The 63,479-nt window shown below is 51.5% G+C and overlaps 2 protein-coding genes and 2 pseudogenes across 2 annotated transcripts; 1 reads left to right on the top strand and 3 right to left on the bottom strand.

Annotated features, from left to right (window-relative positions):
• The first annotated feature begins 2,317 nt into the window (after positions 1–2,317).
• Positions 2,318–3,735, top strand: LOC142051000 (olfactory receptor 14C36-like; annotated as a pseudogene).
• Positions 3,736–8,527: 4,792 nt separating this feature from the next.
• On the bottom strand, positions 8,528–10,140 carry LOC142050997 (olfactory receptor 14C36-like; annotated as a pseudogene).
• Positions 10,141–11,374: 1,234 nt separating this feature from the next.
• Positions 11,375–37,111, bottom strand: LOC142050996 (protein ELYS-like). The gene is made up of 25 exons (XM_075080190.1): positions 36,991–37,111; positions 35,529–35,782; positions 32,576–32,756; positions 31,581–31,788; positions 30,192–30,308; positions 29,146–29,230; positions 27,005–27,155; positions 24,432–24,564; positions 24,163–24,344; positions 23,552–23,688; positions 22,682–22,786; positions 20,874–20,964; positions 20,697–20,786; positions 20,390–20,534; positions 19,885–19,889; positions 19,523–19,618; positions 18,661–18,754; positions 17,062–17,185; positions 16,876–16,932; positions 15,516–15,662; positions 14,138–14,325; positions 13,822–13,966; positions 13,614–13,727; positions 12,455–12,602; positions 11,375–12,369 (listed from the first exon to the last, which is right to left on the bottom strand). The coding sequence occupies exons 1-25, from the start codon at positions 37,109–37,111 to the stop codon at positions 12,233–12,235; spliced, it is 3,255 nt and encodes a 1,084-aa protein (XP_074936291.1). The 3' UTR covers positions 11,375–12,232.
• A 20,798-nt stretch (positions 37,112–57,909) lies between these two features.
• On the bottom strand, positions 57,910–61,190 carry LOC142051001 (forkhead box protein J1-like). The gene is made up of 2 exons (XM_075080194.1): positions 60,674–61,190; positions 57,910–58,802 (listed from the first exon to the last, which is right to left on the bottom strand). The coding sequence occupies exons 1-2, from the start codon at positions 61,172–61,174 to the stop codon at positions 58,002–58,004; spliced, it is 1,302 nt and encodes a 433-aa protein (XP_074936295.1). The 5' UTR covers positions 61,175–61,190; the 3' UTR covers positions 57,910–58,001.
• Positions 61,191–63,479: the final 2,289 nt, after the last annotated feature.

Here is a 63,479-nt window from a genome sequence, read left to right as displayed (position 1 = left end):
GGCTGTTCCTCTGCTGCCGAGCTGGGCTGGGCTCCTGGCGTGGAGGGAGCTGCTGGCAATGAGGCAGCGCTGCCGAGAGACAGCTCTGCCCAGGAGCAGCTCCTCTGCCAAGCGCAGCAGGGCTGAGGGCACTGCCTGCAGGCACCGAGGGCAGAGGAGCCGGGCAGGGAGAGGGGAAAGGCAGCCTGGGGTGGGGGGATGCTGAGAGCTGACTGGGGGAGAAATCTTCACCACCTTTGACACGGTAAGTCTCTGGGTGCAGGACAATGCGGATGAGAATCCTGGAGGCATTTCTAGAGATTGCACATCCCATGGCTGATACAGACTGGCAGGGTGGCTCGCAGTATTTCTTTAGCACAGAGGAGGACATGCTTCAGAGCAGGGCTTCCCGCTGCACCATCCGAGGGACAAGACAAGCCAGCTCCCTCCTTCCTTCTGCCAGGGATGGCTGCAGTGGGATGAAGGTGGGTGCGCACCCAGGGCTGCCCAGGGCTGTCCTTGAGAGCAGGGTCCCTGCACCCCAGGGGACTCTGTGCTGCGGCAGGGACTCTGCTCCATGCCAGGGTCAGCACTCAGCCTGCCCAGGGAGCTCCCCATGGGGCTGTGGGGACAAGCTGTGGGTGGAAGGAGCGGTGCTTGGCAGTGCAGGGCAGGGTTCTGCTGCTGCTGAGCGGGTGCTGTGTGTGTCAGGGCTGCTCACAGCTCCAGATCACCATGAGGACATCTCTGGAGGACTCTTTTCAAGGGGAAGGTCAAGGCAGGGATTGATGTAAAGAGAAGGACCTTTCCAGGGTCTGTTTTCAATTTCCTACTTGGGGAAGGGTGAGATGATGGGGGATGGGAGAAATAGAATAGGAGCTGTAATGTTTGAACAACTACTGAGTCTCCTGAGCTGTAACTCTGAGTGACCAGTATGTCTACTGGGAGCCTCCTGAAGTGCCTTCAGCCACTCCTCTGCCTTTGGACTGCACCAGCATCACCTCTGCTGGCCCCACCAGGGTTGTTCTGAGCTGCCCTTTCCCACCCGCAAAGAGGAAGATGTGCCCAGGCAGTGCCCTGCAAACAGGCAGGTTTCTGTAGGGCCAAGGTGAGTGCACAGAGGTTGGGATGGGCCTGTCAGCGCTGACAGGGAGAAGACATGGCACAGACAAACACCTCTGAGGAGGAAAATGTCCAGGCAGCAGGGGTATGATCAGGGAATGAGAGGAAATTAAAACGAGAAATGCGGTGGGAGGGAGGTCAATGTTGATGTCTGGGAGCTGGCGTGCACAGCTGGGTGAGGGTAACGCTTCCCTGAGTGCTCGGCTGTCTCTCCACTGCCTCTCTGAGCCAGACCATCGCTGCATTCGTCCTTGTTTCTGCACTAGCCTGTGATATTGTTCCTCTTATCTAGTTCTTGCTGTCAGGCTCTTCGGGGCATGGGAGTTGCAGCAGCCAAGTCAGGCCCTGATCTTATGATTCCTCCCATGCAAGTGTCTCCATGGGAATGAGGTGCCCACGCTCTTCTCTAACTGTGGGGCTGTGGGAAAAGCAGTCTGTGTGGCTGGGGAACGAGCTGTGTGCCCGTGACTGAGCTCTCTTCAACAGGACAGTTGGGCATCTCCTTGGGGTATCCTTCCAACCTCCAGCTTCGGGTCTCCTTGGCAAGATTTGGGTGCTGAGACCTTGCTCAGATACCTTAAGTAAGGTTGAGACATTTAGTGAACCCTCAGCTCTCAGCAGTGTCTGGTGTCTGTTCAGGGTAACATGGGAGTGCGATTGGTCTCTGACACCCAAAGGTGTCAGTGCAGGGCACTTGGGAATAAGCCCTTCCAGCAAACCTCACTTTGCCCTAAGCCACAGTGAATCCCTTTGCCTCTTAGGCAGGTCTCACAGTCAATAACTCCATGTGCAGCAGAAATGCAGGAACTTCTGACTTCAGAGAACCAGACATGGCATGTGAAGAAAATTAATAAGCGTCCTTTCTTATACTCACTTTCCTTAGCACTGGAGTGGAGATGCGAACAAGCCCTTCTGCGATTGGAGTGGTTTTGTCTGACAAATGCTGAATATCCAGCCTGTTTCCCCGCCACATTCCCACGTACCCTGTGCAGCAGGGCAGGGATGACTCCTCGAGAGGCCACACCCAGAGTTCTGGCTGCTCAGCCAGCACACAGTGAAGCTCAAATCAGGGACCTGAATGAAACTTTCCCCAGAGGTATAAAAAGTTTTGCGTGACACAGTGGGAGGATCTAAAAGAAATGGCATAGTTTTTGCTCAGAGAAACCTGTCTTAACTTGTCTTTGTCTTTTCCTATAGGACCCATACCCAGAGGCAGCAGATGTCGAACAGCAGCTCCATCACCCACCTCCTCCTCCTGGCATTTGCAGACACGCGGGAGCTGCAGCTCCTGCACTTCTGGCTCTCCCTGGCCATCTACCTGGCTGCCCTCCTGGGCAATGGGCTCATCATCACCGCCACCGCCTGCGACCACCGCCTCCACACCCCCATGTACTTCTTCCTCCTCAACCTCTCCCTCCTCGACCTGGGCTCCATCACCACCACTCTCCCCAAATCCATGGCCAATTCCCTCTGGGACACCAGGGACATCTCCTACATGGGATGTGCTGCACAAGCCTTTCTGTTTGTCTTTTTAATGTCATCAGAATTTTTTCTCCTCACGGTCATGGCCTACGACCGCTACGTGGCCATCTGCAAACCCCTGCACTACGGGACCCTGCTGGGCAGCAGAGCTTGTGTCCAAATGGCAGCAGCTGCCTGGGCCACTGGGTTTCCTCTATGCTCTGCTGCACACAGCCAGTACATTTTCACTCCCCCTCTGCCAAGGCAATGCCCTGGAGCAGTTCTTCTGTGAAACCCCCCAGATCCTCAAGCTCTCCTGCTCGGACACCTACCTCAGGGAAGTCGGGATTCTTGTGGTTAGTGCCTGTTTAGTGTTTGGCTGTTTTGTTTTCATCCTTTTCTCCTACGTGCAGATCTTCAGGGCCGTGCTGAGGCTCCCCTCTGAGCAGGGACGGCACAAAGCCTTTTCCACGTGCCTCCCTCACCTGGCCGTGGTCTCCCTGTTTATTGGCACTGGCACATTTGCCTACCTGAAGCCCCCCTCCATCTCCTCCCCATCGCTTGACCTGGTGGTGGCAGTGCTGTACTCGGTGGTGCCTCCAGCAGTGAACCCCCTCTTCTACAGCATGAGGAACCAGGAGCTCAAGGATGCAGCCCATTAAGGAAGTGATTTCATGGATATTTGTCAATATCAATAAACTTTCCATCACTCTCCAAAAATGACATTTAGTGTATCCCAATGAAGACCTTTACTTTGTTTACTGATTTTTTTTTTTTAGCTCTACCTGTTCTATTATTTATTGTTGTTACGTTACTACATAATCGATTGTATTCATCTTACCCTCCTTATAAATGAACCTATCCCTGTCTATTACCTCAAACCTGCATTGATGTTTTTTGTAGTGCCTTTTCAGAGCTGACACTCTCACAGCATCTCTGTAAGAAAATGATGCCTCCATCAGGCAGGACCTCAAGATTTGGCTGTTCTTCCAAAGCTGATGTCAACAACAGGCCCAGGAATTTCCCCCCAAAAGGGCCTGAGCAGAAAGCTCATCGTCACCTTGGTGGCTGCTAGAGATCAAGGGTTGGGTTTAGGACACAGTCCTTGTTGTCAATTGACAGAGGAGGCAGTGAATGCTCACTGAGACACTGCCATACTGCGCCGTCCCAGTGCGTGGCAGGGCAGAGGCATCCTCCAGGAGAGGAATGTGGAGCTGCCTCCAGCGCCCGCAACACATGCATGGACCGTGTCACTGACTGGAGCCCCACAAAGTGAGAGATCGCCCAAGGGGGAGTCAACCATAGGGAAAGCATTAAATCAACGTGCAAGACACAAAATTATCTTTCTTAATGCGGTAGGTATGATGGAAATGTTGAGAAGATTAAAAAAAAAATGAAGCAACAAAGAAATAAAATGAAAGATGTAGAGAGGAGGAAGTGTCCTCTTGCAACCTGAAGCTTCAAACATTGTTGATGTTGCTATCCTCCTTGCTTTGTTCTGTCTTGTTTTAATATCCTGATCTGTGGGGGGATTTCGTGTACTGCCTTTGTTTGCAAAGGCAAGTGATCCTAGGATTGGGCTGGGATGCAGTTACAGGGACACGGGCACGTGGTGCCAGTGTAGGTGTCCTGGGACCCTCTGCCCAGGCTCCAGCTGCCGCTTCCGAGGGCCTCTCGTCTCCAGCAGGTTCCCTGTGACAGCTGCCAGTGCCAGGCATGGACTGCAGAGACACTGGCTCCTCCAGAGGCAGCGCTGGATACTCACAGTCAGACAGCGGAGCGCTGCCTGGAAACCAGAGAATTTCTGACACGTGTTTCAAAGGATGAGCATGACCTCCTCAGCTGAAACAACTGAATACTTGCAATGAAATGTCAGTGTTTCCCCATGGTTTCTCGAAATGGGGAGTTTTCAGGATGTGCATTAATAGCAAGAGCAGAGCTATTGACCTTCCACTAGACTTGCATTGTCAGTGCTCTGTCTATTAGGCTGTGCATTTCATCTCCCTCATCTTTCATGCATTCCCACCTGTCCTACCTAAACTGACCACGTCTGATGTCACCTTTCCAGCAGCCCATCTGCACATAAACACTTGCAATTGCTCTCCAGATTTCGCTTCCCCTCACTCTTTGCTCATTCAGGCACCTCTCAAATACACAGCTGCTGTTTTGAGCAGAAGGGAGTTAAAGGCTGCCTATTGTTCCATAGTCTTTCTAAATGTGTCTTTAGTGAACTCTTTAATTGTGTTTTTTTATCATATCTTTTCTGTCAAAAACATTTCCTGCATGATTTTGCCTTGTGGAAGGTGAACCTCATTTGTGGCAGCTTGTACTTGGCATACAATTGAGGGGTGGGTTTTACTTCAATGGTGAACCTTATCGGTTTTACTTTGTTTGTTCAAAAAATAAGAACCATCCCCCTTTGCCTTTGTGCAGCCTGTTCTCAAAGGAAAGCAGGTGGGAGCTGGCATGAAGGAGCTGCAAAACCCAGCTGCAGAGACCAGTGGAGCAGTCTGATGTAAGGAAAAGCAACACAAGACCCAGGTGCCTGACGAGAGACATGCTGGGGCTGGGGAGGTGCGGTGGGAGGTTGTCCTTACTGTGTCAGACCTGAAGGGACAGCTTCTCTGACCAGTCCAGATCTTCCTAGGAGAGACCCTGGGTCAGTATCTATTGGAGAGTGCTGCCATCGCCTCTTCTCTAAACTGAAAAATATTAATCTACACCCTTTAAAATAAAAAGTCCTTTTTATTAGAAGCTCCTTGAAACCTTTCTCCATAAGTCACTAGGAAACTTCTCTACTTCACTGTACAAGACTTGAAGTAAATTAGAGGAAGAAATAGAACTCGTTTGGGCTTTCTTTATTTTAATGAGCCCCATCGCGTCTTTGGTGCCGAGTCCTTCAACCTTGGGACTGAGAGGAGATTGCGCAAACCTTTCCTTAAGTTAAAGTCAGAAAAAAACCCTGAAGTGTCTTGAAGTAGGACCGAGTCCCTCTGAGGAGGGCCATTTCTGAGAAAGGCTCCCCAGGGACTCGTTAGGGCAGATAGCTGGAAGCCGTGACTCCAGGGAGGCCAAGGTAATGTGCCGGCAGGTCGGATGCTGGGAAAACCCTGGCTTTGCCTCATGAAGCAGAAAGGCCAAGCTCTGAGCCCCAGCCCCGGGGAAGGCAGATCCTGTCCCTCACACAGCGCTCAGGGCCCTTCCTGGGGCAGGGGGCTGTGGGGTGTGTGATGCTGAGTGAAGGACAAGGGTATGGCAGCGCCCAGCCTCACTGGGGTGTGCAAGGAGGCGAGGAGGCCCCCGTGCCTGAGGACAACATGTCTCCTCATAGGCCTTGCTGGCAGAGACACTTGCCAGAGCCACGGGGACAAAGCCTTGGGTTCTCCTGGCAGCTTCCAGCCTTGCCAGCGCTCTTTGCCTTCTCTACCAGAGCTTCTCCTGTGCTGTCCCACAGCTGCTTCTTCTTCCCTGCACGCTGGAGACACCCCCCCTCGCTTCCCCACCTTGCTCTCACCTGCCATTGCCATACAGTCACTGACGTCTGTCTGTCCTCATGCTCTGTTCTGTGAGACACAGAGACAGACTGATCCCATCCTCCTTCGGGAGGACTTCATGTACCACAGCACGACCCTTTGAGGGACATCTCTTCCTCCTCATGGCCACTCCCCACCTCCCAGGCTGCCCTGTGTGGCAGTGCTGCTCTCTCCTGCTCTTCCCTCCCTCCAAGGAAAGCTCCACCACCTGGGAAACCACCCTTCAAGCAGGCGTCCCAGCGCGGCAGCCTTCCCATGGCCTTTCCCCTGAGCACCGTCATCCCCCCAGGCTGCCGCCCTTCAGATTCTCCATAGACACGGCCAAGCTGCGTGCCTGCTGCTGCCCCATCAGGCCCCCGGGCAGAGAGACACGACACCCAGAACACAAGCCCCCTTCGTGCAGTGAGCCCGGCTCCTTCGGCAGAGGGGATCTCACAGTCACTGTGCCAGCCAGGTGCCTCCTGCCGGCCTCTCGGAGATGCTGGCAGGTGTCAGCTTACAAGCCCATACCCCAGCCATGGGTCAAGGGCTGACCCACCAGCTCTTTCAGAAAGAAGTGACCTCACAGTCCCTTTCCCAGCCACGGTCCTGCTCTTGGCCTGTCACCTCCAGAGGCACAAGTGACCTCACAGACCCCTTCACAGCCTTTGGCTTCCTCCTGGATTGGGAGTTCCCGAGACACAACTGACCACACAAGATGTACTCAACTGTCACCCTCCTTGTGGCCCTGTAGCCCAGTACCTGACCAGATAAAAGTAAGCTTCGTTCATCAAATTTATCAGAGGGATTTCCTACCAATACTTTGAGTGGAAAAAGGTTCCTCAGAGGAACTGCTGTATTTATACTGGTGCGATTTATATCTCTACTTCTGCCCCGCGGTTCTTTCTTCTTCCTCTGTCTCTTCTGTCTTCAAAAAGCTCTCCAATGACAAGAGAGTCTTTGAATGAGAGAATAACTGAGGTTGGAAAGACCCCTGAACACCATTGTGCTGGGTGTCGCTCAGATGGAGCGAACTTCTCCAATAACAGCCCATATACTGCTGTGCTACATACTCGTGGCTAGAACAGTGTCGATCACACTAGAGTTGACTATGCGAGATGGATCAAGGTCTTCCTGTAACTTGGCATCATCCACAAGGAGTTGAAAATGTGTTTTGTCCCATCCTACAGAGGGATACTAAAAAGGTTCCACATGGGGGTCAAGGGCTGGTCACTGAGGGAAGCAACCAGTAAGTGTCTGCCAGGAGGACTTTGTACTATGGATGATATTTGACCCTCACCATTCAACCAACTTCCCACCCACCACATACTCCACTTCTTCAGTCCAGCTGTCAACAAGCTGTCAAGTGTGTCCCTGCCCACATCCTTTCTGCCCCACAGGCTGTAGGTGAGAGGATTGAGCAGGGGCGGGGATGGTGTTGGAAAAGGGCATCGTCAGACTGTGTCAGGGGGGCTGTTCTGGGCATCACTTAGACAACGATGAGAGAGGCTGTAGAAAAGAGTGGCACTAGTGAGGTGAGAGGAGCAGGCGGAGAAGGCCGCCTGCGTGCCCAGCTGGGCAGGAGGGCTGCCCCAGGGTGGCAGCGCTGGTGCACACAAGGGATGCCAGCGTGAACAGAAACTGGGAGACTGGGCCTAAGCACCAGGTTCTGAAAGCAGAGAGCAGGAGTGTCATGGTTTCACTGCAGGAGAGTTCCAGCACTGGGGCAAAAACCACAGAAGAAATGGTTCAGTACATCGGGGCAACAAACCTTCATCCAGCCCAGGCACTCTGCAGCCCCTCGTGCCAAACTTGCTCCCCAGCACGACAGGAGAGGATTGGCCCAGGGGCTCCTCAGGCATCTCCTGCTACCCCAGGGACAGGGCAGCCTGCCCCAAAGGATGTCTCTCTCCATGCCTCATGGGCACACACACAGTGCCCTGCTCCTCTCCCAGCACAGCCCATCTCCCCACAAGATGCCTTTTCCCAGCTAAGCACACCTGTGCTGGCCAGGCCGCCCATTCCTGCACCCTGCCCCCATGCTCCCCACAGACCCCGAGCTGGTGGTGCTGCTCTGCAGAGAAAGTGGGCTGTGGTTCACTGAGGGTAAGACAAATCACCCACCAGGCTCCTTTCCCTGTGCCTGCTGTGTCCCCTGGGCTTGCTGAGCTCCTGTTTGCCACTTCACACCCAGATTTAGCATATTGTTTCTGGGTGACACCGTGCTGGACAGGCTGGTGCTCAGTGGGGTCCATTCACTGCCAACTCCCTGGCACACGCTGTCCCTCCCTGCACATCCCCTCTGCTCTCCTGGCAGCTCCCAAGTCCCTCCAGAAAAACATTCACCTGCCACCAGCCCTGTCACATGCTCCAGAGCCCCAGGAGGGTCAGTCAGAGACCATTCACCACCTGCATGGGTGCTGGCCACAAACAAGCAGCACCTGAACCAGCCCTCAGTCCCTTGAAGGCCCTACTGGGACCATGACCTCATCACACTGAGCCCATGGAGAGCAAGCAAAACAATGAACCGATTCCTTGGGCATGCTCTTGAGAGCATTCTTGGGCCTGCTCTTGAGAGCAACTCTGGAAGAAGAGATAAGCCTTCAGGTACTGCACTCAGGAGATGCCCTTTCCTGATGGAAACGGTGTTGTGGTGTTATGTGCCTTCCTGAACTCACAGCACTAGAACACAGCAGGACCGTGACCAATCTCCAAGAGCACTCAGGCCTTACACCCGCTCAGCAGCTCAGGAGGAGAGTGTGGATGTGGGAAGAGAGCAGCTCTGAAAAGACCAAGAGCTGCTGCTCCCTGGCAGTGCTGCTGTGCCGGGACTCTTTTTCCCCCCACCTATGTCCACAGGCACGGCCCCCGCAGCTTCATAGAGGTCTCAGAGGAAGGGTCTTGCACAAAAAAATTGATGCAGAGTCCTTTTTTTTTCTGTTTAAATACACAGAGAGCACAGTTCCTCATTTACACAATCTCTGGGTCAAATTCAACAGTAGACAGTGAATTAGAAGTGGGATAGATAATAAAACTTTATTGTGCACTTGCACACACCCCAAAAGTATTTCAAGGTAAAATAGGCTTGTCATGAGTTCCATTCTGAGTGCTGTGGAGAAGGCAACAAGCAGTTTCTTGCACCTGAAAAACATCCAGTGATCAGTTTCCCCACTGCATCCTTGAGCTCCTGGTTCCTCATGCTGTAGAAGAGGGGGTTCACTGCTGGAGGCACCACCGAGTACAGCACTGCCACCACCAGGTCAAGCGATGGGGAGGAGATGGAGGGGGGCTTCAGGTAGGCAAATGTGCCAGTGCCAATAAACAGGGAGACCACGGCCAGGTGAGGGAGGCACGTGGAAAAGGCTTTGTGCCGTCCCTGCTCAGAGGGGAGCCTCAGCACGGCCCTGAAGATCTGCACGTAGGAGAAAAGGATGAAAACAAAACAGCCAAACACTAAACAGGCACTAACCACAAGAATCCCGACTTCCCTGAGGTAGGTGTCCGAGCAGGAGAGCTTGAGGACCTGGGGGGTTTCACAGAAGAACTGCTCCAGGGCATTGCCTTGGCAGAGGGGGAGTGAAAATGTACTGGCTGTGTGCAGCAGAGCATAGAGGAAACCCAGTGGCCCAGGCAGCTGCTGCCATTTGGACACAAGCTCTGCTGCCCAGCAGGGTCCCGTAGTGCAGGGGTTTGCAGATGGCCACGTAGCGGTCGTAGGCCATGACCGTGAGGAGAAAAAATTCTGCTGACATTAAAAAGACAAACAGAAAGGCTTGTGCAGCACATCCCATGTAGGAGATGTCCCTGGTGTCCCAGAGGGAATTGGCCATGGATTTGGGGAGAGTGGTGGTGATGGAGCCCAGGTCGAGGAGGGAGAGGTTGAGGAGGAAGAAGTACATGGGGGTGTGGAGGCGGTGGTCGCAGGCGGTGGCGGTGATGATGAGCCTGTTGCCCAGGAAGGCAGCCAGGTAGATGGCCAGGGAGAGCCAGAAGTGCAGGAGCTGCAGCTCCGCGTGTCTGCAAATGCCAGGAGGAGGAGGTGGGTGATGGAGCTGCTGTTCGACATCTGCTGCCTCTGGGTATGGGTCCTATAGGAAAAGACAAAGACAAGTTAAGACAGGTTTCTCTGAGCAAAAACTATGTCTGGTTTCTGGTTTAAAGACGGTAGCGGGACTCGTCAATCCTCCCGCATCACCCCCAAGTGCACCCAGGTCCTCGAGCAAAAGCAATGCCACGAATGGGTTTGCCTTTGCCTGAGGCAGGAAGAACCCAGACTGTTTTCCCAGAGGCTGGTGCGTGACAGGGGGTGTGATACACCCGCTCCGTGCCGTGCCCTTTGGCCCAGGTGTCTGTGAGGGTGTTTCAGAAATGAGTCCCATTGTCTGACTCAGTTCTCTCTGGGGTGCCATGTCGCCACAGGACTTGGACTTGTTTTTCGAGCCCCAGGAGAGTGATCCGGGCGGTGGTGTGGGGCACGGGGTATGTTTCCAGCCAGCCGGGCGTTGCTTCCACCATTGTAAGCACATGGCGCTTGCCTTGGCGGCTCTGTGGGAGTGTGATATAGTCAATCTGCCGGGCCTGCCCATATCTGTATTTCAGCCATGGTCCACGTCCGATGCTTCCCCACAAGGCGACAGGACCCATCAGTGAGCAGGGCACACTGCTGCTCATTTTCTGGCAGTTTGTTCCACAGTGGGGCCTCTTCAGCACGTGGCACCCCCTCCTCTGGGGATATTCCAAAGCCTTTGCCCTCTGCCCAGTCCATGGTCACTTCCAGGATTCCTGGGCGACTGGGGTTTCCTATTCAAGCCCGCTGGGTGATCAGTGCGACCCATTTACTCCATGTAGCATCACTTTGTGCTAATCCCACCTGGCACTGCTTGTGGTTCTCCCGAGTGCGGGGGGCTTTGAAGAGCTCTTGGCGCACAACGGGCACCCAGCCTCTGTTCGCACCATACCCGATCGTCGCTCATGGGCTCTTACCTGAGCCGGTCACACACCGACTTCCTGCATCCTTCTCTTCCTGCCTATTAACATTACAATTGTAGTATCAAACTACCAGCAATCAGGCTTGCACTAATAATCCATGGTCTAGTCTGGGTTTAAACCAAGTTCGAGAGCAAGGCACACCACACCGATGGCTGCTGTGGGATAAGCCTGCTCTTGAACCACACCGGGTGATGCACGGCCCAGGAGTGAGTGACCTGAACCAACAGGCACATCAGGAACCGCCACCTGCATTTTTCCCTCTACCTCACGTATGGGTCACCCACACAGCTCAGTGCATTGGAAAACGCTTTTTATTTGAGGAACAGCTGTAATTCAGAAGGAACCGCAGAACATTTCTCTCCGAGCATCTCAAAGGCACTCGTTATCTTGACTGCTTTGGTGAGAACAGCATTCCTGCGATGGAAACCTGCAAGTTTTGCACAGAAGACAAAAGTACCAACAACATAAGAAACAAATGCAATCTTACTACGAGAAATTCTATTATTTCATAGCATTTGCCAACTGGCCTAGTCTAAGAGGTTACAAGCATTGCCTAACAACTCACAAGAGGCTATGGGTTGGCTTCTGCCTGGAGCTTGTTTCTTCCCCACCAGAAGCTATTTATGGTTGGTTACATGGGAAGGGATGAAATTGGAGCAAAGACATGGATTGCGCTGACAACCCTGAGAGTCATCTTCCATGAGAAGGGGTTCTGATGGGGGATTAAACTACTTAGTTATCTGCGGCCTTATTTGCACGCCGGGCATGTTCTTGTAGTACGATCTGGCCAATGTCTTGGTCTTTTCTCATGGCAAAAGGACAGTAGAGAAGGGCAGTAACTGACCTTCATTGCCCTCAAGTCCAAATATACCAGAACTGAGGTTGATTTGGCCACACCACCTGTAGGAAAATCATCTGACAGCTACTGGCCTCTTTCCTGCTCTTTAACGTTCTGCCTATTTTTAAGTAAATAAGGCAGAAAAATGTCAGCAAGTGGGAAAAGGTTACTATCTGATCACACAATCAAGTCTAGCAAGATCCATACACCAATAGCTTGATGGTAATCAGGGTTTTAGTTTCAGCTCTCTTAAATTCTCTAAACATATTTACCATAATATAAATATATGTTTTTTGCATAACAAACATTATCATAACAGAAAAACTCTCTCTCAACTGGGTTTCTGCTCATTTCCTACCCATAACTCTCTAACTTTGGCCAACACACGACTGCTGAAAGGTGCCCGTGGATGCACATTTCCTGTATTAGCTGGTTTTGTTACTGTCGAGAATGGCTTTGGTCTTGCGGCTGTAAAGCACGAGGGAAAAACGATCAGCCTTGTGCAATCAATGCGATGGTTAGTTGTGCGTTATATTCCCCCCCTAAAAATTACCTTCTCTTGGTCCGGACGAAGGCAGATGGTAAGGCTTGGCTCTCTCTACAGCCAGCTGCCTCTGACCTCTAGGAAGGGTCTTGCCGTGCTGGGCTGAGAGAGAATTTCTGGCAACTGCTCTCTGTCTCCAGCGAGGAACACGATCATTCTGGTGAACAAAAAGCGTAAAGCAAGAAGTTTCACCCTGTATATTTAGGCAAGTGGAAGGAAGACTAGAATAATAGCAGAACCTACAACTTTAAGGTAAAACCATGCCGGCACCCTGCAGAACCTCATTCTGACACACTTGTCAGCACCCACAAGTTTCACGTGGCTGACAAAACAGCAGCCTTTCCCTTGTTTTTCCTGAAACGCCACTGCCCCAGGTGACTGAATCTCCAGGGCAGCGGCGGGTTACGTTGGACAAGAGGAAGTAAGGATTAAAATGAGGAAGAGAAAGCTACCTACACACCCCTTCCCCCTGGATGGAAGCTTTCAAATGCAGGACCTCAACCTTCCAGAACCACCCCATAAGTTTGCTTCCCTGGAGAACTATGGTTCCGGAAAGCAGCACATGGATCACAGAACCGCAACAGAAGTTCACATAACACAGAATTTGATATGGCTACTTTGAGATACAGAAGTTAGGTAAGAATTTCTGTCCAAAAAGTGGTAAAATGAAAGCTGTGGAATTGCAGACCTCACGCTATAACTTGAGGAAATAATAAAAACATCAACCCATGATGCAAATGTTGCCTGTGGGTTGGCACCCAGAGCTGCGTGTGAGATACAGGAGATGACATACAACACACTCTTCATTCCACAGTGACCCAAACAACTTCCAATAATCCGAACCCTACATAACGTACGTCCCTGAATATCTGAATGGTAAGAGTGGCTGACAGGAGATACTTATTTAATCCTCAGACACAAACAAACTGTTCGAAGTGGAGTCAACAACAGCCTGGAACACAGAATTTCCAACTGCACGGGGTAGCTCTGGAGTAGTGACACATTCTGTTCAACTTTTAGGTTCAGCTGTAACGTAAGGTGCAGAGGCTTATTGCAAGTATTTCAAAGAAGGGTGTGATAAAGAAAGCAGGATTCTTACTGAGCGCTGTTAAACCGGTCAGTAACCCCTGAGAGAAACTGGCACACTTGGCAGGACTTTTACGCTTACCATGAGATGAACGTTCATCGCCTGGTTCAGCCGTGCTGCTGCCATACAGTTGGCACGCTGCAGATGCCGGGCTAAAAGAATTTCATGAATCCGTAAAAATTTCTCCAAACACTTCTATGAGAAATAACACATTTTAAAACATATATGATGACCCTGCCTCTTCTCTTGGCAAAGAAGGGATTCAGATTTTCCTCTTGCCCACACTTACTTGTTCAGAGTCTGTGAAAGGCAGCCTCAGGAAGTCTCCCACTAGTCCCATCTCCCGACAGATGTCATACATGTCTTTTAATAGCTCTTCCTCCTTTAACTGAGCGGTGTCTTCCTGCAGCAGAGCCCAAGCCTCCGCCATGCACCTGTAGTTAATTTTTTGAGATGTAAAGGTGTATTAATAGTATAACTAAAAAGATGCCCCACAGTTATTGTGCTCAAAGTTTAAAGGAAATTTAGGGGATTGTGATTTCTAGTGTTTGTTCTCCACCTTTCACAGTATTTCAATGCCAAAATGGTGGCAGATATTTCTTTACCTATTGGACAACAGCACAGTGAGGAAAAGTCGCTCTTCACAACTGCTTGTGAATGGTGGCTTCATCACCTGCATGTATCTGAGGGCTCGCCTATGCTCTCCTTGGCACATGAGGGACCGAAGAATTCTCACGTGTTGCCACGACACAGGTTTGGTTGTAGCTGGGTGAAAGAGCAGGGCCAGGGAATTCTGCAGAAGGTGGAGATCAGGTTTACTAAGATCACAGAATCCCAGGTTGGAAGGGACCTCAGCAATCATCTAGTCCAACCTATCTGGGAAGAGCCCAGTCTAGACAAGATGGCCCAGCACCCTGTCCAGACGACTCTTGACGGTGTCCAACGTGGCCAAGTCAACCACGTCCCTGGGGAGATTATTCCAACGGTGACTGTCCTCAGTGTGAAAAATTTCCCTCTGGTGGCCAGTCGGAATCTCCCCAAGAGCAACCTGTGTCCATCCCCCTTGTCCTCTCTATGGGACTCCGTGTAAAAAGGGAGTCTCCACCTTCTTTGTAGCTACCCCCTAAGTCCTGGTACATGGGGATGAGATCCCCTCTGAGCCTCCTTTTCTCAAGGCTGAACAAACCCAGCTCTCCCAGCCCATCCTCGTATGGCAGCTTCCCAGTCCTCTGATCATCCTGGTGGCCCCTCTCTGGGCCCCTTCCAGCCTGGCCACAGCCTGTTTGTATAGAGGGGATCAGACTGGACACACAAGCACACAACAAAACTGTTCAAAAGTTTCTTCAGTAGGGGTGAATGTCCCTGATACCGGACAGGTAAATATAAATTCTTTACTATTTGCAGGAAAAAAAAATCAGTTAGCCATACAGAAAAAAAACAGAGTCTTTTAAAAGGAGTGATTCACACTCGGCTAGGGTAACCAAATCCCCATAGGCAAACATCACTTCTTATAAATACAAGTTATTCTCCCAGACAGGTTGTATTAAAATTGTGACAGGCAAAGAGCAACCCTCAGCATCAGAAGGAACATGAATTAGATTGAAGAGTCACTTTTGCGGTCTTCTGTCTCAAATCTTGCTGCCAGGATGGTCATTTGACTATTTAAAGTACCCAAACCACTGCTTTTGAGAAAGCGCTCGACTGCTCTGCTGAGAACAACCTGAACAGACGGCTTTGGCAATTCACATCTCAAGCATTATTAACGCTGACTTCTTCATTGTCTTAATCCATTTCCTCTCAACGCAATTAAAACCAAACTGCAGATCATCACGTATTGCTGAAGGTGCTGCTGAAGCAGGATTACAAAAGAAGCTTCCCATGTTTTATCACCTGTTATTAGCTAAGCACCAGGGTTTTAAAGTCATTTGCTAGATCATAGCCTTGCACTACAACGTATGCCTAACTAAACTGTCACATGCTTACTTCATAGTCCTTGTGGTCTAGAAGCCAAAATCCTTGGATAAGCTTAACAAGGCCCGAAGGGATGGCAAAGGCAGCTGCGAAGGAGTCGACGGAAGTTTCTGTTTTGTTCGGAAAGGAATGTATGATGTCTAGCAGCAAGTAAATTGTCTGATATCAAGTATCTAATTAAGGCTAATAAATTTGCAAGACCAACAATTTATCACATGAAATAATATTATTCCTATGATTAATATAATAGGAATAAATAATAAAAGGAAATAAGAATATCATAGTGGTAGGACGCAGAAAATACTCTTGTATTAGTCTTGCCGTTTTATGCTGTTGCAACCTGAAGATAGTCAGGCCCTAACAACAAAATTGCATTCTGAATAAATAACCAGAAAGACAGACTCTCTGATTTCTCTAAGGCATTCAGAAAGGTTGCCTTTTGATATTTAAACAGTTCTGTTGGAAACTCAGGCTCCCTCTTTAGTCACTGCAGCCACCAGCTGGACATTCAAAACATGAGAACGGCCAATGCTTGATTATTAAAGCAAACAAATTCTACAGTTGGTTTCTTCCCTCCTTTCCAGCGTATATAAAACAAGTGAAATTAGGGTGTCCTTACAGCACAGCTTAGCTCTGAATGATTAAAACTGGATTTAAACCAGTATGTGGATCACTCATCGGCAGTGTCACTTTCTCTTTCTGACAGCTGGTTTGGGGGGTCTATTCTCATCAGAGAGCTCCGGGGTGCAACAGCTTTAAAGCCCCTGCTCTCTAGGCTCCCCTCTCGGCTCAGGCAACAAACAACCAAAGCAACACAGTGTATTTCGGCAGCTTAAAAATTCAGTTTCTGCCCAATGGCTTTTCCCTTCTCTCTCTCTATTATTCTGTGTGCCTGCACTTGTAACAGCACAAAAGCAAGCCCTCTTAGCTGTGCTGGAAAATGGATGATTTCAGCAAAATCAGGTCCTGGTAAACCGCTGTCAGAAATCCTTTTGCTCTGAAGCAGCACATTCTAGTGCAGCGCTTGAGGAAGCAGCTGTTTGCTACAGCTATGGGTGCTTCAAAAATGAAAAACAGTTTACATTTTGAGAAAATCTAGGGGAGCTTTCTACCTTTAACATTGCTTAGTAGACCTGTTTTCTCACATCAGAAAAGACTTTGCAACAAAACATTTTAAAAATTCCTAAAAAATCCACAGTACAAAGAAATCAAACAATGCTTCTGTCTGCGACTTAATTCTTAACTACACGTGTTCATCCGCAGTGTGTTTGAAGCACAAATTAGAAAATGCATCGAACACGTAGGTGACAGACATTTCAGACCCCTGATGCGCGTATACTGGAGGTGTAACAGAAATAACTCCAAGGGATACAATTGCATGTTTGTGGCTTTCTTCAACACCTTCTAGCAAATAGAGCTCCAGCAGTGCCTGGAATGAAAAGGTAGAAGCTTTTTAAAACTCCTCTCTTTGAGAAATCATTGGCTTTGGGGGAGGGCTGGGCTGGGGCTGGGGTTTGTTGTGGCTGTTGTTGTTGCCTTCAGCGAACACAACACTCACCCGTAAACTAGGAGGTGGGTATTTCCCCGTTCCTCCTTCATCTCTCTGCCACAACTTCTCAACTCGGTCTCCTAACTGGGAAACCATGCCATCGACCATCAGGCAGTCAGAGTCCCATTTTCTTCTGGAACAAAACCTAGCGAGGATTTGCACAGAGGAAAACACTAATTCCAGCTTCTCGGTGTCACAGATTTCCTCCAGCCAAAACAAACCCAGCTAAAGCTCCCACGACTCCAAGAAAGGAACAAACAGACAAAGGCATGATCGTGACTTGAAATAGACTGGAAAGAAATTTTGGAGTCAGGTGAAAGGTGCTCATTAGATCCTAGTGAATTATTAAAGGAGCTCCAAATAGGAATCCAAAAAGCTCCCTTATTAAGGGGAAAGTTGCAGCGACCTTTTAGTTTTCAGGTTTTCTTTTGTGCCGCATTACTTGTAATACAAGGGCAGTGTGAGCAAAGCTAACCCAAACCCCACGCCTCCAGTGGGAGCGTTCCCACACACAGCGGTGAGACCACAGCACGGAAATGTCAGGCTTTGGTCTCAGCACCTCGCTTTTGTTACTGAAAAACAGTCACGGTCAGAAAGCTGAGCCCACAGCTGAATTCTGGTATCACCTGAAGCAGCACGTTTGCGCCTCTGCACATGCCATCACAGTGACGGAGGGCTGGCCTGTTAAACACGGCATTGCTCAGAAGCCCATCGCAGGCTCCTGCGGGCTGCGACGCCGGCCTTTCATTTCCCGAGGAGGACGAGCAGAAGCAGCACGCTGGAGGTGGTGCTTCTAAGGAGCCCGTGAGCCTGTACGAGAGTTACCTGAGAAGGACGCGCAGGAAGAGGAGCTTGAAAGCCAACGCCTGACATAGAGCAGCTTCCACCTGGGCTCCTCCTGCTGCACCTTGCTCATGGTGCCATGGCCACGGCTACTTGAGGACTTTCTTTAGGTTACAGAACAGTTGCCAAAGAAAAATCTGTTCTCACCTAACCCAAGGCACATCACCATTATGCTCGTGAGCCAGCCCAGGAAAGGGAGTTCCCGTGAGGAAGGCACTTTTATCCAGTAGCCAGGAGCGCGCTGGCTGTGCCAGCTGCATGTGACTCTGCCCATCTCCTTCAATGACACCGCGGTGCTTGGGAGTAGGAGATTTGGGCCAATCCCCTTATCGCCATCTATCACTGGTCATTGAGAGAGATTATTTTTCCTTTGTTTTTTTGTTTTTTTTTTCCTAAAACATGCTTTCTTCTGTGTCCAGAACAATTGCTCTGCAAAGGCCGTGCCTTGCTGACCTGGCCGTGACTGATCCTGTCCTCACCACACGACCTTTTCCAGTGGTAACAAATGACACAGAATTGCCAATGAATTACATGCACGTCAAAACAATGATGACACCAACAAAGGGCACTAAGCAGAGGTATATATCAACATTTCAACACAGGAAAGGAACCTCTCTGTTCAGCAGGACACACGCATCACTCCAGTCAAGAGTGTTGCCAGCAAACGCATGAAGCATAGCAAATACAGCTGCTGATGGAAAAGCCACTTGCTGCCGCTTCTGAATTTGCAGCGGAACTGCTCTAGAGCTTTCCTGCACGTCCTACCTTGATAAACACTCCAGTTTCTGTCGATGACCAGCGTAGTAGCTCCGAATCAGAGGATAATTGTAGAAAGGTCTAGAGAAACGCATCTCATCACCTACAGGCAATAAATAAGAAGTAAGTTAAAGAAGTCATATCACATTTTCAACCTACAGTTTTTGACTAAAAAGACAGAAGAACACACAAGCTGAGCATCAAAAGCACAGGCCAGCCTCCGACTTTGAAAGAAGCCCATCCTCCTTCTGCCTTTGCTAAAAGAGACCTACGACACAGGAGTCAATTCCTCCTTGTCCTAAGTGCCATTTCAAGCTTACAGGTGATGTAGCATCCAGAACATGTAGTGTCAGCTGAAGTTCACTCTAAAAAAAACCCCCCAATTCTCAAAGGGAATGGGTTTTTAAACATGTCATGTGAACATGCGTAAGACAGTTAAGGCTGACAATAGGGTTTATAACCCATCCAAATGATGAACTATTTCCAAGGTGTATTTTTTTCCTCAAACAATCCGTAAAAAGTTCAAAACACGCACGTCAGGCTTTTACTGTAAAATCAAGCATTCCCGTGTTGGTGCTTTAGGAGTTACTTGTTTACAATCCCAAGGATTTCAAGCTGTGGGCACGAGCAACTCCTTCACTCAGAGGCTTAGCGCTGTTTCTGAGAAACACCCCGGAAAGAAACTGCTTCCATCATTCTACACGACGGAGTTGAAAAAACAGTGAAATCTCAATTTCAGCAGCAGAACTTCAGCATCTGCTGTCACTGAACCGGCACGACTTGGTATTGATGAAGCCTTGACAAAACCACGGGGAAGCACGTGTTCATAGGAAGCACTGACTGCTACAGATGCGTGACAGTTTAGGGTTACCTGAGCCCTCTGGCAGGAGACGGGACCCACAGAACCAGAGGACCACTCGTGCATACAAAGCTGCGAGGCTGGTCACCGCCAGCTTGTTTGTCAAGTCTGCAAAACATGAAAAGAAGCTTAAGAGGACTGTTGGTGTGCAATTTCTTTTGTTTTTTTATAAAAGTCCCCTCATTGCACTAAAGAGAAAGTAGAAAAATAACACGGTAGGAATCTTTGCCTGTGCATTTTTCACTCCGTATCACTTCCTTAACTGAAGAAAAAGCCCACAATCACAAGCAACCCCTACAAAGAAGAAGATTCATTAAAGGTTTAATAAAAAAAAGTGAAGTCGGAACTACTAAATCCACTCATGGATAAGGCACCTGTTCTTCACGTAGCAGAGAGGTTTACTCTAGCAAAGGGATTTTCTCTTTTCTCCTCAATATGCCAGGAACAAGTTCTAATAGAAACAGCTACAGAAACTCATGCAACTCACTTCACATGTTACTCATTTAGGCTTCCTCTCTGATTTTAGTAATTTCCAGCCCAATATTTGCATGCAATTACGCACTGCTAGCTGACAATCAAAGGGAGTATTTGTCACAGTGCCACATCCCGTTGCTATAATTTCAAGCCGGGTGCTTGCACAGCTCCTTGCTGAACGCAGCCTCCCCACCCACTCGCACGAGCTCCCCAACAAACTCGTGCCCTGAACTCAACGCGCGTTAAGTGGCAGCCCCAACCCCTCCCATTTAAGCCCCTTCTCCCCGCTACATTTGACTTTCTGCCAATCAGCAAAACCAACAACAGCTCCTCTTTCCACAATTACAGCCCCAGCATCGTTCCAAATCTTCATAAGACACACCAGAGAGTTAGAAATACTGTGACAAACCTTTTCCAGCGAGCTCTTGTGCCTCTGTTAGAAAACAGTTTAAGACTCTGCTAAGGTTGCTCAAAAGCAACTGGCGGTGCTGCAGAGCCTGTAACCTCTCCGGGTCAACGGAGCTGCAGGAGCCGTCAAACAGCGCAACACCTTTTCAAGAACAAGTATGAAATCGTTAGCCTACAGAGCCATTTCAGAGTTTCAAAGTGCACTTCCAGATCTGCGGGCAAGACCATCTACCAGCAGATCACTGAATAAGCTCAACTGGAAAGACTGATTCTAGGTTTGCAGCATGGCTGCACTAGTACTCACAGATTTGCTCAAATGCACCTTTTGTATAGATCACTCTGCTCCACGTCCAGTCAAGGGCCAACTGTAAATTAGCAGCAGAACTTGGCTGCTCTTTAAAAAGAGAGAACAAAAAAGAAATGAATCAAGAATTCCAAACGAAGAAACCATGCAACATAAAAACCACATAACAAGTCTTACCTTTAGATGTCCAAAGCTTAATGCAGCCAGTCAGAAGCCCTACAGAACCTGTCTGGGCAGCAGCTGACAAGACCGCCTCTAACTGCTCCTCCTAAAAGTAACAGGCGAAATCAAAGGAGAATCCTACCTGCTTTCAACATCCAAACCACCAACAGTAAGTGCTTGTTTCTAACTCTACACTCACTCAGGCATCACAGGCTGGGCTGCTTGTTGCTTTGAGGAGCACATGGAATTTTCCCCATGACATGACAACTTCCCAAAGGCTAATTCTAATCTTTATTTGCATGCCTCTGCATTATCCTCTCAATTTACTGCGTTCCAATTAACTATTCCCAGCAACGTGCCCTGCTTATACCCATGGCACATGGGGTGCAGAGAAGTTTGCCATCAGGAATGCGCGAAGGGGACAGAACAAACAGAACTCTGCAACGTTTGCATGGAAGCAGTGAAGCCAAGATCAAGCAGCTTTCCAGGCTATGAAGACATGAAGGAGTTACGACACCCCAAACATTAAGTTGTCATTTCCCAAAACGACAGAAAAGAAGTGAAACATTGATGTTCTAATAGGTTTCAGTTTTAGGTGCTTCAAACACTGTGTTCTAATGCCGTGGCAATCCTTCAGAAGGGCAAAGCACAGGCAGGCACAGACGTGCACTGTTAAGGAGTAGCTGAGTGCAGCTGGTGTTCTGATACTTCTTCCAGGTGAAATGATCATAGAAACATAGAATCATAGAATCCTTAAGGTTGGAAAAGCCCTCTAGGATCATTGAGTGCAACTGTCAACCCAACACTACCATGTCTCCTAAATCGTGCCCTCAAGTGCCACGTCTACATGTCTTTTCAATACCTCCAGGGATGGTGAGTCCCCCACCTCTCTGGGCAGCCTCTTCCAACGCCTGACCACCCTTGCAGTGAAGGCATTTTCCCTAATATCCAACCTAAACCTCCCCTGATGCAGCTTGAAGCCGTTTCCTCTCGTTCTATCGCTAGTGACCTGGGAGAAGAGACCAAGCCCCACCTCACAACAGCCTCCTGTCAGGCAGTTGCAGAGAGCGATAAGGTCTCCCCTCAGCCTCCTCTCCTCCAGGCCAAACAACCCCAGGTCCCTCAACCTCTCCTCATGAGACCTGTTCTCCAGACCCTTCCCCAGCTTTGGTGCCCTTCTTTGGACACGCGCCGGCAACTCTATGTCCTTCTTGTCCCGAGGGGCCCAAGACTGAGCCCTCAGCAAATTTTCCTTTTTAGGGCTTTTGCTTTTTGTTTGCTTGTTTCTTTGGCTTTTTAAGCACATTCAGAAGTATCTTTCCCTTCTAAATAAAATCATCACATTCAAAGCCATTTCTACACATTCGAATACACACATCAGATTTCCATCTTTTTCTGAAAACCAGTCTCAGACAAGGAAACACACCGAGTACAACTTACGGTGGCAAACAAAACCCCAAACCAAGCTTCTTGTCCCTAATTCTGAGATTTGTCTTACTCACATTCACAAGCAATCCCTGCTCAAATGCCTAACAAGCCTCTGAATGATCTAGTCTCAATTCAGCAAAGGGTGTGACAAATTTCTGCATTTCCCAATTATTTCCAACGTGGAGCTGACATCAGATCACCCAATCTGAATGGAAGAGCCTACATCAGGCTTGCAAAAGAGACAGCCTATGGGCCAGGCCAACCTGCCAAGACGTTCATGTTAGCTACCACACTGTGCACAAGTGCTCTTTGCCCCAGCGCACCCCCACAGATCTGGTGAGGAATCCAGTAGAGAGGAAGATGAGGGCAGGGAAAGCCTGCTCTCCCCTTCCTACTAAGTGCTCCTCTGCCTGATGACTCGCTCGCTCAGCATTTCGCTTGGAGCCTGCCTGGGTGAAGATGGGTTCTTCATCACAAAGGCTGCATCTCTCAGGGAAATCCTTCAGAGGAGAGAGAAAGGTTGGTGCCCTGCAAATGGGAAACCTCTGAAGGAGGGGGGTGAAGTCACTGCGGTGGGATAAAGCAGAGAGAAGGTGGTGGGTGTCACGAGCTAAAGGTGACTGAGGTGTTGCAGCAACAAGAGGGCAGTCCCAGAGGAGTCAATTGGGCACCTGTAGCACAAGGCAAAGGCTACAGGGGTGAAGATCTGCTTTGAGAGGCTGCAGCAAAGCCGACCGATGAAGGGAAAATACAGGGAAGTCATCGGGTAGAGCTGCCAACAGCAATTGTTTGCTGCAGCTCACTGCCTTGGAAGCAAATGATCAGGTATAGGCCCGCAAGCGGATGTTCGCAGCCACTCGCATCCGAGTGAGACACCCCCATCGTCAGGTCCTGCACGGAACCTAATGCTTTGAGAGACTGATGGGGGGAGAAGGTTGTTCTGAGGGAACGATGCTTCCTTTTCTCCGTTCTGTCCTCTTTTCCAAGGTAATCAGGGATCAAAACCCGAACTCAGGACCACGCAGGCAGTTGCACTCATTGATGAGAGAGAAGGAACAGCTTTCCCCAACTTTCTCTTCCTGCTCCTAGAGCAGCACTCTCTTCCTTTCTAGACATTCAGGCCCTGATTGTGCTTCAACAGGAGACAACGGTGGGTTTACACTCCCAAGAGGGGAACTCAAACATTACATTTGATAAAACTGGTAGGGTACAATTGCAGTTACGCGTGTGGATGGGCAGGAGGAGCATTAAATGGTCCCTGACACCGAAAGCAGCGCCATGGAAAGCTTAGGGAAGGTCCATCTCTTGACATTCTCAATAAAGACACAGTAAAAGATCACCTCCTTCTGGAAGCCGCTGCACGTCACATGAACAACTCCAGAGCTCAGCAGGCACGTGCCATCTGCAGAGACAACGAACGTTGGACAACATTCCATACTCTCACCATGATGGTGGCACCAGTTTGCATTTTTGTCACAGCAACCTCTGGAAAGGTACAACTGAGTACCCGTTCTCCTCATGACATCACTTACAGCCTTTTTTAGAAAAATAATGGCTGAGTGTAGAGATTGTACCTGTGGGGCTATCGAGGTGCTGCGCTTTGAGCTTCAGCCCAGAGTCATTTCATTTGGTCACCAGCACCACCTCACGGGCTGCGTTACAGAAGCACCCAACCCCCAGACCCAGCCGCCTGTCAGGCAGGTGTCACAACAGCACACACTTGGTCAGTACAACGTCACCAGAGTTGGGTGGGTGGGGGGTTGGGGTGTTTCGGTTTGGGTGGGTTTTTGCGTGACAAACAGTGAACAGGAGAACCAATAAATGGCATTTGAGCTCGGTTTAAGCTTATCACTATTCAAAGCCGTGTAATACCTACCAAAATTATAGGTGCTTGGATGAAAACACAGCTCAGGTTGTGGATAAGAAGGAGGAACTCTCCAGCTTAGGCTGCGCTCCTGCACCACAACATCCAGAAGGAGGTTTGGAGCAGTCGTGCTTGTTACAGCGTCCAGTGACCACAGTGCAAAATAGGGGCAGTCCTGAAGGGATTCTTCTGGCCTGAAAGAAAACAAGTGCAGAAGCTAAACGCCAACTTTCCAATGAATTATGGGGAGGGATACTGAAAACAGCTTCATAAAAACCTACCTTAGTGAGCCTGGCATTTGAGCCTGATACCAGCAGTCAAAGTCAAATACACCCAAATAAGTAGATGGTTTTCCCTGGCCGCGTGTATTCACTTGCCAGCTGAAGACTGAGACACTGGTGCCAGGAGATATGACTGGAAAAGGCAAGACATTGTTTCTTAGTGGGAGAAAATACAATCTATCTGACATTTTCAAAACATCACTTTCTATTTTGGATTCATTCTGTTACGTCACTCATGAAACGCAACACTTGACTAAGAAGAATTTTAACAATGTACACCATAGCATCACCTCTGTGATAGGTTTCAGTCATGCTGCCCCCCTTTGCGAGTTCAACCTGTATCCGTCCTAAGACAAATCCAATACACAATTGTCAGGTAATCAAGTTTCCCATACAGTAAGAGTGCATCAAGATGGTTAGAAAAAAACAAAAACCAAAAACCAACCCACCACCCTAGGAAAACATACATTGCTGCTTTTAGAAAGCATACAAATTCTTGTCATATACACTTGATCACTCAGCTGGCATTATTAATTTCCAGATTCGACTCGATTACGAGTGTTACGAATAGCTCCTTTCCAGCACAGTCAGAATGAAAGAACACAATTATCACACAAAACAAACACCAAAACCCAACCCCAACAAACAGGAGATTGGAACAAAGAGTTTAACATCAAACATTGACCATGTTACACTCGGGTTCTCTCAAGAAGTGGCATGGTCTGTCGCCTCTGGGGAGAAGGCATTCTCCAGATGTGAGCAAAGTGGGGGGTGCATCCTTTACTCTGACAGAGCAGGGAACCAGGAGACAGGTCATTTGGCAAAATGGGTCTCTCTTCTCTGCTGAGTTCATCAGGGCTGCTCAGGGAGCCTCCCACGCTTTACTGTGTGTCATCGTGAACTTCTGTGCCCTTTCACTTGTGTGAGCCGCTGAAACTGCCTTTGAAGATGTCAATTAGTTTCATAAATCAGAAGCCAGCTGCATTTCTAACCTCAACCCACATCCAACAGAAGCTCATGTGGGCCTACAACTTGAATAGTTTCTGGATAAAAGCTAATGAGGAGCCATCAGAAAAATGACAAGCATTTTTCCATGCCTCAGACTTCATGAAAAGGGGACCGAAAGGGCCTTTTTTGTTGGTTTTGGTTTGGGTTTTTTGGTGGGTGCGCCTGTTGGTTGTTTTTGACAAGGTTTCAGAAGGCCCTCTCCTCAGAATCGTGACACAAGTGGAGAAAATCCAAAGGGGTTTTCATTAGATTTTGACACGCTGTTGTTAGAGGGTGGCACCCCAAAAGAGGTGGAAGCTGCCTCTTCAGGACTAAGTCAAAGCTAATAAACACAAATAGCCTAGAAAGTCATGCCAGTGTCGTCTTTGTAACAAGCAGACATAAGTTAAGGCCAGTAAGAAGAGAGGGAAGGGCATTCACACACCCAAACAAAAGGCTGTGAAAGTTATCACTGCAGCCGGCTCAGAGATGTGCTCAGAGCATCACTGGATGTGCAAACCCAGAGATGCACATCTCATTATTGCAAGGTAATGAAAGACACCAGAGGAGTTTTAACTGTCGGTCCGGACGAGGGAAGCCAGAAGCTATTGCTTTAAGAGCTTGTAGGTTTAGGAACCTATTAGACACAGAGAGGGCAAAGTGCACAGGCAGATCATAGACTCGTAGAATCATTTAGGTAGGAAAAGGCCCTTAAGATCATCGAGCCCAACTGTAAACCTCATACTGCCAAGTCCACCACTAAACCCTGTCCCAAAGCGCCACATCTGCACGTCTTTTAACTCCCTCCAGGGATGGTGACGCCACCACTTCCCTGGGCAGCCTGTTCCACTGCTTCGCAACCCTTTCTGTGAAGAAATTTTTCCTAAGATCCCAACTAAACCTTGTGCTCTAGACCCTTCACCAGCTTCGCTGCCCTTCTTTGGACACACTCAGCACCTCAGTGTCTTTCTCGTAGTGAGGGGCCCAAAACTGAACACAGGATTCGAGGTGCAGCCTCACCACTGCCGAGTAGAGGGGGACGATCACTGCCCTACTCCTGCTGGCCACACTATCTCTCATACAAGCCAGGATGCTGGTGGCCTTCCTGGCCACGCGGGCACACTGCCGGCTCATTCAGGTGGTTGGGGAAGGCATCAAACAGATCTGGCCCCAACACCGAGCCCTGGGGAACAGCACTCCTGACCGGCCGCCAGCTGGATGCAGGTGCAGGCATAGGTTGGAAGAGGGGAAAAAAGAAAGTTGAGGGAACATTCCTAAGCAATGGAGGGGATGATCTTACTGTTCAAAGACGAGAGCAGGAGCAATAAAATGACTGACAAGCGTTATACAGGTGACCCCACCATACATCGCTACAGCATGTCAGCAAGCATTGAAGGGAAAAATAGGGTTTATTTTAACAAGTCCCACAGAATTTCAGCACCCAGTTTTTCCTTTGAAATAAGCCCAAGAAGTTAGTCTATACAGATATTGAAGACTTTCAGGCTGTGGGTACGGAACAGCATTCATTGCTTGGATGCCAAAACCATTTCGTTTAGAATCACCAAACACGGGCATCAGGAACAAACCTTCATCAACGCTGTCTTCTCTGTCAATGCAGTTGGGAAAGATTTCTACAGCCCGACAGCTGAGTAGTTTGGTCTTGCTGCCCTGCCCTCTCAAGGGAAAGGCTCCGCCCGCCAGATCCAACCTGTACTTTTCAACACAGGATGCCAAACGCTGCGGAAAAAATCACAGGCGAGAGAAAGGTCATTCTGAGAGAAAAGCAGACATTACACCTCAGTAGGAAAGAATGTCTATGTCTACTAGAACCTGCATATTGTACTGTATCTCTCCCAGGCACTTAATCTGACGGCAAAGAGAAACTACAGCTGACAAGCAAGAGAACTAAGTGTCAAACCGTAACGGGTAAGTTTGGCTGTAAAAGCTTTGCACATTTTCAAAACTGAGCATTTCCCTCACATTATTGGTTCTAAATGTGTTTTGCAGAATTCCCTGCACCATCCCGGTTTCTTCACAAACCTACGTACTTAGCTAGAAAGGGAGATCTGAAATAATGCCATACATAGGCATGCAAAGCGCTTTGTTCCATGACTTGATCACAGAACTGATGAAGTTAGAGGAGTCACGGCCTTCCAGCAGCCAAAGCTCTCTTGCGAGGCATTATCTATAGGCACACACCGCTAGAGTGAATGCCCATCCCTCGGGAGTAGCCATGAGAACTTCTTACTGAGTCACACTCTTCTCTCAAACCACGTCAGCTCCTGCCAGCTCCTCCTCTCACCTCCTCAGGGACTGATGGGTGAAATATGCCTCCCTTCCTTCACCAAGTGCAGCCAACAGCAAAACAACACAGCGGACATGGCATGCACGTGGGCAAGGCGTTTAGGATCACAAATCCCTACAGAGTCAGCAAACTACTTTGAGACCTACAGAAACTCCAGCAGGATTGTGTGGAACCTCTGAGACCACCATTCGCTAAGCAAGCATTGACTGAAATACTGTCTTTCCAAATACAGCACTTGGTCAAATGATCTACCCTACAACACATGGGCGTGTGGATTGTGGACAAAGAGCAGCTCTACAATTAAAAACCAACCAAACAAAACCAAAAGCTAAGCAGCTAAAAATCTCCAAAAACCTACCAGAAAATAAAAAAATTGATTGTACCTCATTCTACCCAAGTTTCCTAAAGTTTCAGAGCTCTAGAAGGAACTGGCATGAGCTGGCACGAGACAATCCATTCTCGTATGACCTGATATGTTACATTTAACTCACCTACTCTGAGAACAGGCAAGCTTTCTCTTAACCATTCTAGGAAATACTGCTAATAAATATCAAGGCTGTAGAGCACAGATCCTCTCCTACTGCACCTCAACAGGAAAGACATGCTCTGAATTAAGATTACTTTCCCATCAAAAAGATTTTGCAAGGGTTTCAGGCATAACACTGAATAAAATTATACATTCTGAAAACGCGTCTTCTATCTGTTAGATAACAGAGAGGTAAGGCTACTTCATCTCTATTTTAAACACAACCTCTTTGGAGCCACTTCTAAAAATTTACATATACTTTTTTGACCAAATCAGACTACTCTTTACTGTATTTGCGTATTTTGCTGGCTTCAAGAGCAGAGTTCATAGGTAACGCAGCCAAAAAGTAGAAAGAGTTCTCTTTAGAGCTACTAAGTTTCAGGACCAGCACCGAAGAGACCCTGCAGGTGAGCGTCATGTGAAGTCCTGCTGACAGAGCTCAAAGGGAAAGCAAGAATTTAAACCTGAAGACTGGAACAGAATAAAGCTGTACGCCCGTGTTTTAAGGAAGGGAGACAGACAGAACCTTATTCAATTCTGCAGTTTGGTTAAACAGAGCTACTCAAAGCCCTGTCTTCTCTTCCTACATGCCATTCACTTGGTGTTTAAATGAAGAATCATTTTATTTGTAAAAGCTGCTGCCTCTTCAGGAACTGAACTTATACGGGCTCTTTGCAGACGGCCCTGGCTGGAACACACGACACGGCGGTATGAAATTGTACGACTTCTTTTCAAAAAGTATGGACAAAGGCCGTGCCCAGGAAGACTCAGCAAAAGATTCTTTCTTTTTAAGTCATCTCTGAATTGTCATGGTCAATATTCCCCCTGCCAACTTCACTGATACTCCCTTAGGGAAAAGGACTCTTTCCAGCCTTTCACGGACGTGCACGTCTTACCTCGTACATGACTTGTCCTGAAGCCAAGCGCCTCCTGTCTGCGAACGCTAACTGCAACAGATGTAAACTCACGGCATCGCCTTCACTGGAAAAGGTATAAATGATGACATTTGGTTACAAAGCTGCTTTATAGTCCTCGTTACCCTTTCCTTAGATCTAGGCTGAGGTTTCCTTAATAGCATTGTCTGGCTCAAAAGAAAAACAGCCCTTCCCAAAACCTGAGAATTGGTCACATTTAGCCACCAAACCACAAAGGAGGAAATTTGGACACTAACAGCTTCTGGGGCAAAGGCTACCCATACAATCTGGAAGCTTCAAGGTGTTCTATGGAATAAAAATGGTTGGGAACAGTTCTTCACATTGAAGAGCTCGCAATCAAAACTGCTTTACAGTCAAACTGATAAAGATTGCCACTCCATGAGCAGCCGAGCTGAGTAAATAGCTTGCTGATGCGGAAGGGGGCAGATCTTTCTCCCCTTCCCTTCCCACCAAAGCTCCAGTCCCTCCCCTGCACACACGGCACCTTCCACACCCTCGTTTCAGTCATTAGCCCAGCAGGAAACCACCGACTTGGCTGCTGAACACCTTCCCTGCCAGCCGAGCTGAGCTGGCTCACCAAGGCTCAGGCTGGCACCAGGGAACCGGCCATGCTGTCACCTCCTCCTTTAGGGGCAGCAGGCTGGTGGATCCGCACCTTTAGTGCTCTGGAGCTGCAGCCTCCACTGCGCTCCATGGTATCTTAACACCACGGTGTGAATATCAAGCAAACCATGAAGCAGTCATCAGGAAACAAAGGAAGCCATTTAAGAATGCCAGCACAGAAATAGAGCCACTGTCGCTTTGCTGCCTTTCAGCAGGGAGGAACTAGTAGGTCCCTCTTCATCCCTGTTACATCCTGTACAAATCGCACCGTCAGCTCCTTCCATACCGGAGAGAATCTCCTGCACGGCTAATTCAACAAAACAAATACACGTGGGTCAACTCTAGGTGAACAAATACTCAAAAAAAAAAGAAAAATCAGTGGCCGATAGTAAGCTTTTATTCACCTTTCTTGCGTCGACTGAACAGCCCACAAGTAGCAACAGTTGCGAGGATCATGCTCAGGCTCTTGAAAAGTAACGGCGCAGACAGGAATCCTTCCTCCTTCAAGCTGACAGTGGTGCCTGCAGGGTTAAAAAAACCAAAGAAAGCAGGTGAGCCTGGTGGCCCTGCCTGTTTGTAGAAGGGGAGAAGCATCTTCTGAGCAAAGAGCCCCTGACGTGCTTCTCCTCAAGGCACAGAAGGTCACACTCCCGTCTCAAACAAGGGAGTCACGGGAGCGACTGCTTTTGATGCAACAGCCACGAGGTGAGGAAATTACTGTCCATCACGGGCAATAACCTGGCTTTATCTCCTCCTCTGCCTGCGGAGCAGGAACATGAAAGATTCCTTCAGCTGCCAGGCAAAAGATTCTTCCTACTCTTGTCGCCTGCTTCAATATTGAACTGAAAATGCAGCCTCTCTTCTGCACAAGCTGAAAACAGTGCCAAACACCAGTAGTGTCTTGTTTCTTTACTTGGACTATCTAAAGCGTTTCTCCTCCAGACTTCTGAACCTTCTTTGCACCTTCACAAGCTATTCTTGCCACCTCACTATCCCTCCACTCTCTATTCATGCCGCCAATAGTTCCCGGTGAGTCACTGCAGATTTGCTTAAGTGAATCCCGATCTGAATTGGGTCAGATATTCCAGGGGGGATTGCTCTTTGGCAGAGCTGAAATCATCTCCCTAATTTCTCTGTTGCTTATCCCTTGACACAACCCTTATTCCACCTCCAAGTGTTCCAAGCAGACTTTCATTCCCATGCATCGCTGCCTTGGAATGGGTCAGTCCCCTCTTTTGGTCGAGGCTGAAATGTGGGAGAGAATGTCTTTTCAGCCACAGATCAGCTCTTGAGCTTTCATGTCTCACTCCTTTCAACCTGGACGCTTTAAAGAATATTATCACCACAATCCCATCATTAACATACTTCAGCCTTTCAATGGGTGCCCTCATTGCAGGAGCTGGTTCTGAGAAATAATGTCTACAATCTCTTTCATTGAAACACACACAACTCCTGCTGTCACTGAATACTGCTGGTGGAACAAACTGCCTTATGGAAAGCAGCTCTCTCACGCCCTAACTGCTTGACAGAACCCAGAGAAGGGAGCTTTCCGCAGTTCCTCAGCCCACAGGCACAATAAGGAGAACAATCCCAGCCCGCTGGGGAGAAGGCGGCCCACTGAATCCAGGTATGGCTCAATGGTTACTTCAGAAGGGGATTCCTAAACACTCCAAGATTACACTCCACATTTCCCTCCCTGAAAAAGGGCTCTTTAAATTAACAGACTTCCTCCTCAAGCAGAGCCTTGAGAGCCCTGCACCTCCAGGCGTGACCAAGTGCAAAGGCCGACTTACTCCCGCTGCAGAGTTTTCATATTCCACAGTGACAGGGAGCCGTCGGAAAAACCCACGGCGAGCTGGTTGCTTCTGCTGATGTAGCACAGGGTCGATATTGCTGTTCCTGAAGAACACTGTAACTGAAGGCAGAGATGTCTCCCTGCTCTGGTCACGGTTGCTCTTCCTTGTGAAACGCCAGCAGCAGCTCTAGTGACAACTGTTAGACCTGCACGCACAAAACCACACAATAAAGGAATGCGTTATGCCATTCAGGCTGCATTTGAAACACTGACGTGACAACATGTATGATCTAATTCTACCGTCCCTGGCAAAATACCCATTGATGCAATACTTTGTCTGCTCTTCCCATTTTGTACGCATTCAGAGCACATAGGAACTCTCTGACTGGACAGGTATCCTCGCTCCTATTTCAAAACCAGGTGAAAGCGAAACCTCCATAGACAAATTCTTCCTGGGCTCTGCACATCAGGAGTTTGGGCCTCATGGTGAAGCTACTTGAAGTGACACCAGCTCCCGAGGCCACTCTTGTAAGAGCAAAAACAGCGTATGCAATCCGAGTACACCAAGTACAGGTTCCGTTTGGTCAAATGCAGGGATTTTGGTAAGGCATATTTACTTTAAAAAACAAGCCTAAACTTTGCCCCAAGTCAATGAACAGAAGCAGAAGAACATTCCCAGGAAATAGGGCACGTCCGACACACCTTCCTGTCAGGCAGCTGCACCGACTCGGATGGTCAAATTCCTACCCCTCACTGGCGAGAGTCACCGTGACAGAGGGACCCTGGTGGGAGGGGGTATTTGTAACCTTAGGAGGAGTATGAAGCCACTCCCATTTTTAATCCATTCAGGACTAGACGATGTCAAACCGCCACCTGTAATCAGCAGCCATACACGTCTGCACAGTAGTAGCTTCAAAGTGGGATGCGTGTTGTTGATTTAAAAGACACAAGTTTTCTTACTTTTCCGTTCAAGTTTAGAAACCGCAAGCTCACCCGATGGTTCATTCTCCCTCTGACTGCAAGAGAGATCATCCAAACCAAGGTCCACCACAAGCAGATGACCAACATCTGTCGCCACCGCTGCCACGCCACAAAACCCTTGCAGAGCCTGGTGCAGGTGCCAAGGCCTCACGCTGGCTCCTCCGGGGTTAGTTATGGGCTCTACAGCAGTTACCTACAGGAAAACTACAAGTTAGTATTTAAGCTCTTTGACAAGCTTTGATAGAAATCACTCAAAAGTGAAACCAGAACCAGCCCATCAGAAGCAAGAAAGTAAATACAGGTTTCTCAGACTTAAAAACACAGCATTGATCCCAATTATATCCAGACAAAACAAACAAACAAACCAACCCCCAAAAATGTCCGGTACAAAAATCCGTTACTGCCTTCCGTTTACTGGGTTTCCTGCAGGGATTTCGCTGAGCTCACTCCAACTGCAATGGTGCAGTCTATTATCACAGCTTACCAAGTTCCATTTTCTACTTAGAAACCATTAACTCGAAGACAACACAGAAAATCCGTTAAATGCAAGAAACTTGACCGTATTTAAGGGACTGGAGTAAGAAAGACCAAACTCACTCTCGCTCTCCCACGGCCCCCAGCCCGTCAGCACTGGGATACAGCCCACGCCTTCTTTGCCAAACAGGTATTAGGGCAAATCTCGGCTCTCAGTCAGACGCGGCAGCGGCCAAGTTGCAGGGGAGACACACCGCTGCCACGGCAATGGAGTATTGTTACAGATAGTGGAAGGGAGATACCAGCTTAGGAAAAGTTACACCAGTCCTCATTTAGAATCAAAAGAGCAACCAGGGAAAGCAGAAAAGTTTTCAGTGCCGAAACAGCGGCAAAAAGCCCAGCAGCTGGTTCGCCAAAAGCCAGCTCCCGCTGAGGAGAAGCGCACGCTGCTCTGTAACACGCGGAGCCGCCTGCCAGCAGCTTTAGTACAAGGCCCTGATGAAGACAGACCTTTCAGCACCTGCAGCCCCTCCCGGGACAGCCCTGACTGCTCCAGCAGAGACACCAGCACGTGAGGGCTCCTGCACTAAGGCTCCACAACAAAAGAACACGGGCTGCCCTTCAGCCTCCTTGCATAATGTCACACAGTGACACCAGGGAGCTTTACATCAACACCAACCTGTTACACGACAATGGAACAGAGCAGTGAGCACCACAAGGATTCCTTTTTTTATATATATTGGTTTTTCTCCCCAGAGGTGGGGAAAAATTGACCAAACCTCCAAGCCCCAAAGTTCTCTCCTCTCCCGTATCAAGCACTTGCTGTGACTGCGCTGCCTGGCAATCTGCTACAGAATTTACCTTTCCTTTGGGCCACAAGAATTCTACTCCTAGAAGTGCCCGCACTAATTGAGACAACTTTATATTGTTTCACACTTCCTGGAAATCAGATGAAATCTCCAATCTTCTCAGCTACTCAAAGCACCACCAAAAGTGCGTTGATTATTCGAATTCTTGCTGCTCCAAGCCTTGATGACTCTCAGGAGGAAAGCAGAAACACTGCACATATCGTGCTGCAGAATCAGCCAAAGTTCCCGTGTTGCTGTTAACTTCTTTTTCTTTTAAGGTCTCGTTTTGTTGTTGTACAACTGGCCCCAAATCCACCTTTTCCACCTTTGCATACAGGTTCCCAGTTTTAACGCTTCAGTTTTCCCTGTAGAAGCTCCTGGAACTGCCTATTTTCCCACGGCACCAGGCACTGGCTTTGCACACTCTCCTACACTGCTGCCAGCTCATTCTGGGAACGAACGCAGAAATCCTGTCTCAGCTCCCTCACTCTGAAAGCTGCCCTTCTGCCTCACACAAACCAGGAAGAGTGGGGAAAATACCATTCCAGAGCTCTGAAACATGCAACCGTTATAAACCAATTTAATACCATTAATATTTTCAATTCGGGTTTGCTTTTACAAGTCTGAATGGCTGCACGTCTATGTCAGCACACAGCTTGCCTTTCCATCTCAAACGCTGAGATTTATCAGGACGATCGGCAAACCCACACAGCGGAGCACCAACCCAGCTCAGCTCGTTAGAAATCACCACCACACAAACGCGCACTGCCAGCAATCACACTGTAGCGCTACAGACAAACAAACCCCGCCTGGATTCTAGCAAGTCAAACCCAATCACGCTCTGGAAAGCTGAGTAATACGGAAGTATTTATCTGTCGCAGATTCTAAGGTGGTAAAGATAGAGTGAACCTTGATGTTCCATTACCTTAAGGTGACTCTTGTCTACATTCAGATAAGGAGCCGAGGGGAAAGGACGTCATTTGAGTTTATGGGTTAGAGAAGGCAGGGAAAATTAGCAACATTACACCAGAGTATCCCACCGGCACAAGCACCATATGCAATAAGCAGAGGTTCAAGGGCTTCAGGCTGAAAGTCGGTCTGTAACCACCTGCCAGGTAACGCAGTGAAGCCTGTTTTTGCCCATCCTAAGTCAACAGAAAAATGTGCTTTGCTCTAAAGTCACCTGCTTGCTAGTCCCAGACTCCTGGGAATGTGCCGAAGTCAGCTACAGCACAGCCATGGAAGTCTGAGATATTTTAAAGACAGTATTTCTGACATAATGAACCATTCAGGACATGTATGTTACCAACACTTGAAAGGCAGGGTGAGGACGAGGTCTTTGTCACTCTGGCTAAAAAAAAAGGTAGTTTTCAAGGCCTTTTTGTCAAAGTGGAGAATTAGGTAACTACGTGCTCTACTGTAAAACCAGAAAACTTGTTTGACTCTCTCAGCAAACTCAAAGGATAACGGTACCGTTAACCCCACCATTTCACATCAAGGTGCTCTCGACTGGACACTCTGCAGTGACAGTATGATGACACAATAGAGAAAATGGACGTCCTAGCAAAGAGACGCTCCAAAGCTGCTCCTGAAACAGCGTTATGCAGCACCTGACAACGTTTCCCCCATTAAAAAGGACCTACCCTTCCTGGCAGAACTACTGCTGTAACCACGCTTGATGTTCCAAGGTCGTACAGGCAGAGAACACTTCCCTCTGCTTCTCTCAAGCCAACCAGCAGCCCCGTTCCCGTCTGCCAGGAAACCTCCTTCACCACGCGGATGGTGGGAGGCTGCTCACGGGCTCCACTGAAACGGTGTGCAGAGAGCCGCTCTCCCGTCACAGCGCTCACGACCTCCAGCTGAGGGCCACACGCCAGCCAGGCCAGCCCATCTCTCCCTGGAAGAAGAGAAAAGGCTGGCTAAAGCAAACTCCCAAGAGAGGGTTGAAAACAACGGGAAAATCACAATCACTGCCCCTTTGCTTCAACAGAAGTACCTCACAGAGCAAGAGAGGCTTACCCAATTCCGGTCGATTATTGAAAATCACCCACTGAATCCTCAACCAATGCATCGTAAAATGAACCACCTTATTATTTTGCATTTGGACTTGTCATTCCTGCACTGAAGAATTCTGGTTGTTTGGGATAAAGATTACAATAGATTGGTCTCTAGTCTTTATACCATATTCAGCTTGGTTTTGCTAGAAATCATCTAAATACATAGGAGAATACAACTCCTAAAGCATATACTTCAAATATGGCAAAATCTCAGCCAATTCTTTTCTAGTTTACTAACTTTGCTCGACACACGCCTACTTTGGGCAGGGATTTGGACTTCAACAAGGAATTACCTTAAAATGGGCACTGCGGGAGCCAATTTCAACTTTTACACACGCTGATCACAGAGAGAAGTTAGCACATTTAGTTTCACTGAACTACTTCCAACACAAAGGGAGTATTAACTCAACTACTGCACTTACAGTCACACAGAGAGATCCTACATGGTCTTCACAGGCGCCCGGACACCCAGGCAGGCCCCCAGCGCTACCTTCAGATCACCGACAAAGTCAGCTACCTCATCTGCTCAGCCGCTCTCAGCAGCTCTCCCGGGACACTCCTCTGCGTCCCATTAAATACTCTGCAAACCTGGCTGCAGCGCCTAACAGGGCTTTCCTCTTCCTTCTGTTTTTAGTCAGGCTAGGAAAGAAAAAGCAGGGGGGGTTGCCTCTCTAACACTGTGGAAGAACTAGTTCTGCACGGGATGTTATGATGGTACAAATAAATACAGCCCAAAACCACACCAGGACTTTTTTGAAAACTGCCTTTCCTTCAATTAGAAGTTGAGGAGGGCTCACGGACTTGCCCGTGTTATTTTAATAGCTCAAGACTGGCGCAGGCTGTTGTCCTTTCAAAGTTTAACTCTACTAATGTTTTAATGTTAACATTTTTCATCATTTTGTCATAGTTCATCCTTTCTGTTCTCTCAAAACCTGACGCGCCTGAGCAGCACCAACCTGACACAGCTGATACTGTGACCCCGTGCCTCAGGTCACCTCCAGGCAGTAACAACTTCACAGCAAGACCCAATTTCAAGGAAAAGGCTCACCTCTGGAAAACCGCCCACGCAGCACAGAACCTCGGGTGAGCTCATCTTCCCCAAGAGCCTGAATGGTCACCTCGGGAAACTGCAGCAGGCTGCTCGTTACCTGAGCCACGAGGTCTCGCATTCTTCACTGTGAATAGAGAAAAAAATGCAAAAAGAGGCTCCTGACAGCCATCGACATTTTTGAGATTGACAGAACTTTCATCCCTTTGCCGTGAATAATCTCCCGTCCACCTCCTGCGGCTCTTTTCCTTAACAAAAGGGCACTCAGGACAGGTTTGGATCTCACAGCAGAGCAAAAGGAGAATCCTTTGCTTTTCTGATGCCTACGAGATCACCAACAAAAAGGGACGCAGGGGTATTGACAGGATAAACAACACGGGGAAAAAGCCCAAGACACTGGAGTCAAGTCAAGCAACACGGCACGAGTCAGAGACCGAGTTTTGCATTAAAAAGCTCCAGAAAATAAATAAGAAAGAACAAGTTGAGAAATTACATGTTTGAGCAGAATCACATCCAGCCAAGTCAGTGTTCTGGGATGTCACCGTTGACTGACATGTAGTACATGAAAGTCAGATTCAAAGGCCAACAATGTTACGGGCTTACTGAAGGAAAAGCTAAAGATACGGTCAGTCGCAGCTGAAGACGTGATGTCACAAACCAGGTTCACTTCAGTGCCACCAAAAGAGAGGCCTTGCTGCTGCCCCCCTCTCTCCATCTGCTCCTTCCTTCTGCTCCTGTATCCCTGTGCCTTCCCTTGCCCTGACCTGCACACGTTTTAGAGCTCCTTAGGAGCCACATTAACTCCCCAAGCAGACAGGGAACGCACCCACAAGAGCAGAGAGATTTCCACCAGCTTAGAGAGTGAAACGGGGTTGCAGAGAGAGCCAGCAAGCATAAAAGCTGGCACAAGGAAGGAGGCAGGACACTGCACCGGGGAGAAGGAGAGGGGATTTGCCCATCTCCATTCTGTGGCCGTAAGCCGTCCTGCTAGCTCATGCACGTGTGAAACCACACACTCACTTTGCAAGGAGAGCTGCAAGAAACCCCTTTGCTTTTAGAAAGGGCAGCACCCAAGGCACTCTCAGTCAACTCTGGACTCCCTCGTGCACGTAGAGGCTCACTCTCGCACGGAGGGAGGCTGAGGCTGACGGGCATTATTCTTTCACTCAGCCAGATGTGGAAGCTAAAGTGATCTCAGGGAAGTGTTAGTTACTTGGTGGTCAGAGAAGGGACACCATTGCCTGACACTGCTCGGGTCACATTGTCTAAGGAAAGAGGACAAAGAGTGGGAAGAAGCCAAAGAAGAAGAAATGGAAGAAAAACTATGCTCTGTTGAGAAAAACAGCATCCGCTTTGTTGAACAGCAGGGAAAGATCACAATTATAGAGCTTTCTGAATTACTATTAATGACTGGTTCAGTGACATTTTCCCCAGAAATACAGCCCCCAACAGCCCCGATCCCGTATCTGATGCAGACCACAGATTTCATTTCCCTTTACATGAAAAAACCCAAACCCAAGACACATCAGCGTTTGACACTAGAGCCACTTTACCCAGCTGCCTCCTATGGTTATTCTCCAACACGACTATTCCTGCATGCAGGAGCTGCAGTCCCTCTCCAACGCGGCAAAGCTAGCAAAAGCTCCTCAGGTCACTCCTGAAAGTGTGCTCTGTTGCACACTGCTTGGCGTACCTGGACAGACGGGCGCAGGCGCCGAGTGTCTCAGGGCAGAGCACACACGCAGCCGTCCTGACAGAGGCAGAGCCCAGCGAAGACAACGTTCCCAGTGCTCCCACAGCGCTGGCCCCTCGCAGCACCGGTTCCAGAGTCACGGAGTCACAAGGGAGAGAAAGGCCTTCCGGAATCCCTGGGGGCAGCTGGTCCAGCCCCTGCGCAGGCAGGGTCACCCAGAGCAGGCTGCCCAGGGCCAGGGCCCGGCGGCTGCTGAACCCCCAGTGCTCAAACACACCCCTTGCAAACAGCCGCCCGACGAGGGGAACTGCGGAAACGTTGGCAGCCCACGCGACAGGCCCAGGGGTTTGGGGACTCGCTCCGACCAACTGAAGTATCCTCTCCTCCACACCAGTAAAACACCACCACACCAGCAGGGGCTTGTCACCATTCTTCCTCCAAAGCTCTGTCCGACGGCTCACTAGGCAGAAGACACAAAGTTAAGGGAAGCCTGATTAAGTTCGTTTCACTGCCTTAAACCAGCAAACCCCAGGCATGTGGATGCAGGAAAACGAGCTGAAGCAGGCAGGGAATGAGGAGCCGCCCTCAGCAGAGCAGGACACGGCACCGTGTGCCCAAACACAGGTGACAGCTGCCAGCCAAGGCTGACACAGCCACCCTGACTGACGGGCCTAAGGCGGCACTTGAACCACCGCGCTCAGCCCCACACCCCAGACGGGGGGTCAGCGGTGCCGACAGGATTAAGTCCTGACTGACTCCCGACAACAGACGCTGACGCTGACTGGCGCCAGCCAGCTGAGTCCGGGCAGGTGATGCTGGCCGACTGATGCTGGCCGACTCACTCTGGCCAACTGACGCACGGCTTGGGTCCTCCTTCTGCCATCGCACCTGGGCATCACCCCTGATGGAGCTGGGCGGGCAGAGGGGTCCCTGGCGCTGCCACTCATACCTGTCGGGCAGAGCTCGGGAAGCTGGAGAGGCCCCTGACTAGTAGAGGCGCTACTTAGCGACACGGAGCCGCTGCTTAACAGCAGCTGAAACATCAGTGTGCCCTCAGCACTATGCCAGCGACGCTGAAGGGCATTAACTCTATCTCAGCTACAACCAGCACAGCTCTGAAGTTTTTAACCACCTCTCCCGTGGAGAAGAGTGTGGATGAAATGCCCAGCTCCCCGTTGGCTGCAGACCACAGGAAGGCACCAGAGATGGCTCTATAATTTTGTGTGAGGGAAAGGGCTGCGGACAAACCAAACGCGTTTGATATCTAATACTGTAATCACCTGCGCAGTTAGGCTCTCTTCTCAAACTCCTCCTTCCACCTGTCAAGAGGATTTAACTACATACGTAAAAAGGGAAAAAAGCTTCCTGCCTTTTTTCCCTTTAAGTGAGACAAGTCCTTTCCTATTCAGGCTCTGCTTAAGTCTTAAATAGAACTGGTGACAAAGTAATTCCCTGATCTCCTCTTTCTGCTTTCAGAAGATCAGATGTGATGTTTTGAAGTAACAACCATGGGAGCTGCACTTACATCCGTCACAGGAACTGCTTCCACAGCAGGCACTAACAGCGGCATCGGACATTGTATCTTCACAAATGAGACACAACAACTCATCTGGACTAGGATCACCAGAGCAGGATGAGGAGGAAGAAGAGGGCGATGGCTCCTCTGGCAAAAAGGGAGGCTTTTCCTTCTTTCCTCGCACAGAAGCTTCCCTGGAGGGGGAGAGGGCCTGGTGGGAGAGAAAAGTTTAAAGATGGGTCAAAGAAAACTCTTCCAAGCTTTGGATTTTATCAAAGGAAGAGAACAGGTGGAATTCTTCTCACTCCACATTCACCTTCTAAAACATAGGCCTTCAGATTAAACTACTCTTCTAGAGCCACAACACCAGAAGAGGGAGGGGGGAACAATTTTCCTGCTGCAGAACTCTCCCTTTCCTTTGATCAAGCAAGAAATTAGCTCAGACCAGAAAAATAACTTTTTGACAGCGAGAAATCAGGTGAAATGAATCCCACCTCTCCTTTGCCAGACGGCAAATGTACATTGCAGGCGCAGCACCAAGTTAGTCTCCGATCAAGTTAGTCTCTGAGTGATTACATTTTAGAAAGGGAAGGAGCCTGTGTTACAGCTTCTCCAGAAGGAGATCCATGGCAGCAAAACAGAAGTGCTACCAAGTGCAGTTTAAAACAGCCGCTCCTCTCAGCACACAGGAGTGTTTTCTTAATTTACAGCAACAGGAAAAGTTCTGTCTCTTCCACACACGGGAGTTCATAGAAGTCAGAGGGGGAGGACATCTCAGTCCAGCGGCAATTTCTTACGTTTTGCAAGGAGCCTTTGCAACATCAAACAGAACCAAAACGACCTCTCAAAGAGAACAACTCCGCTACAAACACCACCAAAATGCTTTGCAGAAATACACGTTCTTAGCACAGCACAGGTTTAACCAGCTTCCAGGGGCATGAACACGGGGACCACCCTACTGCGACGTTAGACAGTATCACAGATTTTAAGATTAAGACGCAGTGACAGTGCTTCCTCCCCCGTAACTGCAGGCGCTGGCCAGTTCGGTTGCATTGCCACTCACACTTGTGCGCGTGGTTTCTCTTGTTCACTGCTCGGTCAGTCCAATTCATTCCATACTTACGCAGGAAGAGCTGGCATCGCGTATTTCCCACTGCTTGTCAGCACAGCACCCTTTGGGTTGGGATCTTTCACCTCCACCATGGAACTCCACGGAATTCCTGTGCTCTTTCTATCTCTGGGAACAGGCTCAGAAGCTTTGTCCTGCTAAGAAAAGAGGTGCAGACTTATCTCGTCTGAAGAACCACGTTTAAAATGACATTTCCATGAGTATTTGAAGCAGCAAAAGCCTCTCATCCTCTCATTTTACCCAGCATAAGTGTTGCTCAACTAAAATACTCCTTTGCCTCAGTGAATAGAGCCGGGATGTTCCAAAGGCTTGGGCAGGGTTTTGAACTCACTCGACATTCTTTGGCTTAGCTTCAGGTTCCCTAAGGGCGAAACACCCCTCAGCTCACCATCCACTCAGAGAAGGGGCACAAACCCGCTCCTCCTCCAAAGCGCAGTGCAGTGAGAGCTTAATTCCCTGCTCTGGATCCGTCCCTGGGGAAACTCCTATTCGCCACCTGGGTACGAGGGTTGGATTCATGCCTCACGCACACACCTTCAGTGAGTAACGTTCAAGGGCATGAATACTCAGCCAGAGGCTTGGGCAATTAAAACACGCAACTATTCAATAGGTGGGGTCAGCAGCAACAGCTTGGTTTTATACAAAATACTAAAAACCGTGAACCGTCATTAAAGGACTTGAAAACTGAAAAAATTTCCAGCAATATTGAAATACATAAAAATATGCAAGCAAGCTCTCAGAGAGCGATTGATGGACTTATTTAACGTCTATGACCTGGAAAAAAGAGCGTTTCACGTTTATAACTCCAGGTGTCCCTTGAATTCTGAAGGGCTTTGCAACACTGCCTTAGAACCTCTTGATTTCAGTTTTACTGAAATAAACTCAGCAGTGTTTCTTGAGAGCTCAGGCTCAAGTGCAGCTTTACCACAAGGAAAAAGGGTAACTGTCCTCTTTCTCCTTTTCCAGCCTATTGAATTATATCATGCCCCCAGCCCCAGGTAAGCTTACGCTAGGAAAACATTATCAGAGAGACACGTGACTCACTGCTTATCGTCTCCTCAGTTGTTCAAAAGCGCAGAATCAAATCTCACAGTCGGCACGGAGGGACGGACCGCGCGGAGGGACGGACCCCGTGGAAGGAGGGACCGCGCGGAGGGACGGACCGCGTGGAAGGAGGGACCGCGGGGAGGGACGGAACGCGGGGAGGGACGGACCGCGCGGAGGGACGGACCGCAGAGAAGGACGGACCGCACGGAGGGACGGACCGCACGGAGGGAGGGACCGCGCGGAGGGACAGACCGTGTGGAAGGACGGACCGTGTGGAAGGACGGACCGTGTGGAAGGACGGACCGTGTGGAAGGACGGACCCCGTGGAAGGACGGACCGCCCGGAAGGACGGACCGCCCCAGACCCGCGGCGGTAGGTATTACAACAGTCTGGTGTCGCTCTCGTTTTGTCTCTCCCCCCTTTCTCCCTTTTTTCTCTCTTTCTCTGCTTTTCTCTCGCGTCTCCATCGCTGGCCAAATGAAGGGACTTGGCACTTTGATTCCGTTTTGAGTCTTAGTTCTGTTCCCGAGAATGTAGAAGGAACGTGGCCACGGCAACACGTTGGAGTCAGTCAGAAGTTAAGCCCAGCCGCCCCCAACCTCCCAGAATTCCCTGAGGTCGGTTGGAAAGCAAGGGGGTTTAACCTCTGCCAAATTGTTCAGCCCGACAGTGGATCGTGACAGACTGGTAGGAGTGTTACCGAAAAACGCGGTAAAATCAGAAACAACTCTTTAACAGCAATTTAGTATTAAAGAGCAGGCATTCTTTATTCACAGCGCCGGATGCACGCAGGATCGCTGCTCCTAATGTGCGTACCTTACGCACCTTTCCCGTACAATTTATAGATCAAAAATTTACATATTCATAGATATTCATTATTGTCCTTTCTACCAATCAGCACAAACTTGCTCGTTCCATATGTAAATTACTGCGCAGACTCAGTTATCCTCTTCTGTTGTTCTCTTTTGAGTAGGTGGTATTACTTGGGTCGGTGGTGGTCCGTGAGTCGGTGGTCGCGATCTCCCCCTGTCGGAATTACCTTTTACCTACTTGGCTCTTAATCTTGGCAGTCCTGGCCAGTTTTCTCAGTCCACTACACGAAACCACATTTTGTCATCCTTTTCTGACAGAAGCACATTGTCTATTGTTTCGTTCACATTAATGATTACCGAGGGACTAAAATGCAGATCAAAGAATACACTGATTGGTATACTCCATGTCCCCAGACTTAACGCCCAGTTGGATAAGGCTGTACAAGAAGTATAGCAACGTCTATGGTTGGTTAATTCAATCGCTCTGGTTACAGGAGCAGCAACAAAGAGGCGGCTTTAGCAGTTTTTCTCCAGCAGGTATGCCCTGCTGCAAGGTCTGGCCTATCTGCCCAAGGACTGGACTAGAAGCAAATAAAGAGGAAGCCGTCAGCTGCTTCCGTTTGCAAGAAATACCAAGTCAACAATTGCTAAGTTCTTCCTGTTCATATCTCAGGGTCCTTTAGAGAGCTTGACATCTCCGCGTGATTCCCGCGAGGCTTCGGCTACCACGCGGGCTGTGCCCCACAGCCTCGCAGTTAAATTCCCCTTCCTGCGCTGCAGCTGCTTCGTGCAGTGGCCATAAGCTGCTCTGTTCCTCCTGCGTTTTGCTGGTGAGACGGCTGTACGAGGGCGATGCTGGCGGCACACACCGGCTACAGGGCTGCTCCAGTCCTCCTCTACACCCTTCCCTGTTCCCTCTTGCTCCTTCTAGCAAGAGGTTGTAAAAGTAGCAAGTCACTTGAGCAACTCTTCTCTAGCATGCAAGTCCTGTCAAACCAGTAACATGATACACCTTAAAGTCTCTGTTCCTTTATGGATTATAGAGCTGAGACAGAACACCAGCAACACCACCATCACCACCCCCAGCCACGGCAAAAAAGATGACATTTCTTTACAGCCAGCCACCAGATGAGCCGGTAACAGGAGTGTGTGCCACTGGGTCGCTGAGGCCAGCAGGGACTGGGGTCCATTTCTGAGCAACGCTGTCCTGTATAGAACCGAACCGGTTCCTGCTTTTCAAAAGCTTTCAATATTAGACATGAATGAACTGGTCAGTAAGATACCTAAAACAGAGGTTTTCAAAAAAGAGGATTTCAAAAACATTATTTTAGCAAATGGATTCATGAGCAGAGGGACCACAGAGACCTTTCATGCTTCTACAAAAGCAGGTCTTATATAAAAATCACAAGCAAAACAAGCTGAAATTAAAATGGAAAAAAAAAAGAAATAAGAGAAAGAAAATGGATTGGGGGGCAGTGAAGACAAAGTATTGTCTAATCCTTTTGTTATTTAGCTGTATAATTATTGATTGTGCTGACAGGTCGCTGACAGGTTTTGGGGGGTGTGCCTGGGTCTGCTGGTTGCTGCCAATTTTGGGGGAAACTTGAGGATTTGGGGGTGTTGCTGTGTCAGGTGCATGCTGCTAGGTCTGGTGGGAGCAGCCAGGTGTGGGGTGCGTCTGGATTTAGGGTTTGTTCCTGGACTGGGGCAATGCTACCAGGTCTAAGGGTTATTTTGGGTTTGGCGGCTGCCGCTGGGTTGACGGCAGCCTCTGTTCCAGTGGACACAAACCCTGTCCCTGCAGCAGCGCCAGCAGTGCGTCTCGTAAGGCGCTGGGCACTGCTGTGGTCACGCTGCGCTCTCTGGCTGGTTGTTTCAGCAGGTCGGCTGCACGGCTGGCCTCCCTTGAGAGGCGCTGGGGTGCCACCCTCAGGTGGATTTCACTTGCTGTGTTTGAGGTGAAACTGTGTCCCTCATGTTCAGAGTGCTTTCAGATAGCTTAGGAGAGCTCCAAAGGACATGGCTGTCTACGTGAGTGGTTTCTCCAGAGTGGGGGGCTGGGTGCTGCACAGCGTTTCTAAGCCGGGGGTGAGTATGGGTCAAAGAGTCCAGCGGCCTCTGGCCTCCTCCTGGCTCGCAGAAGCAGCAAGCTCCTTGGAGCTGTATTGCGCTTCTGTCCAATATACTGTTTGAAAGGAAGGTTCTGGGGCATGATGGAACTCGGGGAGCCACAGGGAAGAGGAGGTGGCACAGCGCACTGTCCTAGCCCTTCTGGCTTTCAATCCCCGTGGGCATTTGTGACCCTCAGGTTACCCCCCTCCCCCTGGGAACATCTGCTCCTTCTCTGAGTGGCAGCCTAGACTCGCTGAGTAGGCAAGCGTGGCGTGCTACCTAGGTGCAGCTTCTTGTCTGCTCCTTGTGCTCGTCTTGCTTTGACTGCGTAGCTGAAATAAACCCGTGCTTCACCGACTGAAGTTAAGTCTTCCCACAGTGTGTGAGGCGCTCTGGTTTCTCCACCCCCGTGTTTCTCTTGGGCCTGAAGTAGGAACCTGAGGAGCAGGGAAGGCTCCTGGGACAGTTCACTTTCCGGGCAGTGCTGAATCGCAGTCAGGCCTTGCAGCTGAAGGTACGGGGACAGAGAGGGAGGAGAACTGTAGGAGAGGAGGAGAAATGCGCTTGGCTGGGGAGAAGCTTCCCTGCCAAAGGGCTATAGGCAGCCCTGTCCTTGAGCGTGTGCCACGCTGGCCTTTCTTCTGCTTTAACTTCCGAACAGCGTGTGCCTGGAGAGCTGTTCTTTTTCTCTTTCCTTTTGGGTTTAAGCTTCAGTGCCTACAACCACCGCAGCTGAAGCTAAAACCACCTTGAGTGTCTGGACTGCAAGTGGCTACAAGTGGCCACATCCCGTAGAACGCACTACTCCTGGCCTGCTGGTGAAAGACTCGAAATCCTGGCCTTTCTGAGGCCTCTGTTGCTGCTGGTAGCGAGTAGTGACAGGGAGGCCATTCTGCTTCAGTGCCTTTCTAGAGAAGGCAATGAGACATTATACTAACAGCACTGGGTCTTGTGACTGTGGAAGCAGGCTAGAAGACCTTGCCAAAGTGTTTGCTGAAGCTTCTGGGAGCTGCTTCTTCCTTTACTCTTCTTGCAGCCAAATGAGGTAGAACAGGATCACACTGTCTTGACCACGAGAGGTGCAAGGACCTCGCAGGGCAGCCGGAAGGAAGGTGTTGACCGAGGCCGTCACCGCGGCACTGCTCTGTCCTTAGTCAAATGCTAGAGAGGAAAAGGCAGCTCCGAAGAGGGAGGGACGGTTCTGGGCCGGTGGGTTATGGGTAGCCGTAGTCGTTGGCTATGTCCATGCTGGCCTCCTTCTGCACACAAACGTGCAGCTGCCCGGTGACACCTGCAGGGCCGCCCGCTCCCGCTCCTCCTGGGCCAGCGCCTTCACACGCTCCCGCTGGGGCCGCTGCTTGCGTGTGATGGGCACCGACTGCTCCTGCTCCTCCAGCGGGGTGGGCGCAGCCGTGAGCCCCCCCAGGGCCCGAAGGACAGCGGGGAGTCGTTGGGAGGTTGTGGCGGCATGTGCAGCTGCTGCGGCAGCCCCTCCCGTGGGGTTTGGCCTCCGTGGGCGACAAGCACAGCCCGCTCGGCTGCTGGGGTTTGGCGGCAGACCTGGTGCGTGCCTTGCTGCTCGATGGTGCCGCCGGTGCCGTGTCCTTCTTGCCGTCAGCGGGGGCTTGAGGCATCCAGTGCTGCGCTGGGTCTCAGGGCTGCCATCAAGGAATTGGGTTCCGGGTTGGGTGGTTGGGGCATCAGCCCCACCACCTTCACTGTGTGCCCCAGCAGGTGGAAACTGTGGCTGGAGTTGAGCAAGGGCACCCTCAGGACGATGCGGAGCGTCCTCAGCGCCGGGTGGGGATGCTGCTCCTGGGGACTCTGGTTCCAGGCTGCGGTGGGGATGCCGGCAGCGGCACAGGGTCAAGGCGGTGGGATCAGAGGTGGCACCCAGTGGGCCTAGGACTGGCCGCATCAGGGCGGGCAGAGGGGACTCCCATGTCTCACTGGAGCGGTGAGCGTGTCTGCCCCGCCTTGCCCCTGCACCCACTGCTCCGCGGCTTCATCCCGGGCTGGGGCCTCCTGGGGCCTCCCTGGGGTGCTGCAGGGGCGTGCGGCCCAGTGCTGCCGGGAGCTGCGGGGCCCGGCTGGGCCCTGACACCGGCTGTGCTGGCACCTGGCAATGCTGTGTGTTCCCTGGAACGTACTGCAGCCCCCGGGCAGCGGGGGGCCGTAGCTTCCAGCATGGGTCTGTGGGACTGGAGCAGTTGAGGGTCACAAGGCTGGGGTGGGGCGTGGGGTGGGAGTCCCAGAGCAGCAGTTCAAGGCCTCCGTGCTGTGGTGTCTGGGTGGGCCGCTGCATTAAACCTTTCTTCTCCGCCCCATGAAGAGCCTTTGCCCCTTGGTGTTGCCCTGGTTTCTAGGTTGCTTGGCGGGCACGCTGCTGATGTTGGACGCTCTGCGCTTGCTGCTTCCCGCCTGCAGCCCGCTGCTGCCTGCCCCGTGCCATCCCCGTGCAGCTCTGCCTTTGTGGTTTGCCTGCTTGCTGCCCACCTCTCCCCACCTGGGCCCCACCCGGCAGGAGGTGACACCCGGCGGCAGCGGCAAGTGGGTCAAAACCACCTGGGGCTGCCTCCGCAGCGCCTCCTCCAGCAGCTGGGCCATGTGGGGCTGGTGACGCTGGGGGTGCACCTGGGCTCTGGCCAAGGGCGTCAGTAGTGGGGACTGCAGGACGCTGAGCAGGGGACTGTCCAGAGGAGCCTGCAGGGGATCGTTCTGGGGACTGTCCACAGGACTGTCCTCAGAAGTCTCCTCTGCCGTCTCCGGAGGAGCCTGCAGGGGATCGTTCTGGGGACTGTCCACCGGACTGACCTCAGAAGTCTCCTCTGCAGTCTCCGGAGAGCTCTCCTCGGAGATATCCAAGGGCAGCCAGGTGGGGAGGACTGCCGACACCCCGCCCTGGTTCCCCTTGGTGTCTTGCAAGGGGGAGGCCGGCACACCCCTAAAGGGGTTGGCATCCCCCAGCATCCCCGATTGCAGGCGGCGTTTGCACCAGCCGCCCTCCGCCTCGTACTCCAGGAGGTCAGGGTCTTCGCTGCAGGAGGCAGTGGTGTCCAGGCTGTCGGGGAGATCGGCGAGGATATTTTCACCGTCCACCAGCATCACTGCTGCCAACTTCTCCACCTCGCAGCCGCCCTCTGCCCTGTACTCCAAGAGGTGGGGGAGCTTGTTAAGTGAAGTTGTTAAGTCGAGGACATTGGGGATGGTGTCCCCGCCATCCACCAGCCCCGCCGCCACCAGTGGCTCCTTGGGGCAGCCGCCGTCCGCCACGTACCCACAGAGGTCAGGGTGCTCATCAAGGGCCTCGGCAGTCACGTTGGGGACACTGGTGGTCAGGGTGGTGTCCTCACTGTCCCCTAGCCCTGCCACCACCGCATGGTCCTGGGGGCAGGCGCTATCTGCCGTGTACATGGAGAAGTCGTGGAGGTCATCGAGGAAATCGGCACTGATGAGGCTGTTGGGGAAATGAAGGCCATTAGGGATGGTGTCCTCGCTGTCCCCCAGCCCTGCTGCCACCACTTGCTGATGGGGGCAGCCGCCCTCTGCCACGTACTCGGAGAAGTCAGGGACCCGGCTGAGGAAGCTGGTGAAGTCGTCGACGTCGTCGACAGAGACCTCGCCGACCCCCAGCCCCGCCGCCGCTGCTGGCTCCTTGGGGCAGCCGCCCTCCGCCACGTACTCGGAGAGGTCGGGGAGCTCGTGGAGGAAGGCGGCGAGGCTGGGGCTGTCAGGCCCATCGGGGAGGCTGTCCTCGCTCTCCAAGGTGTTGAGCCAGGAGAGCACCAAGCTGGCGATGGTGTCCTCTGCCAGCTCAGGACAGGCCTCAGCGAAGGCCTGTGGCCCCTGCTCGGGCAGGTCGACGGGCTTCTCTGGGGCTGCCGGGGTGGTCTCCACTGCTGAAAAAGCAAAGAGATCCAACCCAAGCGCGGGGTGATGCAAGCTTTCCTTGGCACAGGGCAGCTGCCCGCGGGTTCTGCCACCCCCCAGAGCTCACCTTTAGGCTCCATCCTGGTTCTGCAGGTCGGCAGAGCCAGGGCGGTCTGGTGGGGGCTGGCAGCAGGGACACTGTCCTCGATGGCCACCACTTCCTTCTTGAAGCCCTCTGATAGCTTCTGGGCGCTGCCGGGCAGGGTGTGGAGCACAGGGTGCTCCTGGACCCAAGGCTGAGCCGTGGGGCGGCACGGTGGTGGGTCGCCGGTGTGGGCAGGGGCACGCAGCAGGCAGGAGCCCGTGGGGTCCATGGGTTCTTGCTGGTCCAGGGTCCGTGGCCCCATCCCCCTCGGCTGGTGGGGCACCAGCGCCTGTGGCACCACCTGCTGTCCCCAGCCGTAGGCAGGGGGACAGGGAGCAGCCATGGTGGGGAGCGACACCCCATGGTTTAGCTGCACCCGGTGGGGGAGCTGCTCCCCATGGGGAAGCTGCACCCTACTGGGGAGCTGCACCCCACTGGGGAGCTGCAACCCAGCATGGAGCTGCATCCCATGGGGGAGAGGCACCCCAGCTGGAGCTGCACCCCAGCAGGGAGCTGTACCCCCATGGGCATCCGCACCCCACTGAGGAGCTGCACCCCAGCGGGGAGCTGCATGCCTTTCAGGTGCTGTACCCCCGTGAGGGAGCTGCACCCCAGTGGGGAGCTGCACCCCGTGAGGGAGCTGTGCCACTGGGGGAGGTGGCACCCTGCTGGGGAGCTGCACCACCTGCCCCAGGGCCCCCAGGGGCCCTGGCACCACCTGCCAGACGGTGGGCTGGGACAGCTGGTGGGTGACGGTGTGGAGCTGGGCAGGCTCACCAGACACTGCCAGCCCCGGGACAGAGGGCAGCACGTGGGCACTGACCGGTGCTGGCATGGCTGGGGTGGTGAAGCTCATGCTGGGCACCTGCGATGCCGTGGGCAGCCGGAGAGGGAACCTCTCTGTTGGGGGAAGCAAAGAGGGGTGGTGGGGTGAGGTATTGGTGGGCAGAGCCCTTTTGGGGGGGTTACCTGGAGGGCAGGAGCACCACGAGGAGCAGGAGCCTGATGCCGTACCTGCCTGGCGGTGGGTCAGTGTGGGGTTTGTTTGGGGCAAACACTGTTCTGGGGTTCTGTCCCCAGGGCGATCATTCCGCCAGCACCTGCCTGAGCCAGCCTTGCCAGGGCTGGATTTGTCATGCCTCAGCAACTGACCATCACCATGATTTCCCATCCTGCTGATGATTTTCTGTCCTCTGTGCTGATTTCTCATCCCGATGAGGGTTTCCCATCCCCGCCATGAATTCCCATCCCAACGATGATTTCTCATCCCAGTGATGGCTTCCCATGCCAACAATGATTTCTCAGCCCTGGGATGGTTTCCTATCCCAATGGTTTCCCATGCCCACAATTTCCCTCCCAAGCATGATTTTTGTGGAGAGGTGAATTTCCTTCCAAAGGGGAAGGGATGCAGCCGGTACAGGCGGCCCTGCGGTGCTGCCATGGGTGAGCTGCCCCATCCCCACCACTGGGGCGGGATGGGGCCCTTTTGGGGGTTGTTTTTGTGCTGCCCCTCTCTGCCCCAGGGTGGGGACAATGCTGCTCCCAACCGTGGGGATACCTGGCGCTGGTGGTACCGGTACCTTGTGGCCGTGCTGGGGAGCTGTCGGGCAAATCTGGCAACTGGCCTGTGCCAACCGAGGAGAGAGGCTGGGACGCAAAGTATAGCGGTACAGAGGCACCCTCACATTCGTGCCCTCGAGCTGTCCCGTTCAAACTGAGGCACCCCAGATGCAGTCTTACACGTGTTTTTAGACCGTTCAAGCGTTCATCTCCAACGCTAGTTGACCGGTTGATACTTAACACACACGCGTGCGCTGGTGTTTTGCAGAGCAACTCTGTGGTTCTGTGGTATTGTCATCCGTCTGCTTGCTTTTTCTGAGAGCCGAGTTGCAGATCCTGCTTCCTGTACCTGGAGAGATTCCCTATTCGATGTGTTTGCTTTTCTTGCTTTTAGACTAAAGGCAGATACGCACTGTAGTGTAAACTTCTAATTTGTTCCCATCCCAGAAGAGTCTGATTGTCAGTGTTTGACTATTTCTTGCATTTGGGGAGAGGGGGCAGGAGATGGCAGGTATTCTTCTGCCCCAAATCTGGGGTTTTTGCATACTAGCCATAGAGGAAAGAGCAAGGGTGCCAGCTGGCGAGCCATGCAAAAAAGCAGTTTCCTTCATAAGTGATTGCGACTAGTTTCCTAAAGACAATGTCCGTTTCAGGCAAGAGCAAAAGAACAATATCCCAAACAGTATTGTGTTTGTGCAGGTATTATGAAGGAAGCGTTAATCCTTTCCAAACTTGAAACGCAGTAATCAGTTTCGCATGTTAGCAAATGTTAGTAGTTCTCTTTCTAAGATCTCTTTTCTGCCCTAAGCTGGTCTCTGTGCTCCAGGTTGTCATTCTGTATTCTGTGTTCCTCAGATTTACGGAGGACAGAGAATCAGGTGCAGTGACTGAAATTACCGCTATTGAAATGCAATCCTGGCTACAGGATTGTTGCTGTCATTCATGTATTCATACAGCCCAGTAGTATGTCAGCTCCGCCGGCCTTATTTGAACGGTCGTGTTTTCCAGCCTTCTTAAAGATTTGCCTCTCCACCACAATGAGTAGCCATTGTTAGCTTGTGGTTTTGCCATGTCTTTCTGGTGTTGGCTCTGAATAAATGAAGTACACTGGTGAGTTACAGCGTCTCTTGCACAAACACTACAGCAGCCTCCTGGTGCCCATGAAGCATCTGCAAGCAAAAAACCCTGAATTTATGTGGCTCTGCGTGCAAGCTTTGGGTGTATTGCTGCAGTAGTTGTTGCAGTGCTTTCAGGCCCTCCCCAGTAATTCTGGACACCACAGTGTTGCGCTTCTAAACGTGGCCTTGTTCTGGGGGTTAATTGAAATGGGTGTGCCTAGCGCTGTCTTGTCGATGCACGCTCCGTTTCTGGTTGGGCGGCACCCTCTCCTGGTATTGTAATGCTGCCCTAAATGAGAGGAGAGGTGCTGCTGTCGTCAAGGATCAGGTAAATAGCTGTATGCGGTTCAAGGCAAGAATGGCACTGCTGTTCTGACACGGAAAATGAACCAGGCAGATGAGCTTTCTGTTCCTTCAGCTGGAAACATTGCAGAAACCACTGTTAGAGTGGCTCCTGTTTGGGAGCGAGGAATGGAGGCTGTAGTGGTGGAGAGGCCTTCCAAAATGCGTTACTGGCCTTGGAGTGTGTTCCTCAAGGTAAGTGGATGAAGCAACCCTTGTGTGGTGATGTAAAGTATGTCCTTGTCCTTCCTCCCCTTCGGGAGGTGCGTGGCTGTAAGTGCGAGCCCGGTGGTGTTCTAGCAGTGGCAGGCAGCATGAGCCTTCCTCTTTGCCCCTAAATTCCACAGCAGCCTCCGAATTGCCCTCTGCTCATGGGGCACTTTGGATGGTGTATGAGTTGTTTGTCAACAATATCCGTGGTTGTATGTCTGATTCATCATGAGTAGAGCGCAGCTACAGATCAATGAGTGTGTGAAATCTCAGCAAGTTTTCAAATGTAATAACTACTCCCTAAAATACTGCAGCATTTTCCAGATTATCTTAAAGCAAATTCTGGCAATTGAGACCTTTCTGGGTTTTTTCACAGGGCTCCTAAGTTGCGCCTAATCCTAGGAACTGCTTTCAGGTGACGTTTCCACTCCTATTTTCAGTCGATACAGCACACGTAACAGATTTAGTATTTTGGCGCTGTGACGGCTAAGTATGGCAGATATCTGAGCACAGGGCTTGGGCTTCCACAAAGAAACACTGTTCTAAAGGTGCTGCTGCTGACATTTCTGTGACTTCTTTGTCAGGTCACTGATGTTTGTCACTCAAGTAAACTTGCACCTCAGAGTGTCTGGGCTATGGCTGTTCTTTCTTAGAACTTGAAGTACTGCGTCTGGTAGCTGTCTGTAATCCTGGGGATATACAGCCTGGCTAAAGGTACCTTCGTATTTTGATGGTTGGTTATTTAAGAACCCAAAACGGTAGCACAGACTTTGTATTTTTGATACTTCCGCAGCAGAGACAAAATACCTGAAGTCCCTGAAGGGGGGGATCACTGTCTGTGTATCCTCTTTCCTGGGCTTTTAGGACAGGAGCAGGGGTGAGGTTTTGGAGATAAGCACCTCTTCTCTGCCCTGGGTTCAGCACTGAGATTACAGACATTTTCTGTCCCTATTTTACAAGTCATCAGGTCTGTTCTCTGGGTGATGTGAGGGAGGAGAGGGGCCCTGTATATGGGAGAGAAAAGGCCGTTGCCCTAACAAAGGCAATAGGTAAAAAGGGACCTGAGAGGGCTCTAAAAGGATATGCTCTGAGAACAGCTATCCTCAGCCTTGGGATATGGAACATAGACTGTGCAGCAGCAAATAGAAAACTCAGACCTGATAAAACACTAGCACGTACCTCCCGCAGCAGCCCAGTGATGTTGTCCCTCTCTGTGTCACAGCACCCTGTCGTCTCCTCTGTAACAGTGACAAAAGTCAGACGAGTTCGTATTTCTGTGGGTTTACCTGGCCAATACTGTCCCACCCTCATATTTTTTCCTGTGTTGTCCAAATAACCTTACTGCGTTGAGGAAAATAATGAGAAGTGTGGTTAGGGACTGGAAACGGATGGGATGGGGTAAGGGAGGAAAAGAAATACCCATTTTAAGTGTGTTGTGTTTATTTTTATAATCCTGATGTGAATGCAGTCCTCGTCCCAGGTAATGTGCGTCTCTGTGCGTGTGCTGGCCCTGGTGCTCGCTCTCCACTCCGGTGTGTGGGGAGGCTTTGCTGGGCCTCTTCTTGCTAAAGTAGAGGGTGTGCCTGGGGTACCTGGAGCGGGAGGGCTGCCTGGGGAAGGCTGTGACACCCACAGATCACGCCTCTGGTCTTTTAAAATCAATCTGTGCCATTGCTGCTGTGCCCTGGAGCCGTTCCTGAAAGCTGCTGTGCAAGTTGCAGTTGGTGAATGCGGTCAGTCTGCGAATTTCAGTGGGTTTTCCCCTGTCAGCAGAGAGCCACGTGGAAAGGGGATGTCTCAGCCCACACTTGGTTTTCCTCGGGACTTTGGCAAGTAGTTATTTGTGTAAGAATTTGCCCCCAGAGTTGGGAGACGCGTGGAGGACAATATCCTCCTGCTAAGCAGAACTAGCTGTGCTGCAGGTGGCAGAAGGGCAGTGTTTCAAATCACTCCTAAGCACGATGGCAGTCATTTGTGTTCAGCTCCTGAACAGTGGCTCCTGCCCAGCAGCAGGATTACAACAGGTAAGAATTATTTTTGTGTGGTTCAGTAGCTCACTACTGGGAAGATGCCAGATGGGGATCTGTAGCTGAGCCGTGGGGAACTCAGGTGGAGGATGCTTCAGATTTGGTCCTCAGCTGTCACCCAACACTGAGAAGTTACCTGGGATTTGATTGCTGTGAAGTCAGCATGGTCAGCAAACGTACTTCAGTGAAATTAAAAAGGGAGAAGAAAGTAGTCTTTGAGCAGAGACTCACAGTTTCTTCGGCAGTTCCGCCAGCTTTCAGGGATGGCTCTTGAGATGGAGGTCTGACCCCCTCTCTGCACTGGCATAGTGGCCCCCTTCATAGCAATAGTTGTCTGGTCGTGTTTGATTCCCCTGGTTTTAGCGTTTGTTCAATTACGGACAAAGCACTTTTTTTCTGTGCTATTGCTTCCGTAAGTCAAGTCAAGCTCTGCAAATTTGGGTTTCAGGGTTCCAACAATGAGTTGATTTCCTTATCCCTTGAGGACGAATATCCCCGTGCACACCCCAATGCACACTTTAACCTGTTGCGAGCGATAAATAACAGACGAAATCTGATGTGCTATAACTTGTTTACCCACAAAGCAAAGTGCAAGAGAGGCTCCAGCTAAAGGGAAGGTGAGGTATTAGGGACAGGGTAACAAGGCAGAGACCCCCCTCTCCCCCCGCTGCTGTGTTTGATTCTGGAGGACACGCTCCACATCCATGTGTTGTTTCAGAGGGTCTTCATCTCTCTGTTGTTGTTTTATTTGTTGGTGTACCCTGCACTGTCTCCTGTTGTTGAAAATCCGACTGCTGGTGCTGCTTCTAAAGCAGAGTTGTGTCCCCTTCAATGAAACTTGCCAAGTCAGGTTGAACTGATGAAGTAATCGCTGGGTTGGTTTTTTTTTCCCAGTAGTTTGCTGTTGGAAATGTCAGCAGTCTGTCTCAGAGGGCAAGTGTATTCCGATTCCCAAATCATCCTGCTGCAAATGCATGCACATCAAATACCGCTTCTTTGTGATGCCCGTAGGCCCAGTGCTCTTTCGCTGGCTTGAGAGCAGCAGGTAGCTCGGAAGCTCTGCAGCGCCAGGGAGGGATGGGGCCAGGCGGTGCTGGTAGGGGCACCCAGCCTGGCTGCCCACAAGCAAAGGCTGTTGGGGTTGAGCCGGCAACTGAGCCCCACACAGCCGCTTGCTCAGCCCCCCCACTGGCAGGATGGGGAGAGCATCAGAAGGGCAAAAGTGAGAAAGCTCGTGGGTTGAGATAAGAACAGTTTAATAATTAAAATAAAACCATAATAACAACAGCAATAATGCAAAGAAAAGGAAAATAAGGAGAGAGAGGCGAAACCCGGGGCGGGGGGAAGGGGGAATGAACAACCCAGACACACGGCACGTGACGCGGCCGCTCAGCACCCGCCGACCCGCCGATGCCGGTCCCTGAGCAGCAGCCGCCCCTCTGTGCGCCCACTGCCCCGGGTAATAGGCTGGTCGTGGCGTCACATGGTACGGAATGAGCACCCCATTGGCCAGTCAGGGTCAGCTGTCTTGGCTGTGGCTCCGCCCCCCCGGCCCCTTGCCCACGGGGCAGAGCGTGGGAAGCTGGAAAGGTCCCTGGCTGCTTCGCCAGCTGCAGCGAAGAGGAGTGACCCTCTCCCAGCCAAAACCAGCGTGGTCGCCACCCCTTATTCCACACCGTTTTCGCCATGCCCAGGTCCCATACGATGCAACGCAACCTCACCAACCACCACCCCTCCCCTCCCCAGCCTTTGGCATCATACACAGACATCACTCCCTTCGTCTATGGCCCTTCCCTGTAAAATGTCCATAAAAACGTCCACTTGTGTTTCTCAGGGCAGCTGCGGTGCCGGGTCCGGCCCTGGCACAAGCAGAGGGACAGTCCCACGCGCTCCCATCATGTCACCCCCAGGAGCTCCCCGCAGGGGCAGGGAAGGATGCTCCGGGGGTTGGGAGCAGCTCCCAGGACTTCGGACACCAGGCACGGCCACCCTGGTGCCACACGGGCGGTGTGTAAGCGTTGCCGCACAGGTGGGGGTTTGTGCCTCGGTTTCCCCGTGGAGAATTGCTGTGTCGCTGCAGAGGGGGGTGATGGCACCCCCGTACCGGGGCTGGGTGTACAGCCAGGGCTGGGCTGCTGAGGTGTCCCCTACCCACAGGAGAGAGGGTCAGACAGAGCCCGGCGGTGCTGGAGGGAAACAAGGAGGCAGAAGGGGTTTTTTCTTCTCCATTTTTGTTTTTAATTTGTAAATAACTTTCCATGAAAAACGTTAAATTGCACACGTGTATCTGCAGCTCTTCAGTATCATATAGAGGCCCCAAAACAGGAAAATATCACAAAAACAACAAATAAAAAGAAGCATCAGCAATACAGATACCAACACCTACAGTGACCCCCCCCCCCAAAACCCGCAAGAGGCATGACCCTTGCTCCCCAGCCCCGGGACACTGTCCCCAGCCTACGTCAGCTAGTGAAAGGCAGAGAGGGTTTATGGTGGTCTAGACCCCTTGGCAACGGCAGCGAGGGGTTTGGGTAGAAAAAATACCAAAGCCAGTTGTGGGAGCGACCCCGTCCCCGCTGCTCCTCGCCTATCGCGGACAATTCCGGGACCCTTGATGAAACCTGTTGCTGCTGCTGCAGGATCCTCCCTTGCCTGGTCTTGGTTTACAGAACGATGAACACAAGCCTTTAAACAATGAAAATATAAACCAACTCCCAAACTGCATTTCCCCTAACCCCACTCTTAGGAAATTCTAGTGCTAAAAATACAGGTTCCTTTGAATATATAATCGATAATAGATTCTATAAAAACATCTAAAGAAGCAGACTTGCTGAATTTATAAACGTTTTGTTCTTCCCTAGGTAGAACCTCCCTAGGAGGGAGGTTGAACTCAGAGGATCTAGAAGGGACCTCTACGTACTTGCTAGCTAATTATCACACTATACCTATGACCTACCCTAGGCAGAAAATAGGAAAAAGAGAGAGAGAAACAGAGGGACGAAGGGGTGAGAAAATTGCACTTAGTCTGTCGAGCCCTAAGCCACCAGGATCTCATGTCTTGGATGGGATTTAGCGGGTGCTCTGTTAGCCCTGAAGGAACGTAGGCCGTGTCCATTGCCACGGGGAAAAAGAAAAAGACAATTCACATGTATTCCTTTAAAAGCAAAAAAATAAGCAGTGTTGTATTTCTTCTCCTGAGGAAACTCACGGACTAGAGACTTCTGACGTGGCCTTTAAAGCTCTATCAAGCTGTTCCTGTGGTGTTGGTTTTTTCTCCCCGCGGTGTTTCTGTGAATAATCTTACAATGAAGCTGGTAAAAGTCCCTGTGAATGTCTCTGTCTCTAGAAACTCTTGTCCCTTGTAAGTCCCAGCAGCTCTGGGGGAGCATCCTACTAAAGCCTGTGCGGGCTTTGGAGAGTGACTGGCCCCTTATAAGAGGGACACCAGACTGCTCCAGTCGCTCACATCTGCTGGCAAAGAGCCGTCGCTGAGTTCAAACACCTCCTCCACGTTGCCGGAGTTGGAGAGGTAATCGTTTGCCCCTTGGTGCCAGGGGTGCTGCAGGAAGGCCGTGGCCATGAAGGTTTCATCCAAGTCCAGGTTGTCGTGGTTGGATTCGGTGAGGACGTGCTCCTGCCCCTGGGGAGAGGCGATGTGGTGCCCGTGTAGCATCAAGTCCAGGTCGCGTGTTATGGGGCTGATGGGAGGCGTGAGCTCCAGGTCCCCAAAAGTGGAGAAGTCTCCATTCAGGGTGGTGTTGAGGATGGCTTCCCAGTCAAGGCTGCCTTTCAGTGATGCCAGCTCAGTCTGCTCTTCCTGGGTCAGCAAGGCAGGGTTGGAAAGCCGAGGTGCCTTGGCCGTTTGCTCGGGCAAGGGCTGCTTGCGCTTGTGCCCTGCTTTGCCATCCGCTGGGTTCCAGTTCTGGTCACCGGTGACTTCTTCAAACTCTTTCAGCAGCTGCTGTAGCTCCACGCTGACGTTGAGGCTGTTACTGGAGGCGCAAGCTGAAGTGGCCGGGCTGGCGACGCTCTGTGCTTCTTGCTGGGCTCTGTCGGTGACAGCTGGGTGGATCTGCACCGGGGGCATCCTCCGCTTTTTGAAGGCACCACTCTTGAGCTGGCCGGCGTATTGGGGGTCAAGCTTCCAAAACCCACCTTTCCCTCGCTCGCCCTTCTCCCGGGGCACCTTGATGAAGCCCTTGTTCAAGGAGAGGTTGTGTCGGATGGAGTTCTAGACCCAAAACAGGAAAAAACCAAGGCTGAACCTCCATTATCTTTGAAAGGTCGTGGAGGACAGGAGAGGTGCCCGAGGACTGGAGGAAAGCAAATGTCACTCTAATCCTCAAAAAGGGGAAGAAGGAGGACCCGGGAAACCATAGGCCAGGCAGCCTCAGTCGAGTGGTTCTGAAGCCCTGAATGTGCCTGGAGTGATGTGACTAATTCGAAAGGAAACTCAGCTATTGGGTAAATGCCCCAGCGTTGGACTCCACAAAGCTAAGACTGGATTAAGAGATTGGATATGGTAGAGGTGGGTGGTTTTTTTTGTAATGTTGCCTAGATACCTTTATGCTTATTTATCCATAACCCGTAGTGCTGAAGAGGAAAACCAAGGCTTGAACACTTAGAGCTGTTGAAAAACATGCGCACACCCACACCGCACCCCCCCGCCACCCCCAAAACCCCTCCTCCGGGCTGAAGCCCGGGTGTGTTGGCTCCTTTCCAAAGCACTCAGCTCCCACAGGGATATCTCCATCATCTCCCCCCAGAGTAGGTGGCATGACCTTTCCAGGCTGTCTTCATGTATGGGAATGAGGAGAGGGGATGAGAACACAGCCAAGAAGAGACCAAACCGAAGAGAGAAGAGACCAAAAAGAGAGAGGGAGGCAAGGGAAGCAATAAGAAAAAAAGAAAAAAAAAGGAGAAAAAACAAAAATGAAAAAAAATTAAAAAAGAATAAAGAATAAATAAAAAAGAAGAAAAAATAAATAGAAGAGAAAAAAGAAAAAAGAAAAAAGAAAAAGGAGAAATAAAAAGTAGAAAAAATAAGAAAAGAAAAAAGAATAAAGAATAATAATAAGACAAAAGAATAAAGAAAAAAGGAAAAAAGAAGAACAGAAAGCACTGGGCTGCCAGAGGCGCTGGCGACCGCCCTGCGCAGGGAGAAGGTGGGCAGCACCCGGGCAGGGGGTTTGCAGCGCCGTCGCCCTGCCCTGCCCGGGCGAGCACCGCTGCCGGGATCGCTGGCGTGCTGCGGGCGCGGGCTGCAAATAACCCGAGCAGAGGGACGAGCCTCCCGGGTCCCTCCTGCCCTGCCACAGCCGAGAAAGCCCCCCGTGCCGGAGGTCCCGTCGTGTGCCGGAGGAGGGCAGCGAGCCAAGGTGGCTGGGAAAAGCCCCTGTGCTTCAGGCTGTCCCCAGAGCTGGTGAGCGTGGGGGAGCTGGCCCCTGCCCCCCGAGGGCACGCTTGTGCTGGCTGGGGACAGCAGCCCTATTTGACCTCTCTTGGGTTTCCCTCTGAGGCCTCACCGGCTCGTCACAGTGATGGAGCCTCCTTTGCCTGTCCCGGGGTCAGGAGACCTGCCCTCTGCCCTGCTTGGAAAGCAGCAGCATTTCTGCTCTGGACCTCTGCAGCGAGGGATTTGTGCAACAATCTGCCTGGGGGTCGGCTCCGTCCCTCTCCTACACCTGCTCCTCAGCCCCCAGAGGCACTCGGCCTGGCGATTTCATGTGTGCTCACCCCCGAGGGACTGGGGACCCCACGAGAGCGCCAGGAAGGTGGAGCTGGGCACAGAGACGCCTTCGCCCCAGCACCAAGAGGAGCCGGAGGGACCAGCAGACCAGTGGGTACCTCCCCGCTCCCAACAGGGCCCCGGGCTCTCCCCTAGAATGGCTCCTTCCCTCCGCCGCCCTCATGGCCGTGGCATTTCTGCACACCCAAGCTCTTTCCCGTTACAGCCCTTCCCCGCCGGCTGCCGGCATCGCTCTCCTGCCAGAGGGATCCAGCATCCCCGCGGGATCTTGCCTTGCACCGTGGGGGCTGTGGAAAGCCCTCCCCAGCCCCGTGGGGAGAGGGGAGAAGGCAAGAAGTCTCCAAATCTCGTACCTGCCAGTTGGGATCGGCGTGTCGGAAGTAGCAGAAGTTGTCAGTAATCCACTTGTAGATGGCGGAGAGGGTGATTTTGGGCTTCTGGCTGGCTTCCATCGCCATGCAGATGAGGGTGGCGTAGGAGTAGGGTGGCTTGATGTGTGGGTTGGTCTTGTAGTCAATGTCCTGCACGAGCTGAGGGTGCGCGGCCGTGGGGTGGTGCGCCGTCCTCAAGGTGGAGGAGGAGATGGGCTTGCAGGGAGTGTGGGGCATGCCCATGCGTGCCGGGTCGGCGGCCGGGGGCGAGCACGGCGCGGCAGAGCTGGGGATGCTGTGACAGTCCTGGGGGTCCGGGTCACTGGGGCAGCAGGAGGACTTGCCCATGCAGGCGCTGATCGAGAAGTCCTGCAGCCACATGAGGCTGGTCAGGCTGTCGTCCAGGTCGTCTGAGTCCCCCACGCTGCCCTCCGGCCCTCCGTCCTTTCCTGCCTGCAGGCAGCGCAGCCACCCCTCAGCCATGCCTCGGCACTTCGGCAGCTCCTGCTTTCACGGGGTGCACGTGAAGGGAAGGGAGGGGATGGGGCAGATCCTGCAACAGCAACAGGGAGAGGGTTGAAGCTCCCTGAAGCGCAGCTGCTCTCCGGCACCCGGGCAGGGCTGGCCCTGGGTGCTCCGGGTGCCGCTGGGCGAGACCCATCCCCAGGGTGCTGCGCACCGGAGCCACAACACCTCCCCCAGGGTGCTTGAGCAGCCCCAAACTCAGGGAAATTCCCTCAAACCCCTGTGCCACGGTGTCACCCAGACCCCAGCAGGCCAGTGCTGCCCAACAAGCCTTCAGCCAAAGTAAGAAAGAATAAAAACAGCCAAACCCCCCTCAAACAGCCAAAATCCAGCCCTGCCATCCCGCAAAGCAAGAATGATTCTCCCACCTGCTGCTAGCAGGACAAAATCTCAGGCTACACCACCTCGCCAAAATATCTTAACGTTCCCCTCCTGCTACCAGCTTCCCTTGGTTTCCTGCTCTTTCTGCCTCTCCCTTCACCTAGCGCCCCTAAAACAACCCGGGGAGGGGGCACAGGCCCAGCCCAAGCACACCCTTACTCAGCGAGAGCCGGTGGATCCAGGCGTCCGTTATTCCCGGGCTGGGGCTGTGGTGTCCGGCTTCGCTGCCGGGCTGTGAGCCCAAACTCGCGTGTCTTTGGGCGAGGAGAGGCCCCCGAGGCCGAGGAGCCCAGCACCGGCTGCACTGGGGCAGCTGGGGCCGAGGGTTCCGTCATTCGAATGATGCTGCGACCAACAGTCAGGGGGTGTGGGTGGAGCGGAATCACCCGCTCTGCTCCCTCAAAACAGGCTTTTCCCCCCAGAATAAGGCTCAGCGGGGCGACAGCTTGTTTGGATGCCTGATCCCCAGTGTCACCACCCAGCCCTTGCACATTCCTGTGCCCCCGGTAAGGGAGAGCCCAGAAACCCTCACGGCAGTGGTTGGGGGGAGCGGCAGAGGGAATGCAAATAACAACAAAAATAACAATAACACAGCTCCTGGCCCTGCGGTTGGTCCTCGCATGGCCATGGGGAGGTGGAGTGGACCTGCCAGTTTGGGCTGAGACTCGGCTATTTGAGGGACGGAGCCCCGGGGTGGGGATGGGCAGGGTTGGGGTACGCGGGGAGGTGGCAGGGAGGATGCGGGATCCCACCGTACCCCGCACCCAGTGCCAAATCCATCCCCAGCAATCCCAAACCCCACATCCTGGTGCCCCCGTGGGGCTGGTGCAGGGGCAGCCCCAGCCCTTCCCTCCTGCCTGGGACCCCCCTCCACTTGTGACCCTGAGGAGCCCACAGTGACCAGGGCAAAGCTGAAGGGGGGAGGGGGGCTGGTAGAGCCCCAGATTCAAGGATGGGGCCTGCCTTTATTTAATTAGAAGGATTACAGACACATGTCTCTCTACGAACTCCCCAAGCCCCACCACTGCCCGCCCAAGGGCTTTAACAGAGACCAGGGAGGGACCCCCAGCACCCCAACCGAGGGGGCCAAGAGCAGCCATGAAAGCCAAGGGAAGCCGTTTGCTTTCCCCTTACACTGTAAGGCCTGCCCTTTGCGGGGTGGGGGGCTTCGGGGTGTCTCCGGGAAGGTTTAACCACCAGGCACTCCTCCTGCCCACTGCCCCACGGGGGAAGGACCCCTGAGAGCAAGGGGCAGGGGGGCGGCCAGACCCGCTCTCGGGGGCTGCTGCTGCCACCAGTGGTGCGGACAACAAGGGCTTTTCCTGCCAGGACCCCCGGGGGTTTGGGCCAGACGAGCTGGGAGGGTCAAACCCTCTCCCCAGCACACGGGCAGAGTCCCCTCTGCTCGCGCCCTTCCCCAGCGGCCGCAGGCTGGGAGCTGGCGGGTGCTGGGACCAGCCGTGGAGGAGGGAGGAGGCGACTCCCAGGGGAGCGGGAATCTCTATCTCCCTTTTCAGCAGACCGACAGCCAGAAACCAACCCCAACCCTCAGTTTGCTGCCCTTCTAACAAGTCACCTCCCTCGGGAGCAGGGCCTGCCTCTGCAAAAACACACCTGAAGGCAGCAAGAGCTCGAGGGCTTTCCTGAGCAGCCTGCAGCAAAGCACTTCAGGCCTCAGCGCTCCCATCCCCACCCTCCCCCTGCGCAGGATGGGGCTGTCTGCGAGCAACCCACTTGCCGCAAGGTGCTTCCCCCCACCACGCATCAGCCCCTCCATTAAAACCAAATTATAACCCCCCCTTACAGCCCTTCTCACCTTCAAGGCATCAGCTCCCAGCACGAGGTTTCTTCCCCGGCGCTGGAGGGATTTCTCTTCAGCGCT

Source organism: Phalacrocorax aristotelis, unplaced genomic scaffold (genome assembly GCF_949628215.1).
Source record: "Phalacrocorax aristotelis unplaced genomic scaffold, bGulAri2.1 scaffold_119, whole genome shotgun sequence".
Lineage (NCBI taxonomy): Eukaryota > Metazoa > Chordata > Aves > Suliformes > Phalacrocoracidae > Phalacrocorax > Phalacrocorax aristotelis.
The sequence above is the reverse complement of the archived record's forward strand: the minus strand, read 5'-3'. Positions and strand labels throughout refer to the sequence as shown.

Excerpts from the sequence above, each read along its gene's own strand:
- LOC142050996 (XM_075080190.1), bottom strand. The coding sequence starts at position 37,111 with ATGCGAGACCTCGTGGCTCAGGTAACGAGCAGCCTGCTGCAGTTTCCC. Across the intron at positions 27,156-29,145 it reads CAGGACAAGTCATGTACGAG|CGTTTGGCATCCTGTGTTGA; the intron begins GTAAGACGTGCA and ends TTTTTTCCGCAG. Across the intron at positions 14,326-15,515 it reads TAGACCACAAGGACTATGAA|AATTCCCTGGCCCTGCTCTT; the intron begins GTAAGCATGTGA and ends CACCTTCTGCAG.
- LOC142051001 (XM_075080194.1), bottom strand. The coding sequence starts at position 61,174 with ATGGCTGAGGGGTGGCTGCGCTGCCTGCAGGCAGGAAAGGACGGAGGG. Across the intron at positions 58,803-60,673 it reads ACGCCGATCCCAACTGGCAG|AACTCCATCCGACACAACCT; the intron begins GTACGAGATTTG and ends TTTTGGGTCTAG.